General features: G+C 38.9%; 5 protein-coding genes and 1 long non-coding RNA gene across 19 annotated transcripts; 3 read left to right on the top strand and 3 right to left on the bottom strand.

Annotated features, from left to right (window-relative positions):
- Window positions 1-3,628: 3,628 nt before the first annotated feature.
- Window positions 3,629-5,869, bottom strand: LOC103698153 (uncharacterized). Its single transcript, XR_015973891.1, has 3 exons — window positions 5,437-5,869; window positions 5,012-5,102; window positions 3,629-3,861 (listed from the first exon to the last, which is right to left on the bottom strand). It is a non-coding gene; the product is annotated as an uncharacterized LOC103698153 (long non-coding RNA).
- An 11,749-nt stretch (window positions 5,870-17,618) lies between these two features.
- Window positions 17,619-28,009, top strand: LOC103698154 (protein TOPLESS-RELATED PROTEIN 2). 3 transcript variants are annotated; one of them, XM_088712510.2, is made up of 26 exons: window positions 17,682-18,028; window positions 18,375-18,641; window positions 18,734-18,913; window positions 18,988-19,101; window positions 19,190-19,348; window positions 19,731-19,911; window positions 19,992-20,118; window positions 20,198-20,304; window positions 20,423-20,561; window positions 20,661-20,770; window positions 20,888-20,957; window positions 21,097-21,170; window positions 21,241-21,336; window positions 21,420-21,515; window positions 21,740-21,867; window positions 22,154-22,388; window positions 22,480-22,647; window positions 23,058-23,165; window positions 23,406-23,555; window positions 24,111-24,221; window positions 24,299-24,478; window positions 24,602-24,730; window positions 25,462-25,557; window positions 25,868-26,053; window positions 26,599-26,771; window positions 27,404-28,009. In XM_088712510.2, exons 2-26 carry the CDS (start codon window positions 18,562-18,564, stop codon window positions 27,615-27,617), a joined length of 3,411 nt encoding a protein of 1,136 aa, XP_088568636.2. In that variant the 5' UTR covers window positions 17,682-18,028; window positions 18,375-18,561; the 3' UTR covers window positions 27,618-28,009. The 3 variants fall into 3 exon arrangements, 2 of the variants coding, with proteins under 2 accessions (XP_089783975.1, XP_088568636.2); XR_015974000.2 differs by having other exon boundaries at window positions 17,619-18,641; window positions 26,559-26,771; XM_089927849.1 differs by having other exon boundaries at window positions 17,619-18,641.
- Window positions 28,010-29,046: 1,037 nt separating this feature from the next.
- Window positions 29,047-34,397, top strand: LOC103705033 (uncharacterized). The gene is made up of 4 exons (XM_008788615.6): window positions 29,047-30,917; window positions 31,000-31,579; window positions 31,678-33,629; window positions 33,973-34,397. The coding sequence occupies exons 1-4, from the start codon at window positions 30,804-30,806 to the stop codon at window positions 33,979-33,981; spliced, it is 2,655 nt and encodes an 884-aa protein (XP_008786837.3). The 5' UTR covers window positions 29,047-30,803; the 3' UTR covers window positions 33,982-34,397.
- A 5,371-nt stretch (window positions 34,398-39,768) lies between these two features.
- Window positions 39,769-46,591, top strand: LOC103705034 (Tetratricopeptide repeat (TPR)-like superfamily protein). Of its 12 annotated transcripts, none has more exons than XR_016398656.1 (4): window positions 39,769-40,182; window positions 42,688-44,353; window positions 45,486-45,565; window positions 46,332-46,591. XR_016398656.1 is itself a non-coding variant. In XM_088712283.2 (2 exons), exons 1-2 carry the CDS (start codon window positions 39,859-39,861, stop codon window positions 43,936-43,938), a joined length of 1,575 nt encoding a protein of 524 aa, XP_088568409.2. In that variant the 5' UTR covers window positions 39,769-39,858; the 3' UTR covers window positions 43,939-46,591. The 12 variants fall into 12 exon arrangements, 1 of the variants encoding a protein (XP_088568409.2); XR_016398654.1 differs by adding an exon at window positions 44,456-44,898 and having other exon boundaries at window positions 45,486-46,591; XR_015973922.2 differs by adding an exon at window positions 44,456-45,126 and having other exon boundaries at window positions 45,486-46,591.
- Window positions 46,592-51,844: 5,253 nt separating this feature from the next.
- LOC103705035 (uncharacterized) lies at window positions 51,845-54,288 on the bottom strand. The gene is made up of 2 exons (XM_088712282.2): window positions 54,171-54,288; window positions 51,845-54,055 (listed from the first exon to the last, which is right to left on the bottom strand). Exon 2 carries the CDS (start codon window positions 53,774-53,776, stop codon window positions 52,082-52,084), a length of 1,695 nt encoding a protein of 564 aa, XP_088568408.2. The 5' UTR covers window positions 53,777-54,055; window positions 54,171-54,288; the 3' UTR covers window positions 51,845-52,081.
- Window positions 54,289-60,744: 6,456 nt separating this feature from the next.
- Window positions 60,745-69,381, bottom strand: LOC103705036 (uncharacterized). Its single transcript, XM_008788618.6, has 9 exons — window positions 69,127-69,381; window positions 68,507-68,533; window positions 67,462-67,541; window positions 65,246-65,318; window positions 64,887-64,944; window positions 63,166-63,217; window positions 62,041-62,065; window positions 61,561-61,652; window positions 60,745-61,075 (listed from the first exon to the last, which is right to left on the bottom strand). The coding sequence occupies exons 1-9, from the start codon at window positions 69,259-69,261 to the stop codon at window positions 61,045-61,047; spliced, it is 573 nt and encodes a 190-aa protein (XP_008786840.1). The 5' UTR covers window positions 69,262-69,381; the 3' UTR covers window positions 60,745-61,044.
- Between the last annotated feature and the right edge of the window lie 1,403 nt (window positions 69,382-70,784).

The raw sequence follows: 70,784 nt of genomic DNA, 5'->3' as shown, positions 1-70,784 counted from the left end.
TGGGGAGCTTGTTGGCGGTTTAGAGCTGGGCTTGCTCCCACCGAGGGTCGAACCCCCACGCCCGCTCGAAAGACAAAAAGAAAAACTTCTCCTTCCATCCATCAATGGATGTCGGAGCACCCCGGAAGAGTGGCCGACCACCCCAAAGGGCAAGGTAGAGCCACTCTCCATCTCCCGAGTTGGACTTCAGCAAGAAGTACCACCGGAAGATGTTTACGGAAGTCGGTATCCCCTGCGTCAGGCACAAGGATAAAAAGCCGATAATCATCGTCCACGCGTTCGGAGCAACCTGCACCGGGACGACTTGATATGCCGCCAGGAGCTCGTTCACGAACCCGTAGAGGGGGAATCGCAGGCCGGCCCAGAGTGTTTCTAAATACACTCCGATCCAGCCCGGAGGAGGTCTCGTTACCCGATCCTCCGACCCCGCGAGTCCCAGACGGAACTCGCGCTGAGGAAAGAACCATTCCTCAGCCATCTCTACCTCCTCACCACTCATGGTGGACCCAACTTCGTCCGGACCACGACCCATCCCAAAAGAAAATAGGAGAAAAAGAAAAGGAAAAAAGCGAGCGCAAGAGCCCCCGAGCAGACGAAGGGGAACACCTACTAAGGTCTTCGCCGGAGACGTTGAAGGATTGGAGAGGAAAAACCGAAATAATCGCTTCGGGAGGCCGCCGGGAGAAATGAGGGAATGGAAGAAAGGGATACCAGAGAACAACAAGCGATGGCAGCCAAACAGAAACCCATAGGACCGGGACGGGGGTCTATATAGACCCCCCCAATGGCCCGGATCGGCAAGACAGAATCCCGCCTCCCGTCCGGATCATGCTACGCGTCGGCCCCGAAGACCGAAGCGGCATATCCAATTTGGATCGGTGCTTTAAATACAAAATCAGGGAAGCGTCCCTTCGGGTCGTGGAGCCCCATCATGAGCCCACGACGCGAGTACGCTTCGAAAAGCGAAAGGATGTCGCCCCATCATCTCCCATTAAGAGCGCCTTGAAGCGCGCGGAGCGCCGAAACAATTCAAAATTTCCTGGCCTACAACACGGCAAAAACGGCTACTTCCCACGCCCGAGCTCGCAAGCGGCTCGAACTCGAAAGTCGGGGGGTAGTGTTGGGGAAAAAATAAGTTGCTCCGGAATATATGACTGCGTGGACAGCACGTGCCTGAAGGCGCCCGGCTCGGCGTCCGACCTGGAGGCGCCCGGCCCGGCGTCCGACCTGAAGGCACCCGACCTGTCTACTGCGGTCACATCCACCTACAGTACGACCATGAGCCATGCCCTGCCACCGCCATCAACAATTAATGTGCATGGCTCCTGCAGACCTTCAGCTTACTCAATAATTAATACGCATGGCTCCTGCAGACCTCCGGCTTACTCAACAATTAATGCGCATGGCTCCTGCAGACCTCCGGCTTACTCAACAATTAATGCGCATGGCTCCTGTTATCTACGGATCTCAAGTCCTCCATGGCAAATCAGCTCGGCTGCGTCCGATCAGCCATGACAACTCCCTAGCTCTGGCCTGATCTCCTACGGCAAGGCATTAACTCACGCGATCGTGCACTAATTCATGCGACATGCTTAATCGTATGGCAACTTCGCCTTGTCACATCACAGGTAACCCAGTACCCCTCTATAAAAAGGGAACCCCTCCATCTTAGAGGGGGGACAGAAAAACTCAAAACTTGAGACATTGATTCCCCTGTATTTTCTCTCTCCATATACACTTGCCCCCTCTGACTTAGGCATCGGAGGGCCGGTGCCGGAAACTCCGGCCACCGACTTTTTGCAGGCCCCACGGAGGACGCCGCCCGCCGACAGACCACTACCCGCCAACCCTCACCGAAGCTCCTCCTTCTCAGCCGACGGCCGCCCCCGGGTCCAAATTCCAGCAACAACTTCCAAATTCTAAGTTTATATTCACTTTTATTGCATAGCCTGCGTAAAGCTTGTGCTAGGCTCCAAGCCTGTATTAGCCTTTTCTGCATCAAAGCATGGTTTTCCTAGTTTTTTTTTTCTTGCTAATAACTTTTATTTTGGAGACCTTCATTGTTTTGCGATGCAAACATACTAAGTTAGGATTTTTGTTTAGGATTTCAATTTCTAGTTTGCTTTGACTCCTCACACACGATAAAAGAAGAAATTCTAGTTGCTTTAAAAAAAAATTTTGCTTTCGAACTTCTAGTTGCTTTCCAATACAAATTGTTTTTAAAACTTTCGATTCTATTTTTAAGTAGAATAAGATGTACATTGCTCTAATTGTTACTTCTTGTCGAAATGAGTTAAGAGAAATTAGCAATGCCAATTCCAAAGTTGAACACCTTGAGTCGACCCAGTTGATCGAGGTGATGATGGAAGCCTTCAAACAGCTCCCATAGATTGTAGACAACCCACTATGAATCCACCATAGCAACAATCTCAGTTCAGGCCTGCGATGACCAGGAGTTCTTCATGCCTGAATCACCGCAATTCTATCAGAAATCAGCAATGGCTTTCCAAGATTGGCTTGCCTCCATTGATGACTATTTCAGTAGGCATCGTCTCTTCGACCAGAAACGAGTCCAACTTGCGAAGGCGAGGCTGAAAGACCCAGCTCCCTAATGGTGATCGACCATCGAAGACGACCATGTTCTTTGTTGAGAGAGACTTAATGCGGCATGGGATAAGATGGGGTGACGTTGGAGTTATGCTAATAACACCCGAAGTCTGAACCGAAACCGTGCGAGAGTACCAGGAAGAAAATTCGATGAGCTAACTTTCCAAGTTCCACTCAGAGAAAACCGGGAAGTAGTTAGTTGTTTACCCAACATGGCTATTATTAAAGAGAAACGCAAGGCGTTGCTTTGTTTTATTTTATTTTTAGAAAATATTGGTTTTGCTAAGCAATTCTTAGAAAGGATAATTCCAACATTTCAAAGGCCTTATAGAACCTAGATAATTATACTATTTTTGGATCATGCCATCATTCAAGAAAGAGTTTTCAAAGTCACAGCCACACAGGAGCATGCTGCTATTTCTTTCTTCTCTTCAACGGTTTTGCTTCATTTAACTTTTACACCTCCACAAATATGGCATCATCGGATGTTGTGAGGACTCATGCAGTGGTGTGTTTAGTCTCATATTAGTTATTCACTGGATAGATTTTGGGTACTTATGCAGGATTAAAAAATCCAAATAATACCTTCTAGCTAACTATCTTGGATGAGCTCCTAGGTTATTGCAAATGGTATCAGAGCGAATCCGACTTATAACCTATATGGACTAAGAAACACTGTAGCACGGATCCATTGGGGCTGACCACGAACTGATCGTGGAGCTTGTGATTAGATTTGAACCCTTAGTCTGACGAGTTAGTTTGATGAGGACGTTAGGGATTAAACGAAGAAGCATATCAGGACTCATGCGAGCATATGTTTAGTCCTATATCAGTTATTCGTTGGGTAGATCTTGAATACTTATACAAAATTAAGAAATCCAAATAATATTTTTTGACTAGTCATTTTGGGTGAGGCCTTAGATTGTTACATATGATGCTATAATCTCAATCTTAAAGTCCTTGTATGATGTCTCTTATACAATTATCTCGTGCCAAAGCTGGAGGTGGTCAATCTCTTGCCTTCATTTTGATTTGTCAAGATTTTTGGAGATATCAATCTGAACTAACATGTACAAAGTGATAGTTTGCAGGTACAATCATCTCATTTCTCTTAAAAAAAATAAAAACCTCTCTGAATCAATGATTCACAAATGCTACTAAAATAGTGATAATCAACTAGCCAAAAAAATCAATGGATCACAACAACACTCGCAACATTCGTCGACGACGCAACAACAACATAGAACCGCAAGGCTGCATAGTTATAGAAGAACATATTAAATCAATTAATATGCAGATGTATTACGAAATAACCACATAAATGTTCTCGATTATATTAAACAAAATATTTTTTTCCACAAGTAAATATATGAAATGATTCTACATGTGAACAAATATATTACATCAAGTGCAAAAGGATTGCAAAGGTCATAACTTTACATGAATGTTACCGAGACATTTTGTCCCTATTCCTTATTAATTAATTAATTAATTTTCTTCTCGAGTACCAAATAATTATTCTTTCCATTATTATTTTCCTTTTCTTTAATTAAATAAATGCAATATGTCAAAAAAAATAAAAAGGAATTTTAATATATCTATGACACAATGCAATAATATAATATTCATGATCCTCATATCATCTTTTTTACATTGATCATGAATGGCGTTTAAGTCCTTGGAACGGTAAACATGTATTATAAGCTACACTAATGACATATTTAATATTTGGCTAGCTGTGAAACAAATTAACATATCTTGTATTTGATTTCATATATCATGAAACAAAAATAGAGAATAATTAATTAATGGTTCACAATGTCTCGCAATAAATGGCAATGATATATGCATGATTATTTCAAATTGTAATAAGGCAATTCTAATAATGAGACAACCTTCACAATGGTGTTTTAACTTGTTTTATTGAATTGCTTCTTTTGATATTGCACTTGAAACTAGTAGATTATTGCCGAGTTCTATATGCAAAGAAATGCGATGATAAATTAGCATATTTTTTATTTTATAAGCATGTATGTCGCACTACTTGCCATGCTTTCCATGCTACTTTAGCCGCATGAGACAAAATTGACAGACAAATGTCTTTGTAGTACAATATTAATACAATGATAATTTTCCTTCAAAATAAATTGGTACAAAGATAATGTAGATGTTTATAAGCTCTAGCATTCAGCACACTTAGCATTGAATGTTTGGAAAACATAAAAAAAGGTACAAATCTAGTATTCGGAAAAGTTTGCATTTGTAGTGTAAATTTCACTCAAAATGTTTGCTATGTTATGCAGTTTGTAGCTTATCGAATCGTTTTACTAAGTGGATGTAAAAATCTTGAAGAAAAAGAAGAATTAGAAATTTAAGAAGAGATGTAATCGAACAATAAACATACCATCCTGCTAAAAACCCATTGTTTTTTTTGGATGGAGGAGGAGGAGGAGCATATTGAGGTGGAGCCATTACAGGAGGCCCCTGATAATAACCTACATTCAATAATAAGTCTGTGAAAATGAAATCAAGTATTAAGCCCTATTCCAACTATTTGAGGTTATTTAAAAGCCACAGGATGCTTGTTTATATATATATATATATATAAAGAAAAAAACAAAAGAGTCCGGAAGAAGAAATTAATAAACATGATTGAAGAACAAGGCCTCAGTAAAATGATTGCAAGAGAACCCCATAAATACATAAGACAAGATACAGATTTTAATTAAAAGAAATTTGATTTAAGTTATGGTTTTTTCTCTCCCTCAAGGGAAATAATCAAAGGTAATATCAAACAAGAGATAGGATTTATACAGTAATTAGAATTACCTTGCGCAGGGTATGGTCCGTAAGGATTTGGTTGGTGGTAGTGCCTTGGATCATACATCTTTCAAGTAGCATAAAATGAGAATTAGAACCTATAAGAAAGATAAACGAAAAGTAATGAGAAGATGGGGCTGTTTGCAGAGTAGAACACGAGATGTAAAGAAACACAAACCAACTTATGGAGAAGGAAGGGGCCTCCGTTTCATAAGTCTCTCTCTAAATTTTGTTGGAAACAAGAAAAAAAATTAAACTAACCAAAAAAAGGCCCCATGGCCAAGGAAATGGAGATAAAGACCCCACAGAGGAAGCTGGTGGCTTGAAGTTAATGCTTTGCGGGCTTGGCTTTTCACCTTCCTTTTTTAGTGCTTTGGTTTAGAGGAAGCAATGGAAGCCGGGCAACCAACTCTGTGGGAAGGGTCCTGGACCGGCCATTTTGCAGCCATGAGGTGGAGTGGTTAGGAAGGCTAAAAAACTAGAACTCCAAATTTGGAGGAAGGTTTGCAGCACCTGCTGTAATCTTGTGCTTTTCTTTTTCTTTTTTTTTCTTTTTTTTTTTGTATGCATGGGCATCGTACTCCCAATCCGATATTGCGAGCTGGGTTGTGATAATCATCATATTTCCACAGACATGTAAAATATCTCATCAAAATATCATAAAACAAGCAGCAAAATTAAATAATATTATTTAAATAATTTTAAAATTTAAATAACCAAAATCCAAGCTTGTATCACAAGATTTCAATAATATCAAATAGTTTTGCATCATGCTTAAATAAATCTTAATTTAAAATAAAGAAACCAAACCTCTACTTCTAATCATTCCTCCAAACAAAATTCCGTTTGGTTCTCAAAATTTGAAAAAATACAATAAGATATCGAATAATAAGCTAGCTAGACTATTTAGTAAGTAATCAGCATGTGTGTACGTAGGATCATAATGGTGTGTGTGTGTGGTAGAAGGATGTGGGTGTGTATGTATGTGTGTGCGCATGCCCATGCATACGTGCATGCCCATGTGTGGGTGCAGGTGTGTATGCATGTGCATGTGCCTGTGCGTGCAAGTGCAAATGGGCTTACGGCTTTTATCACCATTGGGGCCCTAGAAAACCAAATGCTTGAGAGCTAAATTGAACTCCTAAACATCAAGTATAACACAAACCTCTTAAACTACTAAAATAATATTTAGTAATGATTTAAAACTATGATTCATTTTATTGGTACCGGTTAAATTGAATTAATTCTATCAGCTTATAGCGTTTGAATAGTCAATTTTTATCCTTTTTGATAGAAAATTTGATAATATACCTACTTCATTTTATTCTTTTCAATATTTTATAAACTTTATTATGTAAAATAATTCAAAGGTATTAGTTAGTTCTATTAGTTCTCCACATTTTCCAATCACATATTAATTAAATAGTAATTTATATTTTTTTAGAAAAAGTTGATTGGAATGTAGATCCATATGATTTAAAATGCAATAATTAAAATGATATTTACCAAGCTATTCATATTCTTTATTCTTTGACTAAAAGATAAAACATAAATATATTTCTTTTTATTCTTTTGCATACTTAAAACTTTATTATTTAAAATAATTTAAATTGATATATTTTAGTTATTTTAAAGTAAAAGTGATACCTCTTAGCCTTTTAACTATTAAAATTTTGAAAATATGCGTAAAGTAAACAAAAGAATTTATTTTTAATATACATAGCTATTATTTAGATCATGTGGATATACAATATACACTGTTTCTTAATACTAGAGTAAGTATAGACTAACCATAAATCCAGTATTTTTTTCAAAAAAATGAAAACTTAACATGTGATCTAAAAAAATATCTAGAATTATTAGAGCTAATCCGTAAGTTTTAATTATTCTAACATTTAAATTTTGGAAAATATATAGAAGAATAAAATGAAGTATGTGTTTTGCCTTTTTTTGAAAAAAAAAATTACTCTTTAAATGTCATAAACTAGAAAAAATAATTTAATTAATCAATATAAGTAAAATGAATCATCATCTCAAACAATGGCATAATGCTGACCAGGTGTTTTTTTTTTTCCTTTTTGCTAAAACAGGAGTATCATGCATAGCATATATGAATACAGCTAAGAAAATCAAGAAGCAGTACATCACGGAGAGTCGTAAGCAGTTCCATTGGCCTCTCTAAACGTGTTTCGCCTGAAGCACTAATCCGTCAAGAACTATAACCTGAATATCTCTCAAAAGGAAGGTGTTTAACACCTAATGAGGAAGGTGTTTAACATCTCTATGTTTCAATTGATGGTTAGAGAATAAAATAAGTAAAATATAATTTTGCAGGGATAAATATGTATATAAACATATAAACATATACTTCTCTTGCTAGTGATTAGTATGTCACGTGGGACAACTATGGTCGCGTCCATTGGGGATGATGGCTTGGATCGTTTGAGCCAAACAAATATTACCCAATGAGGAGGAAAACAGGCAAAAGAGATGAGGAGCAAAAAAAAAAGGACGAAATGAAAGCCAAGAAGCGAGGCTTAAGAGAACGGGAAAGAGCATCATTTGGGTGTTTCGGGTAGGAAGCTGTCATGTCACAAGATAATAAGATTGGTACCTACCTAGAGAAAGGAAAGGGGGAAGTGAAGGAAATGGTAGTCCCAAAGAACATGGATGGAAAAGGATGTGCCTCTGCCTTGAGTGTGAAGCATTTGGCACTCTTTCAACTAGAGAACGTGGAAGTCCTTGCATAGAAAAAGCAAGAAAAGGACTTGCATGAATTGGACGATGGCTTCACCTTTTTCACTCTTATTAATTACCATCAAAACAAACAAGGCTGTTGCACTTGACCACACCTAAAACTTAATATCAATTAATACTACCTCATGAATAAAATACATTTTGATCTCCTCAAATTTCAATATTCTCGCATTTCCTCTCCTACTTTCAAAATTTGCAATTGAGCCCCAAATTTCAATATAAAAGAGTAAAATACTCTATATTGTTCGAGGGAGGAGGAACCGCTCAACAAAATGCAGAGCTAAACTTATCACCCCCAACTCTTTCCTTTTTCACCACTATCTTATCATATTGCATCACACCAGATTGATCATCCATGCCATCACCGCCATTTATATCAAAACAGATCAAACCGACAACCCAAATCCTAACATTGCATCCACCAAACACAAGAAAGTAATCAAACAAATCAGCAAATAATCAAACAAGAAAAATATATATCATGAACAACATCATAACGACCCATGGAATTCACAGCAACGCTACCTCATCGTTCCATTGAGAACTAGGATGCTGAGGTAGCAAAACAAATAATTGTAACCATTACGGTACATAAGCCTCATACTTGAGCTAATGCCATTCCTGGATGATGGAGAAGGCTTGGGCAACCGCGAGGGGCTAAATCGAAGATTGGGCCTATTAGGAATCATCGAAAAATGATGAATCGAGCATTGAGATGGTGTACAAACATCAATGAAAACTTGCAAAAATAGAAATAAATATTTAGACCGAACGTACTACTTAAGGCACTCTCTTAAAAACAATTATTTTTCTACTATGTAGATGATTTTTATGGAAATTATTATCAACAGGATACAAAACCCACATACTAGCTACATCTTAGGTTGCACTCCAAAAATATAGCACACCAATGCTCGGGAACTTTTCAAACAAAAAAAATTAAGTGAATAATAATAAGAAGAAGATACCGTGTTAGATGAGATGGTGTGAAAAAGAGGGAATGTAAGAGAGAATATTAGCCTTGTTAACTTGTAAAAGAAAGAGAGAATATGAAGTGACAGAAAAATTATTCTTATCTACCCAAGCACATGTAGAAGAGAAATGCTTCATAAAAGAGATATAGCTGGTCAAAGTTTCAAACTTCCTCCCAATGGATATATAAAAAGAATAAACGAAGCATCTCTTGATTAAGGGAACCAAATGGTCAAAGTTTCAAAATACAACTACCTCCAACAATAAGAAGCGTAAAATGTTTCTTTGAAAATAAAGCTCTAGACCCTGCTTGAACCCTAAATCAACATCTTGCTACCGTAAAATCGCCATTTTATCCCCTGCAACATATGAGTTGGAATCCTGGAAGAGGGGTATAACCATCATCAAAACCCTAGAGCTATGGTGGCCTTCATTTTCTTGATGCTGGAGAGGAAAGAGGAAGAAGGAAACCCAAAATAAGGATGGCAACGAGTCAGGTATGGATAAGTAGGCATAATGGCCGTCTCATATTTGCTTCAAATTGGGCGGGACAAAATAGAACTGGTAGAGTTAGACAAGATGGGTTGAACGGCTTGGATCAAGTATAAGTTATAAAAATCAACTTTTATTTTTTTACATACAAATTATTTTTTTTTTGCTTTATCAAAAAGATTTGTGTAGAGTTATATATATTTAGTTCGGATTCGGGACAAATTTTATCATTATCCGTATTAGCTCTGAATCCATGGTTAATCAGGTAAGAAGGATAGTTTTCGTAATTGTCTTAATATTAAGGGATATTTTGATCTTTTGGATACCTAAAGGCGTGAGAGGCTGATAGATTTCTGGATAGCATTGCACAAAAATAAAATTTTTTAAAAAAAAGATGAGGGTTTCATTGCAAATTTTGAAAGCATAGAGGCGCCATGTCAAAAATCATGCTACTTGGTGGTGTCCAATCACGTTTTCCGTATATGACATGACTCTGCATATGCAGTCACTCGTAACTCTGCGATGGAAACTATATTTCATAAATAAAAATATTATTTCAAAAGGTAATGTAGTTGCCTTACTGCATTCCTCCTGCATTAAAGTCTCTGTCATTTTTTTTTTGTATCAAAGATTAAGTGTAAGGTGGAAAAATGTGAGAGGCTCGGTGGAAAATTTTAGGATGCCCTTCCATGCATGAAAAGCCGCAGAAAAGTCCAGACCTGGCAGGACTGCTAAAAATTTAAAAGTCGAGACAGAGACAAAACTACGGTCGCCATCAACCCACGATTCCAGATACAAATTGCCCGTGAGAGATAAAAGAAAAAGTTAAAACAAAATAATATTACTCAAAACTTTTCAAACTCTTACGTTCCTAGTCCAACAACCCTCTCATTAGAAAAAAATATATCGTTTCATCTCAAAATATCGCGTTACGATACGAACCCGAGAGGAAAACGTCACATCATACTCCTCCTTTCCATCAGCATTCAGCAGTCGCTTTCTTTCCTTTCTTATCTCATCTAACTTTTTCTTTACTTGCTCGTTGACGCATACCAACCGCGGCCTTTTCTTTCTCGGACCGCCGATTTATCGTTTCGTGTCGTCGAATCGGTGCGATATATCACGATATATCGGATCCGTCGGGCGGTGGCCGCGTCTAAAGGTCCATTTTAACGGTTCTCCGACGCGGAAACCGAGACTACTTTATTTGTGCCTTCCAAACATTGGAGCCCCTTCTTGGAGGTAATAACGAGAAATGACACTGGCCTCCTTTTTTTTTATTTATTTATTTATGTTTTTTGTTTTTTTGCTAGGAACGCGGGTTTGCTCCACCTGCGTAGCAGCTTCTACTAGACCCTCCTTCTACAAAAAATTATTAGATGCGGATCGCAAGTTTTCACTTGCTCTCTCTAACTCGTGAAAATTCCATTGGGCCATCCACATGCGAGTACGTCACCTCAGCGCCACCTCAGTACCGATGTAAGGAAATCATATACACACAGAGCTATCCGGACATGGAGCATACGGAGCTCTAATTTAATCGACGTCTGCGCATTTTGAATCCGAACAACTTGGATGGAGTCTAAGCTTCCTTACCATCAGGCTACCATCTTGGTGGCAGCACTGGCTTCCCTTGCGGAAAAAAACAAAGGGGCAGAGTGCCGGTCAGCGATGCTTCAATTTTAGTTCCGAAAAATAAAAGTAATCTTTTATAATTAATTATTTTAAAAATATAAAAGTGATGATTACGGTATATATGGCCAGGTGGAGATAATAAAAATTATAGCAATCGTGGTGATAATGATAGCAATATGGCGGATTGTAACTTTGATAATGATAGCTTAATGGTGATAATGCTAAGACGGTGCATGGTGAGGATGGGAAAGATTATTTTTTTATATTATAGAAAAATAAAGACGCACAATTTAGGACTCCACTAGGAGGCTTTTTTTCGTTGTTATAGAAAGATTGGCCAGCATGATAGGACCCACAAGTAATCTATGAGGCGGATCCATCGACAAACGACTAGTCATAGTCTCCTTTTTGGTTGAAAATTATATTTTATGTTTGCTTTGGCAAATGATTTATTATAAAAAAATTAAGTTGATTGACCTGGTGCATGGAATGCTATACATATATATATATATATATTAGAATGCTAAATTCTTGTAAAAATAAGGAGGAAGTTCTCATCTCTGTGCTTTCTTTGACCATAGCCCGGGGACCCTTGTCACGTCCTACTTTTTATTTTCTATGGCATGCTGCTCCGTAGCAGCAACGGAGCAACGCGCACGCTGTCCAACGTTGAACGCACTTCGGATTAAAGCAGGCTGTACAAGTCGTGTCATGGCTTAGCCTGCGACCAAATAGAGTTGATCATAGATCGTAACTTCGAGCCTAACCTATATCTATTTTTAATCCAACTTTAGATCGAATCTATTTAAAATTTAATATTTTTTTATCCAAATTCGACTCATGATCAGTTTAGCCACGCCATATATATTATAGTCTAATTTATTTTTCATTCATATCTTGTTTAAAATTAGTTGAAGCAGATATTAATGTTGGATTTTGTTCTTGCTTTGCTGATGATTTACATGATGTTCAACACGCTTTATTTAGTAAGCCAGCGAAGAATGACACTCTTGAAAAAGAACTTTTTTTGGAAATTTTAAATTTCAGAAAAGATTTTAATTTTAAAAGGATTTTTATCCTCTTCTTTTTAGTTGTTTTAAAGTTTTAAAACATTTTCCCTTTTTAGTTCTATATTCGACATGTAGAAGCAAGTTCTCTTGCTTTTATAGAAAATCCCATCCTTTGAAGTTCAAGCCGATTTTAAGAGGAGTGGGCTGGTGATCGTATATGTGCGCTTGACTGAGGACCAAAACAAATAGGTTGTTTCGGTCAGCACTCAGTCTCAATAACACAAAAGATGAAAGAAGATCAAAAAGAGGTATAAGGATATATAGTATAGGCCAAAGTATGGAATTATACCTTATACCTATCTATCTATCACTATTTTAACTTGTTATCCTTTCCGTCAACCAATAAGTTTCTTAGCACATTCGGATGCTATAAAAAGTGAAAACAAATTTTGTGGTATATCTTGTGGAACAAAATAGGCAAACACATTCTAAGGTCTATAATTGAGCAACAATTTGCTATTTTAGGAGGAAAATGGTGCATTAGTGCTTGAATTGAATGAATTTGTTGGGAATTTGATGATGATGGATATGAGATCTATTCTTAATATTGCAATATCAAAAACATAGTGGCAACGTTGATGGCTTAGGAGGTACATTTCCTATAGGATTTGTATTGCCGATTTGAAATGAAATTCTAAACATTAGTACTTAGCTAGGGTTACCTTTTTCTTTCAAGCAAGAATATCATGTCCGTTAAACCCGTATTTGCAAGGTGTGAGAACTGGCCTAGATTGGGTCGTATTGGACTGAAGTCAACGGCCCCAACCGACTTCGACTTATAATTCAAATTAAGAAGAAGGGACCGAAACAGAGGATACAATTGCGATCCTCTGCTTCCCCGCCCCCCTTCTTTTGTTGAGCAAATAAGCCACAAAAATTGTGGCTATTATGGAATCCGTGGGGCCATTTGAACAGTTGCTGGCCGTTGGGTCATGCTCAACTGCCACCAGGATCACAAGCGGGTGCGACAAACATTGAGCTTCTCCCCCCATCTGAAATTCTTTAAATCCCTCTCATCTTCTGCGATTGATCCACCAATAAGCCTCTCTTCCTTTCTTCCTTACCTCCGGCAGCCATCGTGTCGCCGAATCCGAGCCCTGTCACACCAAAATCCTCTTCATTTCTCTCTAGTTCCTTGACGGCTCTAATTTTCTTCTTCTTCCTGTTTCGAGCGTCGTCACCACAAACTCGTCAGACCAAGATCCACCACCTCCGCCACACACCGATGAACTTTCCTTCCCTCTTTCTTCTCTATTCTTCCTTATGTTGAGGCATCTCCCCTGTTTTGGGCCAAATCGAGAATGTTCCTTGGCTTCTCCTTTCTCGTCGGCCATTGCAGCCACTGCCGGCCTCCGCTATTGTCGTCGACTGGCCATCAACCCCTCAATTACTACCGTTGCGTGTCCAACCTACTTTAATAGAAAGGATCAAGGTTGCACAAGTAGATGACCCTTAGTTACAAAAGATTAAAAGTGATGTTGAATCAGGTTTTGATACCAAGCCATCAGTGATTAGAATAGTGATATTTGGCATTTTGTGCATCTTATATCTGATCCATGCTACAGGTTTTAGATCCTGAATCATGATTGCTTGAGACTTGGTGGAGTGTACTAGATTTTTTAAAGATATTTGTAATTATTAGAGTTCCAGTTTAGACTAGTTTTGTTAGAACATTTTATTTAATTTGAACTAGTTAGCATATTTTGACTTACGCTACTTTGGAATAATTGATTATGATAATGATTTGTTTTAGATCATAATTAAATAAATTTTAAAGAATCGAAAAACTATTATTGCTTTAAAATTATGATATGATCTGTAGTATTGTATGCTTGTATATTTCGTCATGCAGGTATGCGGTATCTGTTATACTCTAGGTTCGGAGTGTGACATAGGGCTTATAACACCCTGCACAACATGTAATTATTTGGTAAATTAGAAAATCATTTCAAGGTGCTATTTAGTTGGTTACGCTTTTGCCGTGCATCCTTCATCAAAAAGCGATGCAGAATATGTCACCAAGAAACATACACATCTGTTGCACTAATAATTGGTGAAAATTTTCCATACATGCAACAATAGTCCATCAGTTGCACTGCAATATTCAAGTGCGGTAAGTTTATGTACAAGAGCAGTACCATCTCTCTCTCTCTCTCAAAAAAAAAAGAAGAGAAAAAAAGCATGGCTTGCAGCAATTTTAATTGGCAATTACTTGATAAGTATGATGTAGCATTTGAAAAATGCTTATGGTAGTTGGTTGGCGGACGGAGCACACGGAAGAGTAGGCTTTGTAATTAGAAATCACCTGAGGGGATTGATTGCAGCTAGGGGCGATGCACCACTGACCGGGCCGTCATTGAGGTCGAGTTACAGACTGCCTGGAAGAGCTTGTCCTATGCGCGGAGGGTCCTTGGAGTTGACAGAATACTCTTAGGGCTCGTTTGGTTCGCGGAAAAAGAATGGGAAAAAGTGTAATCAACGGGAAAGTAATGGGATGCCTCTTATTTGATTGGAGTTTTCAAAGAAGAGAGACGGGAAAGTTATATTCCCATGGGAATATGATTCCCACATTCAATGGAAAAGTCTTTTTCATGAGAAACATGCAAAAGTTACTTTTTCATAAAGCATGAATCACTTTATTTTTATTTTTTTTTCCAAAAAGGCCCTTCAGCATTAAAGAGGCATTAAAGACCTAATTTTTATTAAGGGTATAATAGGAATTATACATAACTTTTCTAGGTAAGTGGATGGTCAACCAAACATAAGCACTTTGTAAATCTATCACTTTCTCATGATCAACCAAATATACCAAAAGTACTTTCCTAGGCATCCTATTTTTAGGAATCTGATTTTTAGAAATCATATACTTAGGAGGAAAAATGCTTCCTGCAAACCAAACGAGCTGTTAGAGGGGGACTCCATCATGATAGACTGGATATGGAGAGCAATCCGGTTGGAGGCGGGCTTCCGTTGCTTCGCGAGATTCGTGGTCTGGCTAGTGAGACAGGTTTTTTCCAAGCAGCACATGTTTATCGAGGGGCGGACAATACGGCAGACTGGTCCCCTTTTTTGTGGCTCAGCATTCGGATGGTGTAATTTGGACTGGGGTCATTGGAGATGTATCCAACCCTCTATATCATTTTGTTTTTTTTTTTTTATTTGGCAGGCTGAACGCCGCTTTTAATAATAAAAAAATAATAATAATATGCTTACTGAGTGATGGCTCTCTTTACACGCACCATACATCACACGTCCATAAGCCATGCATGTAGACAGCGTGGAAACTGAGCTACCGAAAGAAAAAACAAAGAAAAAGCTTCCACTGAGAGTCACGTAGAATTCATATCAATGGCGGTCAAACTCGTGGTTCTCACCACGTACCACCTTTACCACCATACCACCCTGCTCACGCACCAAACTTGCATGTTGGCTACCCAACATCAAATCCTCTACCTTCGTAAATTCTTTTCGCCAATTACACGAAACACGAGGACATCGGGACCGTCCAACCACTCCGAAAGCCATCGTTTTGTCCTACATGGCCGATATTGGAATGGGAATTTACCGTATCGCGCGATTTATCGCCTGAAATCCCGAGATCTGCGTCCTGCTTCGATTCACGTGAGGATTATTTTATTCCACTTTCTTTTAATGATGGGACCGCAGGGGCTTTTTCGTCCGCCGGGACGAAGTCGTGATTCGATTCGCTGTCCCGCCGTACCCGGCCCTCTTTTCCAAAATTACCTCTCTGTCCCAATCCCAGTCCCGTCGTACTTTCCTGGCTCCATGCTCCTTAATTAATGACTAATTAACTGAATAAGATCGATTTGTGGCCCTAATTTAATTAATGACCGTCGTCCTAATTCCGAACGTGTCCATCAACTTTGCCACGTGTCGGAGTTGCACGTGGCAAGTCGGGGACCGTCGAAAAATATTCTAATAAAAGACCATCGCATCGGTGAGCGGTCCATCAGACCCATCCACGGCGATAGCGACCACCGATTTGGATGGTGATGGGTCCAGAAGGACCAGAACCGAGCGAACCTCGCTTTCAGAGAGAAAGAGAGTAAGAAATAGGGGAACTATGGTCATGCTACTAGCTGTATCGGGACAAACAGCAAACAGCTCTTCTTCCGTGTCCATTCCCCCAGGGCGTCCTTCTCCAGCTGGACTGGATGGTACACGCGGGACCCACGGGACCCCGAACGGACGCGTCGCCAGATTAGGTGTACCAGCGCCCACCCCCTCTTTCTCTCTCTTTCCCTTTTACGCTATACGGACGGCCCTGATTTAACTCCACGGTATACATTCTTAGGTGGACCATATTGCCCCTTCGATGCAGCGCAAGAGTCCAGTTAATTCCGGGGGATTTGTAGTTTTGAATCCGGACCCTCCGACGCACATGCTCGCGTTCGAAACGGGAGAGGACACGACCGCAATTATATAGAAGAAGGCGTCTCTTTTTCGTGAAAGGACAAAAGGCCAGAAAAAAGCGAACTGACAGCGAGGGGGACGGAATCCGGGACTCACGTGATTAGATTGGTTGGTACGATACGTGTCCAAATCAGAATGGCTGGAGGACGGAAGTTTCCCGTTCTGGGACCTGCCACGCGTTTCGTTCCAGCCGTACGCTATTATTCCCGGCCTTATACAAAATTAGAAAGAGGACAACCGATTCTTAGAGAAGAACGCGGGCTTATCAATGTAACCGTTGATAAGCCAACGAGCTTATCGATCTGACATGTGACAGCCACAGCGCACTAACTCCATATAGCGACAGCCCCATCGGTGGCAAATATTATAGTAAGGGCGATAAAATTACCCCCGTCTTAGTTTTTGAACAACATCCAGTGGCCGTCCTAAAAATCTAAGGGCAAGGAGAGACGTGCATGTTATGAAATCGCTGTCGTTCCTAAAAATCGAGCTGCCGTTTGGCGCACATGGAAGGAGGGAGTAAACGGGTACGAGGAAGGATGACGTGGCGAGCGGAGACGAAGTGAAATGAAAAGACGGAAATGCCCTGGGGAGCCCTCGGGAGCCGCGGATACCTTTACCTTTCGGGTGAAATGACTATTTGCCCTGGAGGGCCTCCTCGAAACCGACAAGGACTTTCTCTTCCCGGATTGCCCCTCGCGACGTGACGAGCGGTTCCTCAATTTTTACCGCAATGCCCCTACCTGGCCGTACAGGAAGCCGGATAGCGACGCCACGAGGGGCTGGCAGGATGGTAATTTGGGGCAAAACTAGGTGCTGTGATGGGATCCCGGTCGCGACCTAATTGCCAGGGTTTCCGCACTATAAAATGGGGAAAGGAAAGATGGAGCGAGCCGATCGAGGCGAGTCGGGGCTATAAAAGGCGAGAGAGAGAGGGCAGTGGAGAGAAGAAGCGAGCACGGCGGCTGGTGAGCGAGAGAGAGAGAGAGAGAGGGAGAATCGGAGGCGAGAAGAGAACAGAGGGTTTCTCTTTCCTCGAAACCCTAGAAGTCGATCGAGGGATCCATCTCTGAGTTTATCTGCTTCTTGTGTGGAAATATTCGCTTTTTCTCGGTTTCTCAAGGGATCGGGTTCCAGATCGAGGGTTTGTCTGGGGGGATTTGGAGACACGACGTTTCTCCGGCACCAGATCGGCCGTATATCGCTGGGACGAGCTCTCTGTCGGTTTTAATAGCTTTCTTGTAAGGGTTTTCTCCTTCCTTTTTGCGTTTTCTCGGTGGATTTTTGGTTTCCGGTGGTGGATGGAGGAATTTTTAGGGGTTTCGATTATGTGTTTAAAGCTGGGTGGAGAACGTGGGGAAGGTTTGTTGAGGGTACCTATTCTCTGAGTTAGGGGGTTTCCAGGTTTCGGCTGAGATCTTTGCAGTTTATGAGGTGTTGGGGAGGATTTCGGGAGAAAAATATGATTTTTTTTTAATGTTCGTTGAAGTGTTCTACTTATTATTTACTGTGTGCGACTGTAACTTTTGTCTTTGAGAACTGGGAGCTCGGTTTTCCTGGTTAAAGCTTTATAACATGGTGGTGTAGGTGAAGAAGAAGTTTTCTGAAGATTTTGGTACGATAGAGAAAGTTAAAAAAAAAAAACACTTCCTTTGGAAGTGATTAGGAAGGGCTTCTGTGGTTTGGAGGACTGCTGGTGTTTTGTCTTGTCTTTTTTCTCTTTAGATTTAGATACCAGATCTTTGCGCTGGAGCGTTTAGGGATTCCGGGAACCATGTCGTCGTTGAGCAGGGAACTAGTTTTCCTGATTCTGCAGTTCTTGGACGAGGAGAAGTTCAAAGAAACTGTTCATAAGTAAGTCGCCTTCTTTTTCTTCGGTTGTTTCATCTAAAGCTCATACATTTACCGTTCTGCTCTCTTACACAACTGGTCTTCTTGGATCCTAGGTTGGAGCAAGAGTCGGGCTTTTACTTCAATATGAAATACTTTGAGGATCAAGTCCAGGCAGGGGAATGGGATGAAGTTGAACGGTATCTTGGTGGATTCACAAAGGTCGAGGACAATCGCTACTCCATGAAGATCTTCTTCGAGATTAGGAAGCAGAAGTACCTTGAAGCACTTGATAGGTGGGATTTTGGTTTCTGTGAAGCTTCCTAAGTATGTCCGGGTTCCTTGAATTGGTTGTTCTGTTTCCTTTCAGGCATGACAGGGCGAAAGCTGTCGAGATACTTGTGAAGGACCTCAAGGTTTTTGCTTCTTTCAATGAAGAACTTTTCAAGGAGATCACTCAATTGCTCACCTTGGAGAATTTCCGGTATCCCTTCTGGGCTGTTTTCTTCTTCCCAGATATGTTTTTTATTTCTTTTCATAATGTGGTATTTACTATATTTTCGCGTATGCAGGCAGAATGAGCAGCTTTCTAAGTATGGAGATACAAAATCTGCCCGAAACATAATGCTCATGGAGCTTAAGAAGCTGATTGAAGCAAATCCTTTATTTCGTGATAAGCTTACTTTCCCACCCTTTAAAGCTTCTAGGCTGCGTACACTGATCAACCAGAGGTATAATTTTGTTTTATTTAGCACCATTATTCCTTTCCATATGTTCGCTGTAACTAGTTTTGGTATTGCCTGGTGATAAGTAGATTAAATAACCAACCATTACCACATTTAGTGGAATTAGAGAATAGAATAAATGCTTTCAGCGGGGTCATGCTAGGACCTTCTTTCCTTAAAAGCACATGTGCATTAACCTGTGTGCATTGAGTTAACTTCTTACCATAAGACATACATCAAGACATACGAGCATTTTAGTAGATTAATATCTAAATCTGGGAGCATGATAGAAATGTGGGATAACTAATCATTTATCCCTGTTTCATGTAAATAAGTTTTCTTGTTTAGCCCTGTTGCACATCTGACTCATTTATGCTCTTGTTTTCAGTCTGAACTGGCAGCATCAACTTTGTAAGAATCCACGCCCCAACCCTGATATCAAGACACTTTTTGCTGATCACTCATGTGCTGCTCCTACCAATGGAGCCCGTGCTCCTCCCCCTAACAATGGCCCCCTTGTAGGGCCAATTCCTAAGTCTGGGGCATTTCCTCCAATTGGTGCTCATAGTGTAAGTGGACTGCATTACCAGTTTTCTGAACCTTTCTTATCATTCCAGGTCATTGATTAATGTCATAGCACTTGGTGCAGCCATTCCAACCAGTTGTTTCTCCATCTGCAAGCGCCATTGCAGGGTGGATGACGAACGCTAACCAATCTTTACCACATGCTGCTGTGGCGCAAGGACCCCCAGGGTTGGTGCAGCCTTCGGGTACAGGTGAGCCTCTTTTAGTTGTCCCTGTTCATCATTGACTTGATTGATTATGGCTTAACTGAGGCTATGATATGCTTTGCAGCTGCATTTTTGAAGCACCCAAGGACTCCCACAAGTACTCCTGGTATGGATTATCAAACTGCAGACTCTGAACACTTCAAGAGAATGCGTACTGGCCCATCAGATGAGGCACGGAATAAAATATCATTCCTTGGAATTTTCCTAACATGTTCTTGGTTATAGCCTGGCCTTCTTTAAATTTGGACTTATTTAGTTTCTTATGCCATAATAACAAAATGATTTTTAGGTCTCATTCGCTGGTGCATCTCATCCACCTAATATTTATTCTCAAGATGATCTTCCCAGAACTGTGGTGCGGACCCTTAATCAGGGTTCGAATGTCATGAGCTTGGATTTCCATCCAGTTCAACAAACATTTCTTTTAGGTACATGTCTGCATGATGCACCTGTATAGTATCACAAATTTACTGTTAACGATTTTCCTTCATTTGATTCATTTGTATGGTATCTGGTTTTTATCATAGTTGGAACCAATGTTGGTGACATTGGGATATGGGAAGTTGGATCTCGAGAAAGGATCGCGCATAAGACATTTAAGGTTTGGGATGTCTCATCTTGTTCTTTGCCATTACAGGTGCTCTCTCAAACTTAGAACGAATTGCAGTTGCTTTATCAAATGATATGTGTCCAATTGTGCTTTCAGACTACACTTTTCCTGCCCATCTTACATTAAACCCAATTCAATTTCCAGGCAGCATTAATGAAAGATGCTACAATATCTGTCAATCGGTGCTTGTGGAGTCCTGATGGAGCTATTCTTGGTACAGTGAAAGCAAATTACTTCTCTATTGGGTGATATTTCTCTTTTATTTATGCCTTTTATGCCTCCAAACTTTGCGAGCTTGTTTTATGCTTGATTTTTCTCTTAGTATTATTCTAATGCTTTGTTATTTTTTGTAGGTGTTGCATTTTCGAAACATATTGTTCAGACATATGCTTTTATTCCAAATGGAGAGCTGAGACAACAATTGGAGGTGAGTCGAAGGGTGCAATTTTGGCAAAGCAGCCACATATCGGCTTCTGACTTGTTGCATATTTGTCTAGATTGATGCTCATTTAGGCGGTGTTAATGACATTGCCTTTTCCCATCCCAACAAGAGTTTGTCGATTATCACGTGCGGTGATGACAAGACAATTAAGGTCAGAATCAGGCAGGGGACTTGCATGGATTTTTGAAAATATCGTGGAAAGAAATTTTCTTACAATGCTTACATGAATCACAGGTGTGGGATGCTGCAACAGGACAGAGGCAATACATGTTTGAAGGGCATGAAGCTCCTGTGTACTCTGTATGCCCTCATTATAAGGAGTCTATCCAGGTTCTTTTTCTTGTCTCTTGGAAGTTCATTTCTGCGTGGTTGATTTTGAATCTCACAATTCTGAATGTTTTTATGTGTTGCTGCATGTTATAGTTGGTTTTATTAATTATTAATTTATCCTTGACAATGGTGTCTCGGAATTAGCTCTTAAGAATTTTCAGTAAGGTTTTATCTTCAATGACAACCTTTTCTTCGATCCTTCTAATTCTAGCTCTTGCATGCAGTTTATCTTCTCCACTGCTGTTGATGGGAAAATCAAAGCATGGCTATATGATTGTTTGGGATCCAGAGTTGACTATGATGCGCCTGGGCATTGGTGCACAGCGATGTCATATAGTGCAGATGGAACAAGGTCAAAAATTGTCTGTTTTACAGATATTTGTTAATACATTGACATTGATTACTATACTCGTCTTGCTAGGAATAGAATGCTATTGTTATTCTACTTAATATTCAACTAATGCACAGAAATCATATTACTACTTCTGCAAGTTGTGGAATCTAAAAGTGTTCTTTTCTCCCATTTGCCTGTGCTTCAATTCTTAATTTGGTTGAGCTAGGATTATGCCTTACTAGTACACCTTGGTCAAATTATGTTGCCGTGGATGAATGACATTTTCATCAACATTTATTTGCAGGCTTTTTTCCTGTGGAACTAGTAAAGATGGTGATTCGCATTTAGTTGAGTGGAATGAGACTGAAGGAGCTATTAAAAGGACATACTCTGGATTTAGAAAGCGTTCATTAGGTGTCGTCCAATTTGACACAACTAGGAACCGATTCCTGGCTGCTGGAGATGAATTTATGATTAAGTTCTGGGACATGGATAGTACCAGCATACTAACCACCACAGATGCTGATGGTGGATTGCCTGTTAGTAGAATTTTCTCTGAGAAAATTTTCTTTTAATTTGTGCCATACTGAAAATGGACAGTTTACAAGTCTCCTTGCTTCTCTGATGCAGGCAAGCCCACGTCTAAGATTCAACAGAGAAGGTTCATTACTTGCAGTTACAACAAGCGACAACGGTATTAAAATCTTAGCCAACACTGATGGGCAGCGCTTGCTAAGGATGCTTGAGAGTAGGGCATTTGAGGGATCTCGAGGGCCTTCCCAACAGATCAATACGAAGGTACTATACTGCCAACTTATTTTCCATAGATGGATATTATGTTTAAAAATGCTTTACAAAGAGCCAACTGTGATGTGAAGCTCGAGGGTCACATTGATCCGGACCTACACAGATACTTGTTGGCTTGTCTGATTTATGGCTGAGAAGTTAGTTAAACTATCATTTAAGAAATAATCATTGAAAAAAAAAGTGAAATTTGTTCATCTCTCTCTCGTCACCCCCCCCCCCCCCCCCTTTTCTCTCTCTCTCTCTCTCTCTCCCTCCCTCCCTCCCTCCCTCCAATTTTCAATGGGCAAGAAGTACTGGGCTGGGCTCTGGTTTCATTTTCTATCCACTCGGCACCATACAGAATTAGTTTTTAGATATAGTTAAATGTATTAATGCTGTAACAATGTCTCTGCCTTCTGCAGCCTCCACTTGTCAATGCATTGGGTGCTGTTTCTAGTGTTTCTAGCCCATTAGCAGCCACTCCTGAGCGTCCTGATCGAGTTTTACCTGCTGTCTCAATGGGTAGCATGGTGAGCCACTAATGAACTTAATATTCCTATTTCTAACATGCATTTAACTACATAACCACAGCTTTTGGTGTTCTATGATTCGCTCAGGCACGCGCAACCTCCACTGCACATGCACACCTGCACACATAGACACAAAACACGCAATGCGTGTACATACATATGTGTTTATATGCATAGGCATGCATAAACATCTGTGCATGTATAGGAAGCAGTGAGGTAACAATGTCGAACAATTCGCAGGCTCCTATGGAAAACAATCGGATGGTTGATGTTAAGCCAAGGATTTCAGATGATGCTGACAAGATCAAAAGCTGGAAATTAGCTGAAATTGGGGACTCTGCTCATCTTAAAACCTTAAGGTTGCCTGACTCCATGACAACAACTAGCAAGGTATGCTGTCGATTGAACTGACGAATTTATTGCTGCAACCTCTTCGACTTCGACTACCATAATTAAGATATTAAAGAACAAGTTAATCATTTGTATTGCGTAATTTTAACTGCTTTCAATTACTCTCAATTTGTTTAGCATATATTATTAATTGAAACTATGTTATTAATTGGTTTGAATTCTTGTAACTTGAAGAGCAATTCCTTTGAAGGTTGCACTTATATATTAAAACAACTGCGGGGATCCATAGCTATACTACAGAAAGAGGCAATTCCTCCTACTATGCTGTATGAGATAAATAAAAATTCATGAGAATTGATGACAACTATATATATACATGTACACTTTGGTGTATTTTGAGTTTTATTTATTTATTTTTTGGAAGACCTTCTATTAATCATGATGCCTTTACTCATGCAACACTTCTTCTTCTTTTTTTTTTTGCTTAACTTTGAAAAACTCTTGCTGTCTGCCCCCTCGCTTATATAATAACATATTTTTACAAAAATGACTATGCCTTCTTAGAACCCAAGCTAATGTTCCTTTGATCTGCAGATTGTGCGATTGTTATATACGAACTCTGGGCTAGCTGTCTTGGCTCTTGCATCCAATGCCATACATAAGCTGTGGAAATGGCAGCGCACCGAACGAAATCCATCTGGCAAGGTTAGTGTTTTTGTATGTGTTAAAGTGAATCTATTTATTGTACCTCTGTTTCCTAATGGTCATTTTTTTCTCTTCAGTCCACTGCATCTGTTGTCCCTCAGTTGTGGCAACCATCAAATGGAATTCTCATGACCAATGAAACCAATGATAGCAACCCAGAAGAAGCAAATGCATGTATTGCTTTGTCAAAGAATGACTCATATGTTATGTCTGCATCTGGTGGGAAGGTTTCTTTGTTCAATATGATGACGTTCAAGGTACATGGCTTTTTACAATACCATCCTTCTCATTGGATACAGCTTGATTTATTCTTCATCTATAAAAGCTGACTTTCCTGTTTTTAATGGAACTTTACAACTAATCTGTAAAATGCTTAACAGGTTATGACAACTTTCATGCCACCCCCTCCTGCAGCCACCTTCCTGGCATTCCACCCTCAAGACAACAATATTATTGCCATAGGAATGGAAGATTCTACTATTCAAATATACAATGTTCGAGTTGATGAGGTAATCATATGACATTTTGATTTTGTGTATAAGGCTGAAAATCAATCCTAAGCTCTTATTCTGGGAATTATTCATTACTATTGCGATTCTGGACATCATGAGCTTTCAGAAAGAAAGTCGTTTATTATTGGTTACAACAGCATCACATATCCTCTCAGCTCACAATTTTCATGACTTCCCTAAATCCAATTTGACTATTATTTCAAGTTCTTCATTTTCCCCTCTCTATCTTTTAACAACTTGAACTTCAGAAGCTGGGCCTTTCCATGTGCCCATAACATCTTTTTGTTTCTAGGTCAATTTTTAAATCTTTTTATGATTTTGGTTTTCAAGTTATATGGATATGTGTGCCATTCATGTCAGCACAACCGAAAACAAAAAATCCAAAATTTCATGACTTTTCTAAATCCAATTTGGCTATTATTTCAAGCTTTTTATTTTCCCCTTGCCATCTTTTAACAATTTGAACTTCAGAAGCTGGGCCTTTCTACGTGCCTATAAAACCTTTTGTTTCTTGGTTGGTTGATAAATCTTATTATGATTTTGGTTTTCAAGTCACATGGAAATGTTATGCCATTCATGTCAGCACAACAAAAAACAGAAGACCTTCCTAAATGTGCATATTGATATTTAGGACATACGCGCTAATCAGAATATCTAAAATTGTCCTTTTTTATCTGTATTTGTGCTGGCTATCTCAATGTTACACAACATTTATTGCACACCTGCAGGTGAAAACCAAGCTCAAGGGTCACCAGAAGAAGATCACTGGCCTAGCATTTTCCCAGTTACTAAATGTCCTTGTCTCTTCAGGAGCCGATGCACAGGTATACAATGTTTTAGCATTTTGTGGATCAGACTTCGAAAGATGCAAACGTAGCTTATGATCAGACCTTTGGTTTCTGGAAAATCCTGTTATGACATTTTTTGTTGATATCACCAATTCTGCAGTTGTCATTAACTCCTAAAAGCCAGTATAGAAATGATGTCTTATTAGCTAGGCAAATTGGTTTCTTTTTGGACACAGGATTATTAATAGCTTTTCTCTGCATCTTCCTTAGGTGTGTTATGGATATCACTCTATCCTTTGACTGCCCTCAACTTTGAGTGACTTCTATTTATCTGATTGACTTGCAGCTGTGTGTGTGGAGTATAGATGGATGGGAGAAGAAGAAATCAAGATTTATTCAGGCACCAGCTAGTCGTGCATCCCCGTTAGTTGGGGATACCAAAGTTCAGTTTCATAATGATCAGGCACATCTTTTGGTTGTTCATGAAAGCCAACTGGCCATCTACGACAGCAAGCTTGAATGCTTGCGCTCGGTTAGTATTTTTTTATAGATATTGCAGTTTTGTATCAATAAAGGATATCTGCTCTCATATTTGCAAGCTCTTCCTATTTCCAGCTAGCCATTTGTATATTCTGTCATCCACCTTTGATTAGTTGTATTCAAATTGAATCGTATTTTCTGGATTTCATGATTTGGTCTCTAGTGTTTATTACACTAAAACAATGAAAGAAGAATGTTTGAGCCATCTAAGGAGTAGCTCATCATTAATTATGTTTTTTCCATTATTTTTTCCCTTTTCACACTCTGTTTCTTTATTAACTTGCTCACATGGAAGACCAAGAAATATGAGAGGTTTTCTTCACTGGTAAGAAACCTGTAATTCCAGTTACAATAATTAGCCATTGTTTTGTCTACTAATTCATTATGCACTATTCCTTCCACATAAGGCTTAATGGTGGATTCGTTCAAAATCTATAATCTGTATTATGAGTCAGCGTTGCATAATTTCCCACTTTCTGAGATTATGCCTATTTCAGGTTGAATCAGCTTACTTTTTTCCTTTTTCCCTGCAAGCAGTGGTTTCCAAGGGATGCATTACCAGCACCAATTTCAAGTGCGATATACTCTTGTGATAGTTTGTTCGTGTACGCCGGATTCTGTGATGGTGCAGTTGGCGTTTTTGAAGTAGATGGCCTGAGGCTTTGTTGCAGGATTGCACCGTCTGCCTACATATCACCATCCATTACCAGGTATGCCAGTATTCTTAAATGTAAAGACTGAAGCTAAAATTCAATTATCAGTATGCAATAAAAATCCACGAATCATGTGATTGTTGTGTTGAATTACCATACAATCAGATAAAACCATGGTAATATAGGCAGCACATCAAGATATTTAATAATATGTATTTTGAATATGTCACTTTAAGCAAAAATTTGCGAGTCTGTCCAATAAAGATGTCATTTTGCATGCATATCATTTCTTGCTTCTGTTTATGCAACTTCTAATGATGACATGATAAAAACACAAACTTGAAAAATTTCAACCCGAATCCAAACTTGGTCCTAAGTATTCCACTTTATGTGGTCCGATGATGCTTGGATACCCTGCCTTTATTAGCTTTAGTTGGAGATGTGGAAACTGGATAACTCAGGCGGTGCTCTTTTCACAGCATCATTCTAAACTTATTGGTACGCGTATCCAGAGCTATGCAATTCATTAGATATTTCCTTTTTCTTAGTTAAATCTTCACTTGTAAGAAATAAGTGGTATATTTTACCCTGCCAGATATTTTCGTTTTCAATATTGCTTTTTTTTATAAAAAAAAATATTTTTGGTTCTCCAATTTTCGGAAGCTCATTAGTCTAGACGTTTCCGCCAGTGCTGGAACTGTTTATCCTATGGTGATTGCTGCCCACCCATCAGAACCCAACCAGTTTGCACTGGGAATGAGCGATGGTGCAGTTCATGTGGTCGAGCCATCAGACGCTGAGCCAAAATGGGGTGCGCCGCCACCTCAGGACAATGGAGCTCATCCGTCAATCTCCAATTCCGCATTGACTACTAATCAGGCATCTGAAGCTCCTCCTAGGTGACTTGGGAGCAGAACAGCAAGAAGGCTAGGGAATCGAGCAGACTTGCCTGAAAACCAGTAGCTCTCCAGCTTCAGAGGTGATCTCTTTTTGAATCTCAGCCCGATGCCATACCGCCCGAGGGCTGGTATATCTTCCCTTGTAAAGCATCTTATAATCTGTCTACCGTCCTTGAGATATTCTTTTGTTGTTGGGTTGGGAGAGTAGCAGCATGTAAATTATATCATATTATGCATCAGACATGGGGAAAGAAACATGGTTAAGGGCTAAAGATCTGAGTCATCTGACAGACACAGGAAGTATGCACAAGGTCTTCCTTCTCCCATGCCCTTCTTCTGCTGACTGAAACCTTTTCAATTTTTTTTCTTGGGAAAAAAAGGTTCTGTTACGAATGATGTATGCGTGTTTAAAATTTCCTTGTGCAATTGCTGCCGCTGCTGATTTGGCGTGGTCGATAAGTGGCCTGTTTTGAGAGATCTGATTTCTGTCCTCCAGCTTTGCCTGTGGAAGATAGCATAGCACTGTGTGAAAGCACTAGGAAACCAGGGCAGCTTGTGCTTTGTGTAGGAAACAAAGCACTAACTTTTCCTCTCTTTATTGCTCATGTGTGACCGGAATGGCGTTGATGAGGCTTTTTCAGGCGGTCTATAGCTTTTCCTCCATGTATGTTTTCTGACCAAGGCTTGTGTGAGGGAGGATAAGTATTGGCATAATACCCTCAGAAAGCAGAGAGGGAGACAAGTCTTAATGGCTACATACAAGCATAACTTTTCTCTCCTCCGATGGAGATATAAATCAAATGATTCACCCTGTAGCTGTTGCAGGGTGAATAACTTCTTTCTTGGTTGCACTAATACCGACTCTAAACTTGCCAAATTCGGCCCCAGTCCGATCTAATTTAGCCCAAACCCACCTATTCCAAACCAACTTAGCTGATCCGATCCAATCCAACCCAATTCAACAAATCCGATAGGACCTTAGTGAATCCAATCTAACCTTAGCCACGTGATATTGTTTGATGGCACCTGGCTATATTCGATCAAGCCCGCGATGCTTGATCATGTTCAAACTTATCTAATCGTGCCCGATCGCATGTGATCAAACTTTGATCGCCCCTAATTTGACCCTATCCCATTTAATTCTACTTACCTCATCCAAGACCCAATTGACCCAACTTGGAGGCCAAATGCCATTCCCCCAAAACTCTGTCCTAATCCTATCGTTTCCTTCTTCCTCTTCCGTTTCCATGAAACCCTAATCCTAGAGCCTCCACTTGCAACTATACAATAATAATAATAAAAAAAAGAGCTCTCAAGGAGCTTCAGGTGCTACACTCCTCTTTCTCTCTCTTGGTTTCTTTCTTCCCCTTTAATTTTCTGTTATTATCTTGTATCATAACCCTAGACTAGATTAAGTCAGGAGCCTAAATATTGTCTCTATGATATAGACTTCAATCTTTTTTCAAAAAACAAAAAAAGCTCACAATGATCATGTATACAGCAAATGTCGAGTTATATTGGACAACAATGATGAGTCTAGAAAGCTGTCAATAGTGGTATGGGGGTGGTGTATAAAATATGCTAGATACTAAATGACATACTTGAAGAAAATGGTTGAACATGGTTCCTAAGAAGTTTTAAACTTTGTTCACATGGATTACATGTCCAACCTAAGCTTTGCTCTAAATCCATCTTCTTTTTTTTTTCAGAAAAAAATCTTTTTTTAATTTTTAATAAATAAAAAATCGAAGGCTTATCTTACTTATGAGTATATGACATTTATTTCGAACTCACCTTTGAAAATTAAAAACCAATAGCTACAATTATTGCACATCCTTGTAATCTCTTGTAATATAACTTGCACCAGCTTCATCCTTACTCAAATTTAATCTTCAGAAGACTAGTCTGAATGGTTCAAGGAAGATGATGAGTGTCATCAGTAGCAGCAATTTCCGAATGAGCCAAGGTAGACCAAGAAATAATGAAAGGAGAAACATTTTGATTGAGAAGAAGTAACTCATCTATTAGCAAAATTTCCTTCCTAACAATTTGCATATGTGCATATAGGCTCCGTCCAGCCGAATGCCATACTTACATGATAAGCATCGAAGCCCATGCTTATCAGCCATCAGGGTTTTTAATCAACCCAAAACAATAGCCATGTGTAGACCATCCAAAAGCATTCTCTAAACGAAGACTTGAACGTGGAGCCGGGATCTTCCATAGTACATCCATATGGCAGAGAGCTACGCATATTTGGATGGATAACACATCATCCATCTCCAACCATCTATTAAGTCGGGCATGCCAGCCAGGTTCTATACGGGATGCGTTGGTGATAGCTGTCCATTTTTGAGATGGGCGGTAGCCATTCATTTTCGAGATGGACGATATAAGCCATGTTCTATACGAGATGTGTTGGTGATAGCCGTCCATTTTTAAGATGGGCAGTAGCCATTCATTTTCGAGATGGACTATATATCGTATAGCCTTTTATGGTGCAAAACATGCGATACAGAAGGTCAAGACAAATGAAGTGAAGCTTTCAAGGTCATTTGGGTGATAAACACCTTGACACGTTGTGGAATGGCAAGTAAAGTGAGGGTTTCTTTATCAGTTACTTCTGTATTCAAAAGAGGAAATATAATATTTTACTCTTAATTGCCCGGTTGCACATCCTAAGATGTCATTCCAGCTCCTGATCCTGCTCGCATGGCCAGCACATCAATCCGATTAGGTGTTCCTTCTTTTGCGTCGTGGCAAGCTTGAATGCTAATTTAGGAGAAGAAAAAAATAAAAATCCCTCGCACCCAGAAATTTCGATGGCCCACACCAACCAAAAGGACCAGCAAAAACTTCTGACCTGACTACCAGGAGGCCATGGCCATTGTCCGGTGATTCGCTCTGGTGACTCACTCGAAGTAATCCGTGTATTTCTTGGTTTGGTTTGTGCTCTTTTTGCTGCTGCTGCTGCTGCTTGTTTCCATTGGCAAACGTTGGCTCTCCAGCGAGCAGCGCTGAATGGAGCACAGGTGTTCGAGGAAATGCCTCGGTACTTACAGTTTTGTCCGCTGTCTTCCCCACGTGTAATGCTACTAGGTTTACCATCTTTTTAGAAGCATAACTTAACGGTCAAAAATTTTCAAACGTTATATGCTGTGTCAAACGGTCGGACTTGCATCCACGAGCCATGGATTTCCACAGCCTCTCAAGGAGGCAGCTGCAGGCCCTCTGCAAGAGGAATCGAATTCCGGCCAACACAACCAACATCGCCATGGCCGACGCCCTCCAAGCTCTCCAAACTGTAAGTATATCACCTTCTCTCATCTCCTAAAACCCAACAAATCCCCCCCAGCCTTCGGTTTAATTCCTGTTATCAAAACCAGGTTGGAGGTTTGGACGAGATCAAAGAAGCCCTGCAGTTCCAGTCTCCCTCTAAGGCAGAGGAAGGGTCGCAGGAGCTGCCGCGCTTCTCCCGGAGAACCTCGGCTCGAAGAGGGCCCATATCCCTTTGTCGGGCTTGTCCCGGTTGTGCGGGAACCTCACAGTCTTCACTGGTCAAGAAGAGAGCCATGGAAGAAGAGAAGAGGGGAAAGCAAGAGAGCCATGGGGAGATACCTGAAACGCCATCAACTTCCAGTCGCCGCAAGACACGAGGGTCCGGGACTCCGGGCGCTACGAGAAGAGCTGCAAAGAAGGAGAAGATAAAGAGATTAGAGAGCCTGTTCGATGAACCGGAGACTCGATTTGCTCGGAGTCCTCGGACAACGTCAGCTCTGCAGCTACTCGGCACTCCAGTAAAGGAAGAAGAGAAGGCGACGTCTTTGAGGTCCTATAAGAGAAGGCGTTCATCTTGTCCGAGGAAACAAAGGGAAGACGAGGTCGATTCTACTCCCCAAAGTGGCAGGAGATCGGAGGTTCTCGTAAAGACGGCACCTTTAACCCAGGAACATGCAGAAGATGAAGGTAAATAAAGCTACTGTTTTTAGCATGTCGGCTTCTCATTTTCTTCCAGCTTTGTTAACATCAGCAATTTCTCTGATCTTTGATGGTGCAAATTCCAGATTTCAGAGATTTAACTATTGGTGGCGCGAAGGCCATCTCCAGTGAGAAAGCAAGCGCACATATGCTGTTTGATCAGATGACAAGCTCTTTTCAACCTTGCCCTCGAGATACAGTGGATCTTAAGGAAGAGTTTGGTGGCAATGTGAATGCAGTGGGGGTAAGCAAGGAGATCAAGGAAGGTCCCAGTTTGATCACAGAAGGAATAAAGAAATGCCAAAATGAAGCAACTGGGGAAGTGAATTCTCTTGGTTCTGGATCCAATGTGACAGGCCCAAAGGCTGAAGGCCAAAACTCTGAGCTGAGATCGGTAGTGGAACTTGACCAGAATTCAAGAAAAGAACCAAAAGAAAGGGATCGACAACAGGATCTACAGCTCACTTGTTTTGAATATTCACCAATGAGAGGGCTGGTGGAGTATGAGGGAACAAAGAGAAGAACAATGGAGGGTGGAAGAACCAATTCAGATGACCAGTGTCAAAATTCCAGCTTCCAATTTCTGGCAAATGAGGCAACAGAGACTGACAGTAGTCAGTTCTTTCATGAGTTTCCGGCAACCTGTCCTCCGTCAATAATTCTAAACTGCAAGGCAAATGGAGATTCATTAGAGACGGAGGCCAATCTAGAGCTTGCGGCTGCTTCCGGCCAATTGATCCTAAAGGGAACTAGAAATTCATTGGATTTGGAAGCTAACCCAGATGTCTCTTATGAGCTTCCTGCTACAGACTGTAACAGCCATGATGACCTGATTCCAACTACTGGTTATCAAATACTTCCAGCATCAGAACTCCTAGATAACAGTGGCAGCGTTGATCCAAAATCCAATCCATGTAGTGTGGATCCAAGGATGGAAATCTCCAGCGAGCTTCCAGCAAGCATCCATCAAGCACCTGCAACATCAGAAATTCCACGCTTTGACGACGAAAGAGGTAGCACAGGTGTTGCAGTTCCTAAGATTGAATTCTCTGGAGAGACTCTGGATACTTGTAGTCAGATACCATTGGAAAGTGTAGGCTCTGATAGTCGATGTGCTGTCGATGGAAATGGAGAAGAGACGAACCTAGATCAGTGCGACATACTGAAGCAAGACAGCAATTCCTCAAATCTACAAGTTACTGCAGAAACTTCATGTGCCGTGGAAAACTTTTCTGGCGAGATTTCGGCCTCTCTCAGTTTTGATGGATGTGAGGATGTTACTGGCGAGATTTTGACAGGCAGATATCCAGAGTCTGGGAGCATCCCTGAGACCACCTCCTCTCCTCGTCTGCAGATAGCATTGTCGGATTCAATACTCCAGAGCTCACACTCCACTGAATCTCCAGCCATGATTGGAGACCTGCTATGTCCACCAGCAGACCCTGGTATGCAGAGCCAACATGCTACCGCATCTCCAGCCAATATCTCCATCGAGGTTGGAGACCCTTTGGACGCCACTGAATCTGAGGCTGGGATCTCAGCCAACAGCAGAGATCTGATCTTAGAACAAATGATTTCACTTTCAGGTCCAAGTTTGAACACATCAGTTGCTACCAACCTGACCAAGTTTGCAGAGCCGATCGAAAAACTACCAGAAATTTACTCCTCTGGTGACAAATTCCAGGGCATCGGTGCTGATATTATGGGGTTGGAGGGAGGAAGTAAGGAGGTGAAATGGAGGCAAGAGCCCATCAGTATTTGTAGGGAGGAGGGCGTAGCAGCTAGAGCACAAACCAAGGCAGAGAAACATAGAGCAAAGGAGGACTTTTATAGCTTGAGCATAAGGAAGCTAAAGATGCTGTACAAGAAGAGAAGAAAGAGGGTGAGTCTGACTTCTTCGACAGCGGAGGAAAGAAGGGAAGAAAAGGAGCTGCAAATTGAGGAGGGGGAGCGGACCAAACAGAAGAGTTATTTGAATGGTCTAAGCTTGAGGAAGCTGAGGATGATGTACAAGGTGGTGGCCAAAAATAATGCAAAGGTATGAACCCTCTATCTTAGATAAGTACAATATGTGCATTCATGAAATCATAGTTGAAGACTTAAATGAATTTAGTGGAATGTGTTTTCAAAAGAAGACTTGTATGCTGTTGAAAGTTCAAGTGAAGAAGTGACATGGTTTGGTAAGCTCTGGTTTTTAATTATCCAGGACTAAACTGTTCAACACTTCTATCCACATTATGTATGAGAATATGTCAATGTTCATTTATTCAATGTTTATGGTAAAAAATGTGGCTTTATTATGTAGACTGGAGTAGAAATTTTATTGAATAGATAAGAAGGGGAACATGATGTTTGAAAAATTATGCTTTTGGTGTATGCAGAGTTCGTAACATGACAATGAAGATTTCAAGGATGAGTCATGACACAAAGAAACTATTGAGATATATCTACCATCAAGTACACAAAAGAAAGGGAAGAGTGATGGGCAGTCCAAACATTGAAGGGGGGAAATATACGAAAAAACTATTCAAGCTGTGACCTTGCAGTTGTGCTGCATTTAAGCCACTAATATAGGATTACCTTTTCTTCACATTCTAGTGCAATTTTTGGTTATTTCAAATCAGTTAGTGTTACTGCTCAGTTTGTTGATGGCCTAAAAAGGGTCTTGTGATGAAAAAAAAGTCCGAGTTTTTGACTGGGCATTGCTGCAACAAATGAACTTGTATGGCATGGGGTTTTCTAAATAACCTTTTTTTGTTGAATCTAAATATATATTTTTCAAACATGTACTAGATGCGTTTTACTATTGTCTCTTTTTCTTACCAACAATCTGACAATAAACAATGAATTCTCTCATATGAATTGTTGGCCATTTTTATTTTCAAAAACAGAGAGACCTTCATCAGAGGCACTTTCTCACTCTAGATTCCCCACCTTCTGCCTTCACGACATTATTCACCACCTTTAGACTCTACCAGTAGCATCAGTCAATCCTATATTTCTATTTAGTTATTTCTTTATGTCCTACGCAACTGATCATGGTGATGAATTTCAAGAGTAAATCATTTGCTTAGCAAAATTCTTATTGTTTCACTTGTGTAGCAAAATTTTATGTCATCTAATTTCCCATTTTATTTTTATTTAATGTATTGAATGTTGATATTTGCTAGATAATTTCATGTTTTCCATTAGATAACTTTCTTACAACTTTAGCCCAAAATTTTCCAAGTCCTCTCTCATAGTGTGAGTTCATTTCAACCTTGTGTCCAAGACCGCTCTAGGTAGGGCTTTTGTGAGGCTCTGAGCTTTTATGTTTTTTTTCTTTGTGTGTCTTCAATTATGTGTGCGTGATTTAATGAGTCTGATACGTCTCTAAACTTGTACTAATCTCTCTCTCCTGGCAAGAAAAAAAAAATCCTAACATTTTAGTTCTTTTAAACTTAGAATTATGGTGTTATTTAGTAGCAGTATTAGTTCTCGAAAGCATGTATTAAGTGCCTGATGTTGTGTCTCTAACATTTCAATATGTCTTTGGCGATGATGAAAAATTTCAACTTTTCCATCTTCAATATTGTGATGTTTGACTCAATTGATGTGATTATCTGATCATCATAGTTCATAGAATATGCGATATTCTGCTTTCTGTTGCACCGTGCAATTGATTTTTTTCAAATAATTCAGTGAACCTGCTGAACAAGGATAATGAGCCTATCGATCATATTTTTTGTCTCGATTTCTGCAATGCCAAACAGGTTATGTGCTTTTCGGATTCCATCATCTCTGGTTGTTTGAATTGCTAATAGATAGATAGATAGATAGTGAGGAAAGGTGTTCTTGAGAAAGCATGCATCAACAGCTTAAAAGGCCTAAGTTATCTTAAGATGAAGTTGAATTTCGTCTATGCATTGTTGGCATTTGACAGGTTGCTTTGCATCTGGTCAACTTCATTAGGTTTTGATTTTTGGAAGGATTTAATTCATATCTGAATCTTAGAATAAAGGGGACCAAAAGGAAGAGCAGTGGCAGTGCACATCCTTCAAGGTCTTCTAGAGGCAGAAAGAGAGATAAGAAAGAGACGAAGGAAACAGGAGCTTGGGGTTTAAGAGAATTAAAGTGCAGAGTTAAGTAGGACTAGGGGTTTAAGACCTAGTATTTTAGGGACTCACTGGCTGCAATCATTTGGTAGATATATACTATGGAAAGAAAGAAATGCTCATATTTTCAGATTTGTTGCTAAAGCAACTTCTTTAATTATTAAAAGGGTTAAAGAGCTATGGATACAATAGTCTAGGATAGTTTATACTGAGTGTTTTAGGGATCTTCAACATTTTAAGAATGCCTGTATTGTCTAAGAGTATTTTCTGTGAGGTAGGTCTTGCTCTTTTGTAGTTCTTTATGTAAATGTTGATGGACTTTAACCCGTTTTTTCTTACAAAATAATTGTGAAACGATAAATTTTGTTTATAGACTTTCACATTTTATTTTCATTCATTCATTTTTTTTCTTCTCTTGGTTCTCTTCATTAAATAGTTTAGAAGATTTGAATGAAGAAGTGCATATATAGTCTTCTCTCTCACATCCTACACATCCATGTGATTAAATCATTTTGATCTTGTCATATTTGTCGCATGTAAGGTGGAGCCTAGAAGATACTTTCTTGAGATTTTTTGTGATTTTTGTTATGTAGAGACTTAGAGATGATAGGATATTTCCTGATGATTTATGTAAGAGACACTTAGGTAGAGAGGATATTTTCTTTATCTTTCATGCACAAACCAACCTATTATGGAAAAGTTGTCCATCCAATGTCGGCTTCTATGACCTAATTTCTAGAAACACACTCAACTACCAAATGCTTGTTGTTCTTAGATTATTATGCACTCGCAAACCAAGTATTAATATATTACTCATATGTATCCTAGCTTTCAAGGCACCACTCGCCTTTTTATTTGTTTATTTATGTTGAGATAAAGAGCGATGAGGCGTTATAACTCCGCACCTTACCTTATAACTCATCCCTTCCTTCACCTAGCCCCAAAAATGGAACTCTGAGCATATCAAGCCTAATACTTGGATAAGTTATGAATTAGGAGGCTCATCAACTTGCTAATCATCTCTAAAGGGGCTCTCTCACAACTGTTTTTTAGGTTCTTGTTTCCTACCTGAGATCTTTGGCCTCACCAAGAATGACATGTGACTATACTTAGTTTTAAAATGTTACTAGGTTGATCATGTGCTAACTTGAGCTGAAACTAAGTTAACTAACCCAAGATATAAGGTTTGGATTTGAATAATAGACTCAAAAGTTATTGGATTTGGTTTTGTATTTCGAAATCAAGTTCGAAGTCTTAATCATTAGGTTCATAAATGCTGATTTGGAATTCAATTATCAACCGCCCCCCTTTATGGCAACAAGTCGTGCAAGTTACATCGATCTCTTTATACCACACGGCAAGAGAGCCATTTGTACGCACATAGTTGGAGCATTGTAGCATTACATTGTTAGATTTGGAGATATACCCTATTAGCCATTTGCATATTTAGCACTACGAATAGTTGAGAAATCATGGCTATCTCATATCCCTATAGTCATATGCAATACAAGATATGCATCATACATCAGCCAAAGAATCTAAAAAGAGTTCACGAGTACTCATGTTTATCTAAGTTTCTTCACTTTCATGCATGTTCTTCAAGATTCTGTTTCTTATCTGAGCTCTTTGACCTCACTAAGACAGCATGTGACTATACTTAGAAATGTCACTAGATCGATAATGTGCTAACCTAAGTTGAAATTCACTAGAGATATAAAGTTTGGATTTTAATAATAGACCTGCAAAGTTATTAGATTGGGTTTGCGCCTCGAAATCAAATTTGAACTACTAAATTATGTTTACATTTAGGGTGTGTTTGGTTTGCAACTACGATTGGAATTAGAATCGGAATTGGAATAAATTGAAATCGGAATTAAAAATATCCCTCAATGTGTTTGGTTCGTAACTAGAATTAGAATGAAATTTGAATACTAGAGGAGAGTAGAGATTGAGTTTTAGAGAATTGAGGCATTCTCATTCTTTTCTAGAATCAACATAGGAATAGATCTCTCCTCAACCAAACAGCTGAAATAAAAGTCCCTCATTCTTATTCCTATTTCAGAGTCCAAATCTTCCCAACCAAATATGCCCTTAGATCCATCCCTTGAAAGCCAACTTGGTAAGAAAATGCTTTGGGGCGCCAATTATAAGCACACAAATATTCACTGGGCCCACAAATGCTTGGCAATCTCATCATCAACTAATCCCCTATATTGCATCAATTTTCTTTCGCCACTTGGCAAGAGGACTATTTATGTGCACAGATCAGAAGCACCATAGCATTACATGACTAGATATACATACATACTATAAATGCATATCTACTATATTGTAAAATACATGTACATGCTATAGTATAAGTGGAATAAGCTGACTAATTTCCATCTCAATTTCACTAACCGAATATTCTTATTTTTAAAAAGTATTACCTAAGAGCATGCTATGATATTTTTAGTAAATATGTAAAACAATGTATTTTATTTTTTGTTTTCCTGTTTGTTAATTACATGAGTCAGTATTTATGCTCTAACCAATCAACCATTAATTTTAACTTAAAATGTTTTATTTTTTATAATTTATAGTATTAAACATTTCCTTAATTTTATTTTATTTATTATTATTCTCAGTATATTTTCTTTTATTTCTAAGCATGAATTGCATGTGTGTTGCTTACTAGTATGGAAAATGCTAATTAAACCTATTTATGAGAGCCTTGATACATTGCTCAGTATTGCCTTATCTTCTAGTCTTAGGCCTCGCCAGAAAGAAACGGAAAGCAAAAGCCCTCACCTCAGCTCCATCACGATGCCCAGTACTGTAACTTTCCTGGCGTTCCACCTGGTGGGAAAAAAAAAGTTAGAAGAGTGCATGGATGAATCATTTTTTGTTTCTAATTCAAAAGAATTAAGAAAGAGGGCTTGATGGTGACAAGCTGAGGCAGTAAGCAATTAAAGGAAGGAAGGAAGAAGGCTCGAGTATCAAAATGAAAAATTCAGAAACCTTTCAATAATACACTTTTTCTCTCCATCAATATATCCGCCACTGCCCGCAAGTTATACCTCATTTAACACGCCAAACTAAGGTGTCCCTTAATTTTGGATAAATTATACCCTAGCCTGCATGGACCATATAGCCGATACATCTCGGTTCACCGATACACAAATGAGCTATTGTAATTATCTATACGCACGGCCAGATGGTGCATGGAGTGCAAAATATAATTTTTTCTAATTTGGGAAGAAGAAAGTAGCTAAACTACGACTCATTTTTTTCAACTAAATTCCTACATTTGGCTTATGGTTTGACATGCTGCATGCAGTACAAAATATATTTCCTTCTAATTTGGGATATAGCTTGCAGCGATATAAAGTAGAAAGTAGTTAAACCATAACTCATTTTCTTCAACTAAATTCCTACATTTGGCTTATGGTTTGACCACTTGAAATTGCTCATGGACGCCATCTATGTTTAGAATTAATTCCTACTGCACAAAAAAACAACTGTTTACTATTTATGACTATCGAGCTCGATTGGTACTGAAAACTTTTTCCTTCTTTTATGTGTTTTGATCGTAAGAATGCTTGGGCAACAAAAATAACAGTCGCATAGATGTTATTTTGTTAACTCAATATTTACCATTATTTTATGTCCTTGTTATTTTATTATTTAGAGTTTATGAGATAGTATTTTAGTGCACCAAATAATTTGAAATAACTCATTAAGTATCCGATTATTATCCGATTAAGTACCTAATTAGCTATTTACTCTCTCTCTTTTTATGAACTACAGAGCATGTACTGGCCATGTACGCTACTAATTACAGCTAGTAGTGCATCAAGATAACCACTTGATAAATAAAATTTATATAAATGAGTGGCTATAATTGGCGGTGTGTGCGGACATATGGTGTATGCCTCGTATACGATATAAGTTTTTTCTTCCCTTTGTATTTGTGTGTGTGTGTATGTGGATGGTTTGGCTTCACAGGGAGGGGTAGTCGTTTAACCAAAAAAAAAGAAGATAAAATGAAGAGGCAAACAAAGAAAAGTATTTGAAACAAAAGAGGCCCAAATATGACTTTGGGCCTTGCTCAGGACTCTATGGGACTGCGTGTAACCTAGACGCCTCTCTCTCTCTCTCTCCATCTCTCACTCTCTCTCTAGACGCGAGGCGATGCCGCGATTCCGACTCCTGTTGTTGTTGTGCCGAAGGAGCGGCGATCTCCATCTCCACTCCATCCCCCGGCACTTCGCTTCCTGCCCCCTCCCTGTGGCATCGCCTCTAGATTTCTCCAATCCCCGAGAACGAGAAGGAGACTCCTCGGAGGAGAAGCGTAGCGAGACGCTGTCGTCGAGGGTGGAGAGGCTGACGAGGGGGGAGTCGGTGGTGTCCGCTTTCCAGAGCTGGATGCGAGAGGGATTCGCCATCCACAGGGGCGACATCTTCCACACCGTCAATCGGCTTCGGAAGCTCAAGATGAACAAGAGAGCTCTCGAGGTTAGAGTCCCCATTGATTCAATGCAATAAATCTCTGTTTTTTGGATTTATACTTAAAATTGTTATTATTTATAGATAAAGATTACGTCTTTGCTAATTCTCTTTTGTGGTTTGCGGGGAGAATTGGGTTTTGAGGTGGATTTTTTGGGAATGGATTTGGAGGTGAGTGGGGTTATAATGGAAAATTGCTTTAATCTACGGTTTTCTGTTTGAGAGTATTTATACAGTCACTTGTAAATAGGTTCATTATGGTTAAAACAAAATTGGGGCTTTATTAATGTAGACTTTTGTTATGTGCTGAGACCAAGCAAATTGATCTTTTGTGTTCTAAATTGGAAGTTTCGGAGAACAAATAACTAGAGGAAAACTAATCATATTTGTTGTGTATGCAAAATTCACGAAGATTCGAAGGATGCGTGATGACACAGAAATGTTGGGTTATGCTTGGTGTTGTGGGATGGGGTTCCCAGTTTAGTCCCACATCGGATAATCAGCGGAAAGGTCTGTGCCTTAAATGGGGGGTGCAAACACCTCTTCTCACCGAGGGCCCTTTTGCGGGACAAAACCGTGAGGGTAGGGGGCAACCTCCGCGGACCCCCGCGCCGGCAGGGCTCGGGACTGTCATTGGGACTGTCATTGGGCTCCGGCCCTGGGCGACCTCCCTGGGCGACCTCCCGCAGACTCGAAGCGGCAATCCCAGAGCGGACAATACCTCGGAGAGGACGCGGATGCTTTCCCTGCTCGTCCGGTGTGTGGGCTGGTGTTGGGGTTCCGACCCCACATCACTTGGCATCAAGACTCAAAAGAAATGGGGAAGTGATGTGTGGTGTAATCATTCAAGGAGAAAGTGCAAGATTAAACCATTCAATCGAGGAACCATTTTATTGAGGCATTGAGTCATTTAAGTATAAGAAATTTCTTATTCGCATTCTAATGTCATCTTGGGGTTGGATAATCTCATTAAAATAGCTTTAACTTGTAATTTGCAGTTAAATTGATGGTATAAAGAGATAGTGTGATAAAAATTACGATGAGCAAGTTTTTGTTTGGAGTCAATACAAAATAAGAATTTGCAGTGATGATTGGATGGGACAGGCCGTGCAGATACATATTCCTTTTTAAGTATGGTGGATGCCACTTATACTGATTTCTCTTCCAACCAAAACTCAGACAATTAAAAAACAAATACTCTGACATAAATTATAAGGCATTGCTAATTTGCAAGAGGAACCCTCAGTCAGAGTTGTTGTCCCCGCAACCACCTTCTGCTGTCACGTCCACTATATGCTATCACCACCTTATCTCATCTCTTTTCCCCATTTGATTTTCTTTCCTCCATTTTGTATAATTCGGATTTATTGGATAGTTTTGCATTTCTTATTGTATCGCTTTCTTACAACTGCCCCATTTTTCTAAGTGTTCTCGCCTGTTGCCAGTCCTTTTACACCTCATTTCCAACACTCCTCCTAGATAGGGCTTTCTGAGGCTTTCTTTGCATATGAATGTACAAGTCCATTCAGTATGCATCAATTAATCATCGAGGATACTGTTTCTTAAAAATTTATAGTGTTTTCATATGCTTTGCTTGAATCTTTGAATGCAGTGATGTTTCATATCCTTGATTTTGCTTATATTTGTATGCATGAAAAGGTTACGCGAGACAGTATAATGACTTTTTCTCTGCGTCGATCAAACTGTTAGTTATGCACAATCTCAAGTAAAAATTGCATCATTTGTTGTGCGATCTTGTAAGGAAAAAACAAGCTCATATAAAGCAACTAGAACTTCTTTTATTGTCATTTTCTTTTCTGTTATATAAACCATGTTTTCTTGGTGAATCAAGGCTTTCATGTCTCTTATTTGGTTGCATGATTTAATGATATGTTAAGAGCATCTTTTGATGGTGTAAAGATATCTGTGGATCTGTACTAATGCCTAGCCTCTACAATTGTGACAAAACACTCCTTAATCCTATGTGGGTAGCATACAACTTTATGCATCAATAAAAATGACATCCTAATGCGCACCCGCCATTGCGAGGTCTAGGGAGGGTTAGATGTATACAACCTTATCCCTCCACGCGAAGAGGTTGTTTCCGTATTTCAAACTCGCGACATCCAGGTCATAATGGAGCAACCTTATCGTTGCATCAAGTCTTGTCCTTCCAACTTTATGCATCAAGATGACATAGATATTTACGGAAAGGAATTTGCTAATGCAAGATTTGTCATGATTGCCATCTTTGTCAAAAACATGTATTGTGTATTATTTCCAATAAAATAATGACAGTGTTGAGGTTAAATAAAACCATTAGATATACTAGTTCTCCGGGACTCATAGTACAGCAAGGCATAATATGCTGCCCCTGTGGTATGGTGCATTCTATATCTTGAACCTGATCATATTTTTCTTTTGGATAAACATACTAAAGTCTTTTTTCTGAAATTGAGAAGGTAACAAAACTGAGACAAGTAAACTAAAAACAATTTTATGATTCTTTGACAGGTTATGGAGTGGGTGATTAGAGAGAGACCTTACAAGCTGAAAGAGCTGGAATACTCTTATCTTCTGGAGTTCACAACCAAGATTCATGGCATTTCACATGGTGAAAGTCTCTTCCTTCGCATTCCCCATGAGTATCAGAATGAGTTGCTTTACAACAATCTTGTCATGGTGTGCTTGGATAAGGGTTTGATTAGGCTTTCACTAGCCTACATGAGAAAGATGAGGGAATTAGCCTTCCCCATTTCCCCATATGTTTACAACCGCTTGATAATTCTCCATTCCTCTTCAGGCCGCAAGAAAAATATTCCTAGAATTCTTACTCTAATGAAGGCTGATGGTGTCTCCCCACATACATCCACATACAACATTCTCTTGAAGATAGAAGCTGATGACCATAATATTGAAGGGCTCTCAAAGGTATTCATTGAAATGAAACAAGCAAAAGTTGAACCAAATGAAATCACCTATGGCATCCTAGCAATTGCACATGCTGTTGCGAGACTGTACACAGTATCTGAGACATACATTGAAGCAATTGAAAGATCAAAAACTGGTAATAACTGGTCTACGCTAGATATTCTGCTTATCTTGTATGGTTATTTGGGGAAGGAAGAGGAGCTAGAGAGGACTTGGAAGTTTGTGGAAGAGCTTCCTCATGCTAGAACTAAAAGCTTTGTTTTAGCAATTGAAGCATTTGGAAGGATAGGCCATGTAAGTAGAGCCGAAGAAATATGGGCAGAGATGAAATCAAACAGAGAATTGAAGTTGACAAAGCAGTTTAATTCCATAATATCAGTCTACTGCAGGCATGGGCTTGTGGAGAAAGCATCTGAGGTGTTCAAACGAATGGAAGCAAATGGATGCAAGCCAAATGCTATAACGTATCGCCACCTTGCACTAGGTTGCTTAAAGGTTGGTTTGATAAAGGAAGCATTGAAGACTATGAACATGGGGAAGAGTGAAACTCTGGGTTTTCAGGTAAGAAGATCTACACCGTGGTTGGAGACTGCTCACATGATACTTGAGGTTTTTGCAGATTTGGGTGACTTGGAAAATGTAAAAATGTTATTTGAAGAATTCAAGGAAACAAAGTATTGTAGGTACACCTTTGTCTATAATACCCTTCTAAGGGCTTATGTGAAGGCAAAAGTTTATGATCCAGAACTGTTAAGGAAGATGATTTTGGGTGGAGCAAGGCCTGATGCTGAAACATACAGCCTTGTGAGACTCTTAGAACAGTTTAAGAACTGATAATATCACGTGAGGAGAGATGCTTTAAGTTATAGAAAAAAGAACAGATCAACATTGTAATCTTTATATTGCAGTAAATCTGGAATTCGAAGCAGATGTTATTGGTTGGGAACATTTCAGTGGAAAAGATGAAAAATCAATGTTGAGAACAGCTGTATCTTTGCAAGATTTGTGCAAATGAAAGTCTTTGGCACTCTGGAGAGCTTGAGCAGAAGTTATTTTGATCTCTAGAGGCGAATTGTGTGAGGGATTTAAGGTTATTAAGGGAAGTGGAATATTCAGATTACAAAATTGCTGATATCACGAGCTGAAACCAGTTATCTACTTTGAAGTGTGGTTTCACATCCCTACCTATAGGACTGCAGATTGTTCATGTTGGCAGTAATATGACCTATGCCTACTGATCTACATTCTGGTACCCTTAGTCCTTTTATGTTGTTTAAATATTGATGTTCTGAAAAATCTCCTATGATATGATCTGATATAGTTAACCAGTGATTTTTCCTGATGTTCTTAGGAGTATAGCTCCCATGATATCGGTGAAGAATGATTTGAAAGGAGTAGCTGCTTCTGCTAGAACCGGGCTGTAGATATTTTTGAATACGGAAGGCAATAAAAACAATATTAATGGAAGTAAAGAAAATTTGAAGGCGAACATGATGTCTCGGCATCTTGTAGGATCTTTATCTTCTCCTACAGAGAGAGAAATGGAGACCAAGCGCCTTCCATCAACTATTCCTAAAGTTACCAGCATATATTATCACATTTTCTAAAAGAGTGCTCTTTTATACCATGCCAAAATCCCAACATCCAGATGAAGTCATCTGATCACATAGTGCACCAGCAATAGGCTATCAGTTCAATCAGCAGGTATATTGGCATCTTGAGAGCATTCTAGAGTTTGGCAGATCTGCTTCCTGAAGCATTGCCATGGATGTTCTTGGTCATGCTTATAATCTGGTATACCATCCATCATCTCTAATCAAGTTACTGCTAGAGTGCAAATAATTAATCACAAGATTGAGACTTCAGGCACCATTAACTTCCCATGGGAAAGCATGTCAGTCAGATTTATGTAGCTGTTGCCTGCATAAGCATCTCTCTCTACAAGTGGGCATCATAAGTTTCATTCATCGCATGACAAAGGAGTGTTCAGAGGTTCTTTGTTTCATAGGCCCGGTACTGAAGGTAGTCGGTTATCAAAACCTGCAACCAGTGGCTTCTTGCATGATTGGCCTCCATGAACTTTATGCTGTCACAACTTAATTGCTCAATTATTTGCTTAGCTTTTTTGTTTGAAGCCCCTAGAATGGTGAGTTCATAATTTTCCAAAATCAACCGCTAGTATAATCTTAGGGAGCAGATGTCAGTTCAGCTCCAGATCCAAAAAAGTCGTCATATTTGTCATACAGCAGTTCCCTTTGCCAATACCAAATTTCAGTTGGCATTGCTGCTGACAAAATCCATCTTTCATTTTGCATGCATTCCAATAATTTGAATTCCTTGGAGTTGCTAACATCACTAATCTCTTGCTCTTTTTGTTCCAGTAATTTCAACTCCTTGGCTGGTGCATTTCAAGTGATGTGATGTAGGGATGTGAATGGCAGAATTCGGAGATAACAGGATTGTGAGTGATAATTAGAGCAAAGTGATGTCAGTCTATCTGCACAATATTTTCTCTTGGGGTTGTCTGCAGTCGATTACATAAATTGTAATCATGTATCCTTTGCATATCCTTTTTTCCCCTTCTTTTTGATGAAACAAACTAAGGCCTAGTTAAGTAGCTCACAATAATAACAGGTCCCGTTTCCTGCCGAACAAAATTCAGAATCCAGCTAAATGTTAAGGGCAGCAACTCAGCACCATTTTTTTTCCCTTTTATTTCCCGTAACAGGATGGGCATGGAACTATTTGCAATTCATTTTACCTGTTTGCTGGCATGCAAGTACTTGGTCCTGTTAGAAATGATCCGTCATCATCCAAATCTTTTTGCATCAAATTTGTGGTTGGCTGTAGAACAGAATTCCAGCTTGAGAAGGCTTTATGTAACAACTGAGGAGATCTTAGAACTCCAAGTTATCAACATACAAGTCTCATGTCAATCCTCTCAAATAATGGATAAGACAGTAAAACAATGTTTGATTTAACAAAAATCCTGTATGCATATTATGATTTTGTTTTTAGCGCCTTCTAAAACTATGGAGAGGTGTTAATATAAAGATAATTTTTTGTCATGTAAAAAACAAATCAGTTAAGAGCCGTTATCCCCACCATGTAAGTCCATTATAACAGAATAACAGCTAAAAGGTTGTTATTTGAGTGCCTGAAATATGCATGTAGAGAAATAGTCTGATATCTGAGGGATCCATTATTTCCCTTCTTGTTTCTTTTAGTGGTAGATGCTCTTCGAAGAATGCTTCAACTGGCAAGGAGAAATGAGCTGCTTCATTGTCTTGGTCCTGCTGACGCTGAGATTCTGTCCCTTCGCTTTGCCTATGATACCATTCTTTTTTTTGGTGGCTGAGAAAAATACATGTAATCAAAGAATGCTTTGTATCTTTTTCTTTTTTCTTTTTGTTGAGTGCTTTATATCTTTTTGAATTGACATCTGTGTTGAAGGTGGATTATTCTAATATCTTCAGCTGTTTATTAATGGTGTGTTGGCAGCTTCATTTGTTCTTAATTGTAAAACTTGTGGCTTCCCTATATAAGTGTTTGGGTCTTCTGTGGAGACCTATTGAACTGAAGAGGCAGAATGGATTCCCAAAGACTTTCAGGTTGGTCTGCTAGGATGCTTGCAATTGGTGGCAGCTTAACTCTTGTTAATTCTGTTTTATCTGACCCGCCAGGTTATTTTATGTCAGTGTTTTGTCACAAAATTCAGTAATTGGGTAAACTGATTCTATTATAAAAAAAACATTTTTATGGAAGAGGTACTTCTGTTTATGGCGGGTGTTTTCTTGTTAATTGGAAGCAAGTCTCAAGTATAGGCAGCGAGGGAGGCTTGCTGTTGAAAACCTTATGAGGTGTGAATATGACCCTTCTGGCAAAATGGTGAAGGACCAGAATTGAAATGATCAGGAATGGACTACAAGGCTACCTTTGAGTTCTGCAGCTTCTCTTTTGTTGCTTTCACCTTTGGAAAGGGATTTAAAAGGCTAAAGATTGTTTCCATGGGTGAAGGGAAGCTGGTCAGATTTTGGTTTGCTAGATGGTTATATTGTGTCTACCTTTATGTAATTTATTCCCTAGAATTTTTGATGTCACCAGAGATAAGGAGGAGAAGGAAGGTTGCAGTCTTCCCTGATTTCATTTGGGTAGGCGAAATTGCTACATAATGTTGTAAGTATATGAGTCAATTATATGAGACAAGATTAAAAGAAGTAGTGTGGACGTGGGAGAGGCTTACTTCGCATATGATATTCCTGTGGAAATTCCTGTAGTATGATTTTTTGCCATGGAGAATGTGGGGTTGATATATAGAAGTTGCCATCGCCATTTTACCAATCGGAACTAGGTTCATTTGTCTTAGATTTCTTATTCCCAGGCCTTGTCTCTTGTTTAGGCATGCAACAAGTTTTCTATCTTACTAGGCAAAATCCTCTAGATGTTCTTTTGGGATCCTTCCAAAAGAAAGATCTCCGAATGCTCGATAACTCAGGATGGTAGAGTGAAGAGTTTTCGAGAGAAAATAGGGATCAGACTCCAGTCTGCTTCATCATTGAGGAAATGAACAATGCAAGTGCCCTGGGAAAGATCCCAGGGGAAATGTCGCAACGGTTCGACAAAGGATTTGGGGGTGGGGGCTCCTAGGTAATAAATACCATCCTAGTAAGAGGTGAGATTGTGGAAGGAGTCCCAAGTGTCCCCAACTATCATAGACTCATCACTCTAGATCACTTCGATAGCTTGCACAATTGTCTTCTCCAATATATATCTAGACGAACAATGTATATTTTCAAAAATTCGAGTATTCCTTGCATACCAAATCTGATAGACTAAATATGCAGAATAGATGCATTCTTCCTTGTGCTTTCCGGTTTGTGACCATGTGATTTCACATACTGTAAAAAGAAAAAATCTCAAATGGGGATGGTGATGCAAATAAGACCGCTGAAATATTAGATAATCACGATACCTGCAATGCCTTTGGGCATTGAAAGAGGGCACAAGTCAGATTCCTCCACATTTGGGTAAAGATCATAGTTAGAGGCAATATTCAACCCTCTCTCCCTTAACATTCCATGGCGCAGAACGCAATCTCATACTAGCTTCCATAAAAATAAAGATACTCAAGGGTGCACTCCCAACTTTCATACCCATGCACTATCCTTCCTATTGTAGGGGGACGATCTTATATAATTTGTAAAGTGGCCACCCAAGCAACTAGGTGGTCTGGTGTTATCTAAGCTTTCAAAAGAGACAGCTACCCAAGCACCTAGCAGGGCACACCTGGCCTCCTAAGGGCTGCCTTTTCTTGGGAGGGCACCTTGTTCCTTAGTTTATTAAATGCATTAATATTGTGTTCAATGTTCTCTTTAAATAAAGAAGCGCCAACTTTATAAAAGATAGAAATCGGATGCATATACAACATGTTCTTGTAGATATTATTTGATGATAGATTATATTACATAGATTGAAAGTTTCAGATACTTCTTCAATTTTTCAGCTACTTCTTCAATTCCTCGATTGCAAATTTATTATGTAAATAAAACTGAAGTGTAATTGAATAACTAAATCAAGGATGTCATTACTGCCAAACTTGATTAGCAAATGACATTAACATCTAGCAATATGATGTTATTTGATATTCGCTGTGTCTAAGAACAGAAAACTAGAACCTCTGGTTGCTAAAAAGATGGGTGTTACCACTAGGATAAGCTTCAATTCACCTATATATGAAAACATAACAATTTTATGGATTTTTACTCTAGGCACCTGCCTAACCACCTAGGCGTTTTAAGGATGTCGATGTCTAGGACTAACTTGGCAGTTTGACACTCTTGATTATCGTATATTTTCATGCATGTAAATAATTAAAATATCAAGCTTTTTAGCATGTTGTACAAAGATATCATAATCTTTTCATGCTTGACATCAATGCACCACTATTCAGCTTGCTGATGGTTGATATTTCCATGTTATCAAGGCATCCAATGATTGTAATAAGTGTTACTGGGATTTTCTTATTTAGTAAAAAAATGAAAGTCCAACTTTGTTTCAATTACATGGACATTGAAATTCTGTTCATAAACCAACTGCATGCATCATATTCAATACAAACTGACAAGTACAACAAATTAGTAACTTCAGCAAAAAATAAAAGTGCAAATTCATAGTTGTTAATAATTTCAGAATTCTAAATTTAGTCAAGTTTTCTTTCATTTCTAATCCAGAAAAATTGTGTTCCATGTAATCATTTCCGGACAATGCTGCAAAATTAGATTCAATAATTTTCTTTCGGATGTTACAAGAACTCCCACTTAACATGATTAATGAACTCATTCAAAGAAGGAAGGATTCTGTTAATGAGAGCAACCACCTTTGATTTGTCTTTTTTAAACACTCTTATCATTGTTTTCCAATCCACACCACCCAAAGGACCACTGCAGCCAACACTTTCCATCCATTTCTTCTCTTGGTTTGAATACCAGTCTTCCTCCTCCAAGAAGTCCAAAGAGAAAGCATATCCTTGGCCATTTCTGAAGTCAGCCTGCACTGTCAGGTATCTGCTGCAAATGGAGGGCTTCCACCTGTCGAAGAACTCGTAAACCTAAAAAAATGTCATGAAATACTGAGGAACCGCTGAAGAAAACCCAGTAAATGGAAGTGCCTTTGCAGAAAGTTAATTTTGGTTTGCCTGATCAAATGACTTGACTGCTAATGTTGCCTAGATAAAGTTCAACCCTGCAGTGGTACTCCTAGACAATTGAGGGAGAGCTTTTCAAGCTCGCAATGCCTGATATTGGCCCAGTGATCACCTTGATTGTGGCTGCCGCTGAGAGTGACTATTGAAAATTTGGAGTAATTAATATTGAGTTGAGTCCTAAAATGAGTTCAAATGCGCAAAGAAAGAATTCGAATGGTGTCAACTGCTGCTGAGAAGCCTGGCAGAAAATAGGTCTGTCATCTGTAAATTGTAACAAGTCCTGTCTATTGCAGGGCCAGCTCCAGTCCTGTTATGGCCCCTAAGTTTGCTCTTTGGGGGATGCCATGAGCCAAACTGCAAGCTATGAACCAGTTAGATGCCATGAACCATTAGCAAAATATGCATCATCAAGTTATAAAAAATAAAATACTCAAAATTAGAGCAAGCTTCAGCAACAGCTCGGATGGATCAACCAGCAACAGCACACAATCTGTTCTCCATCTCAGCACTCTGAATCTCCTAGGCCAGTTTCGGTCCACCTCTGAGTGTCTTCATACAGGGGTATGCAACTATATATACTACAATAGGAAAGCAACAATCACAGAAGCTACTGAAAGGAAATTTTACCAATACAAAATATTCTTCGAAAAACAAAGAACAGCTCAGAAAAATCCATTGCACAATATTCAACTTGTGAATTCTGCTCCCAGAGAAAGCAAGGAAAGGAAGGGAAAATGTTGCACCAATTGTTATACCAAGGGAAGACGATGAGACACACATCATAGCTGCCACCTCTCCTTTCTTAAAAGCCAAAACAGAAATCTTTGTAAATAGATGTTTGCATATCTCTGTATAACAGATAACTGGCCAATCTTGAGAAACTAATTCTTGCTGAAAGTGATTTCTCATTCATAGCCTATTGCAAATAATATTATGAACCAAACAATCTGTGAATCAAGTAAATATTAATTCTGTGAATGGTAGGTACGTTGGCTGCTGTTTCACTGCATCAGCCAACATGCCAGTGTCATCGAGCATGTTTAAAGTGCTTGTTGTTATGTCTCCAATATCTCAACATGTCAACCATCATTGGCAATGGATGTAGATAATTAATATAATCAATTTTCACTTGAAGTCCTGGAACAACATTGCTCAAGTTTCTGCAAAGCAAGTCACAGATTTTTTTAACACAAAGACATGCTGAAGTTTTCAATGTCGGATATGGAGAAAACACAGATTTTTGACTCGGGCAGCACAGCAGCCGTGGGAAAAAAAAATGGCTAACTGACCAAAATGTGACCTGCAATTTTTGGAGCATATTTGCAAGCATGCTTTTTATTGTTAAACATAACAAGGGCTCTGTTGCCAATTAGAGCCAGGAAACCTTGTGAAAGTGTGAATCATAGATTAATCATAAGGTACCTAAAGTTTTTTTTTCAAAAAAAAACAATTAGAACAAGTTTGAAGTATCCATAAAATTTAAGCCAGTTCACGCAAGGAAAATAAAATTATATATTACAAGCTCAAGTACAAATAGCTGAAAGCCTCAAAAACTAAATAACACACATGCAAATAATACAATCAGATTATTTCTATCGGAACATGTCTAGTTATAGATGATGATCCTCGGTACAATAGTAAGGTTGCTCCATTATAACCTGCATATCACAGGTTCTATACATGAAATAGACTTCCTGCACATAGGGGTCAGGCAACATTTATCTGACCCTCCCAGATCCTATAGTCATGGGAGTCCCATGCACAAGACCATCATTTTTCTTTCTTAACATATGCAGTTACAAATAAGAAGAGGGAAAAAATAAAATGAAAAAGGAAAGAGAAGCAAGTACCAGGGACAGGAAACTGACCAACTCCATCATTTTCCCCTAAAATACACTCTTTTGCTTACGAGCTAATGTCAAATGCATAAGTACTTGTACCAGTGCCCACGGTGATAGGAAACAGTTCTCGCAAAGTTCACAACCAGCTCAAAAGAAGACATGCATAAGCAACAACTAGACAGGCAAATGAGAGCAATTTTCTGATAAAGAAACTAATTATTATTAGAAGACTCCATGTATGTTGGAATAGATGCTCTGACCTAACATTAAGAAATACAACTTTACAAAAGAACTAAAAGGTTCATACGAAGCACTATGGCACAAATTTTAACAAATATAATGCAGCATATAAGGTCCAGGAATATCATAACTGATTAAAAGCAAAATAACATGAAGTTGATTTAAAATTTCTAACATAGCAACTTTATTGGCTCTAGTTCAGCCTTCTCCTCCTACGTGCATTAAATGCTCCTCCATCCACATCCAAAGAACCAGAGGTGCTGCTCCTTCCTCTTCTTCTAAGGGATCTAGATGATCCTGCTCCACTTGGTTCTGCTGAGACATCAGTAGCAGTAATATCTCCCTGTATCACAGCCATGGTGCTTGAAGCAGATGCCTGCTCCATAGTCAGTGTTGGTTGCATAGTAGGCCTGTGATGCAATGGCTCAGGACTGTGAGGGTTTACAGATGAGGATGCTCTACCACCGGCAGACCTCCCTCGCAGCCTAGCACGCAACCTGCCAGTACTTGCATGTTCAAATGGAGATTGCTGTGAAAGATCAGTGCCATCTCTAGAAAGTGAATTTGTAGAACTACTTCGAGGGTTTGGTTCAGTATTAGCAGGCAAGTCAATGCCCACAACGTTAGACCCGCTCCCTTCTTCCCTTTGCATTCTCAATCGCCGTAGCCTAGTTATAAGTGCGCGCCCATGTAGACCATCGAATGGAAACCGCGAGCTTAAGCCCCAAATTTCTTCGAAGGTAACAACATTGTGCACCTCTTCACCTATAATATGCCTCCATGATGTGGCACTTTCTTCTCCCAATCTTCTTGAAACTGGTCTCTGCAATTGTTGCCTCGAGCTCTCAGTTCTATGTGCAAGGGGTCGAGGCGGTATTTTCAATCCCGAGCCCCCATCTTCTCCAGATACCTTCTTGGCAGTAGAATTCGAACCTCCCCTCCCGTAAATGGGAGTCACGTTAACTTCAAGCACCTCTCCCTTGCACACAGGGCATTCCGAATAGACAGAATGGGCATGAAGCCACTGATACAAACACGGCCAACAAAACAGATGACCACATGGAGTAACAACAGGTTCCTTGGCCATTTCAAAGCAAATATTGCATTCAAAGTTAGCAGCATTTTCATCCACTTTTTCCTTTTCTGAATCCTCCTCCATTGCCTTGCCTTGGGCATGCAATTTATCCTTCTTAGAAGCCTCTAATGTTCTCTGTGAATGCATTATATCATGCATCAACTGGTCAGGACTGGTCTGCAAATCAGACCTCTCACTATCAAATGTACTGGTCAACCTGAACCTTCTACCCCGTGACCGATTGTTTGATTCGATCAACCTCTGAAAACGGAACTCCGGACATTCAAGGAGCTCTCGTCGCCCATCATCCTGGGCCACAAGCTCGCCCATGCGAGCAGTCAGATAAGGGCTAATGGAGCCTGCTGCTTCATTTTGCCGTGGTGGAATTTGCGAGGCCAAAGGTTGATCTGGCTCGACCGGAGCGCGAACATGGGGTGGAGAGTATGAAGCATCTGAAGCATGAGTTTCCGGTTCAACTTGTTGAGCAGGAGCACGGGGAGTGCCATCAGGTTCCACAGATGGCACGTGTGGTCTGTGCTCCAAAGCAGGACTACTGGCCGCGGCACGAAGAGGATCCATGGGCACCAATTCAGGTGTGGACAAGACATTGGATGGGGAGTAGTTAGTTTGGAAAAGTGGCTGCTCGAAAGCATCCGGCATGCTGGCAAGAGAACGGATTTCTTCAGCAGACGAAGGAGACAGAGGCAGTGGGCTGAGGGTGAGGTCCGAGCCAAGGTCATGACTTTGATGGCGGGGCAAAGGAGGGAGGCCGAGGTGGAGATTCAAATCCAACCGACGCTCATCACCGGCCATTCCTGATGAGTAAAAATCCCAAACTTTTTCCTACCACCTTCTCAAAATGATCTCAGTTCCATCAGCAAAACCCTAATTTTCCCAGACCAAGCTCACAGAGTGCCGGGAAAAAGAAAAAAAAAACAAGAAGAAAACAATAGCTCATCTCCCAAACCCATCCTCAAAATCAGATTTTTAGACCCTCTTTCTCTACAAATGCTCTCTTTTAAGACACGATCGACCGCCAAAAGAAAGATCTCGGTTAGGGCTTGTACCCTGGAAGTGAAGAAGAGAAAATCCCTAGAAAATGGGACAGGGGAACCCAGTTCGATCGGACAAGTATGAGAAAAGAAGGGCGACGAGTGAGATTGAGAAAGACGAGAATTTAACCGGAGGATTTTGAACGATTTCGTACCGGAATCGCCACTTTGTCGATGGTTTCTACGTCCAAGCATTTCCAGTTCTTCCCCAAAGCCCCGAAAGAGAGAGAGAGAGTTGCATTGTTTTGGTTTGCTTTGGTTTGGTTCGAGGGGAGGTTTGGAGACTCCGGGTGTCGTATTTGGGTCGGAGTTTCCGCCCGTGACGGGGCCCACGGATCCGACGGACGTGATTGCGTCCACGGATTTTCTTTTTAGCAATTCTCATAGCCATAAACATGCCGGGTTATCTTTGAAATTATGAATGACAATTGACAACTCCTCTTTTATTTTTCGCCATTATAATAGTAAATAATAATAATAAACCGTGTACTAATTCTGAGGCTATCGTCTTATTGGAATCTTCCGTCACTAATGCTTCTGCTTATGAGTCACGAGAGAACGATGGACATATGAAATAAATAGTGGAATATTAATGGATTGATAAGTTGATTGGACCTAAAATTTAATGGTTTAATCTTTTAAGTTGAATTGAGTTCCGATACATGTATACCAAGTCTATTTCTTAGTTGGACTCGAATTCTTTCGATTGATCCATTCATCATAGACTCGTTGGTATGTAGTAAACAACATCAAAACAAGAGCACGTAGCCTATGTTACAAGAAGGAAAAAAAGAAAAAAAAATTTACTAGAACAAAGGTTAAGCCAAGCCTCCACAGGTTATATTGCAAAATTTAATGGTTTAATCTCTTATGTTGAATTGAGTTCCGATGCATGTATATCAAGTCTGTTTCTTAGTTGGACTCGAATTCTTCACTGGACATTGATAATGGTCTCCAGTTCGATTGATCCATTCATCATAGACTCGTCGGTGATCAAATAAACAAGATCAAAACAAAAGCATGAAGCCTATGTTACAAGAAGGGACAAAAAAAAGAAGAAGAGAATTGATAGAACAAAGGTTAAGCCAAGCTGCCACAGATTACATTGCAAAATAAAAAGAGCGTCGTTATACACATGTAATGCGTATCATATAAAGATGATTGATGCATCCGATTTAATTAAAAAGCTTTTTCTTAAAAAAAAAATGCTTTACATGTTTTTAGTGCAGTGCTCTCATTTTTGTTCATTCTTAAATAATGTCAGAAAACATGAATCGATCGAAATATAATTACACAAATGAATTATTTATAAAATAGGCAAGCAGATCTGATCATGCATGAATGTAGAGTCGCACCCTATTTTAACATACTAAGATAACGGTCGTAATAATAATTTTGGAATTTCCGAGTACACATTACAAGTATTAGAATAACAAATATTTATTTGGCATCCATTAAATATTTATGGCGGGTCTTAGGGCTAATGTCTTTTATAAACTTGTTAGCAAGAAGGGCCACCTTCACAAGCCTTTCTTGTTAACAAGTCTTTTATAAACTTGTTAGCAATAAGCCGGACCTTAGCTGCTCATGAGCAACTAAGATTGTTTACGACCATATATGGGAGTAACAATTAGGGGAGATATTTGGTACATGGTAGGTTGTGACGCTCTGGAAAATTGGTCAAATGTCATTTTTAGCCAATGGCAAAACCCTGATTTCCATCTCTTGATTGACCACCACAGACTAGAAAAAGAAATATCATCATTTGCATCGCTAAGGTTGGACCAAGCAACATCTTCATGGTACAAAAGCTTGACGATATGACAATTTGATGTCATAACCTCACTGAATATCCTTCATTACATCCACCAACTTATACATAATGGCGTATCATGAACCATCTCCCTCATTGTCTTTTTTTTTTTTTTTTGGTGCCAAATAGGAAGGGGGGAGAGAAAACCTCACCCGCGTAGCAGTCCCCACTTGGCACTTGGCCCCTCTTCACCAGAAAATGTTCGATACTGGTAGACGGGATGGCCATCCTTACTCATACCCTCTTCGATCCGTGGGTTATCCTACGTGTGAGTACGTCACCCGAGCGCCACCTCAATACCAGCAGATCAAATGGCGACTCCACCAAATAAACCCGGCGTGAGGCATCCGGTCCCCACATTTAATCGATGACCGCACGTTTCGAACCTGGGCCATTCCGGTGGAATCTTAGCCCCGTTCCAACCGTGCTACCACCTTGGTGGCCTCCCTCATTGTCTTTGAAACCATCATCTGGATGCTTTTTAGTGCCTGTCGCCCCTGCAAGCCACCATCACACGTATGATAATGGTTGATTCTCCTTTTGATAAAGAAGCATGGGCATGCCATTTGCATAAGCTTGCATAGTCTCTCTTCTATCTTGTTTTCTTTCATTGTCCTCTGGACTAATTGATGCACGTGCGCTTAGTTACTTTTGAAAAAGCATCGACTCATTTCATCGTTAGCAAGTAGGTGGCCGCTAAATTGAGCCTCGTGTATCTATTGGCGTACCCACCTACCATTGATATGACTAGCTACCATTGATATGACTAGTGCATTTACAACCTATGCCTTCGCTTCTTGCGCCTTTGTTGTTGCTATTCCACTCGAAACTTAGATTCTACCGGCTCAAATCCCTTATCATTTTGCAAAAAGTGGCTCCACGTGATTAAGTTTCATCTATTGTGTTTGCCAAAGTGACAATGGTTACATTGAACCCACAAATATGCTAAAACATCTCAAAATGATCTTCCAATTTCGGAGAGAATTCGCAAAACTCCATTTCCATCAAAAAATTCATGAGGATTTTCTCGTATTTCAACTAAAGAATCTAACTATTGATCCTAAAGGGTTGATTTTGATGATGAAAAATAGATGAGTCAAAAGTTGACTAATCTATTGCTTTGAGTTTAATTGATTAATTTTAAAAAGCAATAGAAAAGTTTTCAACTACTTTTAAAAGAAGATCATCTATTTAAAGCTCCACATCAAGAAGATGAACTTTAAAAAGGCAATAAAAATATTTCTTGGAAGCTCACATACAAGACAGAGAACTTCATTCCGAGCTATCTCAAGAGTCAGACTCCAAGCTTGCAATGACTTGACTTCGGTATACTGTCGCCAACTGATACGCCTTACGAGCCAATTTCAACGGATTGCGAGTCGACCAAAACAATCTAAGAGGACATATAGAAAGCCAAAAAATTGATCACATTGATGAGTTGACCCATAAAAATCACGAGCCGATTCTAGATAAACAAGAGTCGACCCTAGATAAAAGTGAGTCGATCCCTAAATGGCCACGAAGAAAAGATAAAGAGTTGAAAGATTCATCACATTGGTGAGTCTACCCATGAAAATCATAAGTTGACTCTAAAAGTCTACCCCAGAAATAGAAAAGTCGACTCCTGAAAGATTATAGTAAGAAGACAGAAAGTAGTAAAACTTAGTTCGTTGAAGAGTCGACCCCTCAAAGCAACGAGTTGATCCTAGTTATCTGACAAGTCGACCCTTGAATTAAGAGAGCCGAATCCGCAATGGCCACAGTCAAAAAGATAGAGCACAACAAAAGCTACAATAAGTTTGAGACGACTATTGTAGATCACGAGTTGGCTCCTAAAAATTTCGAGTCAACCCCAAAGAATAGCGGGTCAACCCCTCTACACCTGACAACAGTAACAACTAGTTTTTTTGTGAAGCAGAATGGATATTTTCATTTCACAACGACTCTATTATCTGCCTAACAGATAGAAAAGTATTCGAACAATCTCCAAAGAGTACAAATGCATGAAAATACCAAAGAAAAAAGAGATCTCAAGCATTACAAAAACAAATTTATTAGAGTAAAAAAAAGGCAGAAAGAGAGAGCTTCAAAGAGAATATCATTCAAGGGCTTTTATTGTGAGCTGAAAGATTACATTTTCAACATCAGAGAGTTGGTGAAGCTCTTTCAAAAGCAATCAAAGCCAACCAATAGAGTCTAGCTCTGTTTATTATTTTGTATTTATTGTCTTGGAGCTGTATTTATTGTGTCAGCACTTCATTCTTTCTATTATTTGCTGTAACAAGTTTCAGAGATTGAAACTTGGGAGAAAGCTCCATCCGAATTTAAATTAAATTGTTAACATTTTGGTTGATTTTCTGAAAAAATTAAATAGGATGATTGTGAGCTCGAGTAAAATAATCGATATAGGTTTTGGTTGATTTTTTTAAAAAATCAACTAGGTTGATTGTGAACCCATGTAAAAAAATTGATTAAAGGTTTTGGTTGATTACCTGAAAAAATCAATTGGGTTTGGTTGTTAACCTAAAATATAATTATGCAGTAATCTGAGTTATAGATTATAGTGAAATTTTTAAAAAGAAAGTCTTGGAGAGCAGACGTCGGCACAAGGTTGGCACTGAACCACTATCAACCTTGTGTGTTTATATTGCTTGATTTATTTGCTTTTATCTTTAGCATATTTACTTATTAAGTTGCTAAAGTTTATATTATTCAATAAAGCATTTAATTTTACTGTATTTAACAAAAGTTTTCAAAAAACCAAATTCACCCCCTCTTTTGGGCTACATAGCTGGGCAACAAGTGGTCCAGTACTCAAGCCTCTCATCGATCTAACTGTCAACAAGTTAAAGATCTATGATAGCTTATGTTGGAACCTCTCTTGCCAAAGGTCTCCGTCCACAAATAGACAGCCACTTATCAATGGTTTAAATTATACTTATTGGAAAGTACCTATGCATATTTTTATTCAAGCACTAGATTATGATATGTAGAATGTCATAGTTTGGACCTCACACACCCATAAAAATTATTGATGGTGCCTCTCTTTCCAAACACGAAGGAGAATGGGATAAGTTAGATAAAATAGCACAATTGAATGCTAAAGCCATGAATGTTTTGATTATTCATTAAATGCAAATAAATTTAATCACATGTCAACTTATTTTTTTGTTAAAAAAATTTAGGATAGGTTGGAAGCAACTCATGAAGGCACAATATTAAAGAATTTAAAATCAATATACTTGTATATAATTATGAGCTATTTAAAATGGAGTCCAATAAGTCAATATCTGATATATTTACTCACTTTCATTTTTATCGAAAGGCGAACAATGCTAGCGACTAGGTCGCCTCTTATGCTGCGCATCATTCAGGAGAGATCCTCAGAGAAAGTTACGAGTATATTCCTTCCCCTCTTCATCAACTTCTTTTTTTCTAATCTTTATGAGTGTACTCGTGCTCGCTTAGTGTGAGTCACCGTTGTATAAAAAAAAAACCACATATTTTTCTATATAAATAGTGAGGATTGTATTAGAAACTTTGATGGCAATGGATATCTTAATCTACCTGTCAACGCTAAATGATTGTTTAGTTGCCTTAACAAAACAAGCCGTAGTTGCAGTTTACGGCAATTAAATTGCACCCATCCAGAACAAGTATTTGGATGTCTGTAATTGCACATACAGGCTATAATTAAACTGCAAAAAAAGCTCCAAAACTTGTAGCAACTACAAAAAATATTATACTTGAGAAAATCGTTTGGAAGAGATCCACTCACCACTCCAACTATTACGCTTCTTATCCACAGTATTCTTGTAATTAAAATAATAATGATAATGTAATGCTATTACTAAATTAATATTATTATATCATTAAGTTTTATCATTATAATAATTGTAACATTCTATGATACTACCATCATATTATTATAAGGTTATTCTGATAATAATATTTGGTATTATATTATAATATTTTTACATATTGCAAATAATACATTTCCATTAAAGTATCATATACTATTATTATAATATAACATATTATTACGCTATCATAATATTTTATTATTGTTTTTATTATGTTGTAGTAATACTATTATAGTATTACAAATTATGATAAAATTATAATAATATTACATTATTATAGTATGATATTGTTATAATAATACTACATACTATTATATCATTATATTATAATATTATAATATATTACTATCATACTATAATGCAATATCATTATACTTTATATTATTATTATTTTTACTATATCATAATAGTATTAATATGGTATTATTATCTAATATCAAAATAATAATAAACATATTTTATTTAATATTCGATTATTATAACAATATAATGATAATACTAATAATAATATATTACTAGTATAATATGATCTAATATTATGATATTATAAATATTAAAATATTACTATAATATTTTTATGGTATTATTACTATAATATCATAATAACATTATAAAATTAAAAGATAATAGAACGAGACGTATTTACACTTCCATTCTAATTACATGCAATCAAATTGCAGCCCATGGTTATGTAATTGAATTGCAAGCATCCAAATGGTCCCTACTTGAGGTGGTTAATTTACATTGATAGGACCCTTCAAGAAAAAGTTGTAAGCTACCATGCAGGGCACAAAAGGTTGTCAGCTGGTCCAGTTGGTAAAACATGTGAAGATTGAGATTGATTTTTTGAATTTCATCTTCACCAAATTTCATTAAATTCCAAACCAAAACCCTCCAGATTTTTTCCTGTCCTAGATATTAAAAAAAAAAAAAACAAACAAAGAGATGTGAATGGTTTGCAAAGTTTCTATTTCATTTCAATACGTTCTCGTGACTTTTGACGTGAAACCATTCTGATAGTGTACTCTAACAACACGTGTAGATGAGAGAGCATGCAAAAGAAAGGACGAACCAGATAGTTTTGGTCCCTCCTGTTCATCTTTTCAGAGTATATATGATTAAGATCACAGTAGTTTACGACATAGTACATAGTCTAAACATTGTGTTGATCAAATAAAGAATGTTCTTAAATAGGACCAGTGAGGATTTTTCGATTAGGCTGGACAGGGTTCGACCATGCGCACCAAGAATATTAAAAAGGATCCAAAGATCGTGAATGATTGATCAGGTTAGAGCTTCCAGCCCTTTGTATGTTGCTCCAGTAAAAAATCTCAGTGACTGTTAGTTTTGTCTTCATAATTCTCCATCATCCATGGAGGAACCACTGCATCCAATGCAAAAAAAAAAAAAGGTTTATTCAGACAACTTTATTCTCACTGCAAGAGCCAAAGAAGAGTCAAGAATATGTGCTACAGGAATTCAAAGAATGGGTTTGGTAATTCTAACTAAAGCAGCACTTGGAAATGGTCAACAAAATACTTTGAGAAGAATCAGAGCATACTTTATACTTCTTTGAGCCCCAAACTTCCAAACACCCCAACTTCGTCACAAGAGAATAAATGGGTCCATCAGAGACAGGCCAGGAGATGGTAGGAACTAAATATGGGATCATCTTAGACCTCCAGGTCTGCTGATGAGGCAACATTTATTTTGGTTTTTTGGGCACCGCATGAATTTTGTACATAGGCTTTGACTCTCTTTGTTTTTAATTAAATTTTTTAAATAATGCAGCTCACGAAAAATTCCATATAAACCATCTAATTTGGAGCTTTCAGCAGCAGATGATACAAGAAATTATTTTAAGAGTACCTCAAAGAGCTGCAATGGTTGCTAATGTCTTGACAAAGAGCCTTGCTCACTCCTCCTGGGTGTACAGACCCTCGTTTTATCCACTCGGCAAGCTACATGTGAGAATTGAATGGATGTCATTAAATAAAAATTGGATATTGGAAATACAAAATTGAGTCAACTTCTACAGATTCCAGCTATAAGTCTTCCCGAGGTAGGTCACAGTTTTAAAAGTGAATATTAAGATTATGATAATTGGAACATTGTACAACAGTTGTTGCAGATGAATAAATATAATACAATACAGTTGTCGACCAAGTCCATAAGTGATTGTCCAATTAGAGTTCAGAACATATAGCTCTGTGGAACTGTTGTAGTCTGTTTGTCACCCATAAGGTTGTTGGCTCATATAGTTCTCCATCATCCTCTTTATATATATAATGAGAAGATATGAATAGAAAAACCCAAGAATAAATCAGATGACATGGGAACTTAACTTACCTCGTCCTCTGTTTCCTCCAGCAACCTATACCAATGAGCAAACTATGTTAAATGTAAATCAATAGAAGCAGAGAAGGAATGCAAAACAATTGCTCAGCCTATTCAAACATAGGTTAATTTTCAAATTGTACTTGATGGTACAGTCATTATACAGCATGCAATATGAACTGTAGGAGCAAACAGAATCATAAGAACTGCCTTATGTAGATGCAAATACAAAGCAGCATTTAGAATATACTATGAATTTGTCGAAAATGCAGAGCTGGCAACTATACTAGTTACTAAATATAATGACCGGAACTTAAGTAAACTACATAAAGCAGTGTTAGTTCGGTTGCACAAAAGTCCAGTCCAAATTATATTGATACATTAACCTAGACGTAAGATAAACTACAAAAAGAGAATATGGGACAATATATTACAATGCGTGCAAATATACAGTGTTCAGTATTATGCTAGCACCAGAAGACATGGTAGAACAAGGATCCCTGAATGCATAATTGAACTATCACGTTATTCAATGCATAATGGCTGGCGCATGTAAAATAAAAAATGGTATCAGATACTGCCAAAATTTGTAAAATACCGACAAGGCTTAAAATAATGTGCATACGGTCCACTCTGATCAAATACAAGCTTGTCATTCAAATTATTCACATGGTCATAGAAAGCATATATTCATTTCAAGAGGATAACGTGTGATACAATTACAGATTGCCTTAAGCACTCTACCTTCCATAGCTAACAACTGTCATTAGTTTGGGACAGACTAGGGTGATTTGGAGGGGGGGGGGGCATGGTTAGAAAAGGTAAATAGAAAATTCGAGGAAACACGCTCACATAAATTTTAATTAGATATAATGCTCTAGCAAAATGATGGATGAAGTTACCATACTTTAAAAAACAAAGGTTCTTCATGAAAATGGGCTTGTAATCAACCCTCTTATGACATCCGGCAAACTGTAGATGTTTCAGAAACAAGTGTACTATAGCACAGATAAAGTACATGATGCACAATACAGGCAGACTCAAAATTGACCTAGTGATCTGATATATAAAACAACCAAAAAATTTAAAAGATCCCGGGGAATCATTCAACAAATAAAACTAGAAGGCACATCTTACCTTCCACAAAAGGATGACAGATTTTTTGAGTATGCACGTGCTTCTTGCTTATCTGACAAAAAGGGGAAAAACATCTTTCAGAAAATATATTAAAAATGATAGTAAGTTCTTACCAAGAAAGAAAACATATATTGATTGGTAAGTGTCAATCAGCCCTAAAGGATCACCACAGACTAGTTAACTTCCTCCTAGACAGAATCTCTAAGACCAGGTCTCCAAAAAAAATTGTGCATTTAGCAAGACATTTCTCTGACAGACTTGTTCTTTCATAGAAGTGAGAACAATCATATGCAAAACCATTAATCATCATCTCCAAAGCCATAATTTGGTAACTTTCGTATGACTATATTATCCAATCACCATTGTTCAGCCAATAAAAATATCAAAAATAATTCCAACATGTACATAAAGAAATGACTAAGAATTTCACTACAATGGAAAAGGACTGGAGTATGAGATGGTCATCTTCATTGAATTTTTAATTACCAAGACATGTTACAGAACACCAAGGGACACTAGAATCAGATAAAGTAGAAATCTCACTTACCTTCTCATTAACTTCCCAAATAGGGCAGAGACAAATTGGTCCAGAGCAAGGATGTAATTATTGGTGCATAGTGGTGCATATTTTCTATTCTGGATTATACTACTAAGGAATCGGCATTGGTATGGCCCCCATACCACTACTGCACTGACATATGTAGTATCATAATTTTTGTTGTGCCAGCACATAGAGACAAACCTTGTGTCAGTATGACATTGTATGATACTGGTCTGTGCAGTACAGGTAAGTATCAGTACAGGTAGCAATACCAGTACTCTAGACCTCGGTTTAGAGATATAAAGCACTACTCAGAATATCACTCCAGCATTTTGTTTGATTCTACATTTAATATTTGTTTTAGTAAGTTCCAGAGCAGCAAAACAGCCATCAGTTCAGGGAATGGCTCAAGATTCATAATGTAATATTCAACAGCAACTAAGAAAAATTGAAATGAATTAAAAGGAAACAGACACTAATATTTGTGTATATCGATCTGTTTCATGGTAAATATGGATTTAAGCAAAATTATTTTCTCTTTCTGTTGCATTTCATTTCAGTCTTATTCAACGATGACATCACAAGGTGTAAATATTTTGTCAATAATTTTTGAGATGAACATGTTGAATGCATATTTCCTCCCTCTTGTCAGAAGCTCCTAAATGTTTTGATACACTTCTTTTGCTTGATTGAGTGATGATATTTCTACTTCTTATTTCTCAAAAAATTGGCAGTATAATTCCAAGTTGCAAGCACAATCTTAATGACTGTCTTCGAGTTTGAGAAGTGCATTTAAAAAAGGCTAGATGGCTGACATGCTATTATCAGCAGATGTTGTGTAGCAGTTCACCTCTTAAGAAGTATCCATATAGCTAGGTGGTAAAATGATTCAGAAAGAAGTACAATACCCTATGAACACTGTGTACCTTTTTTTTTCTTGAAGAATAAGTACTACTTAGGTGAACGATTTGCCAAATCTGAAGTGAGAATTAAATTACTAATCATACTCTTAAAAACCATGTACCAACTTCTCTTTTCAAGAATATCTGCATTTGGGGTACAAAGTGCACATATTTCCTTAGTAGACATGATCAGAAAAATGCATGAGCGAGAAAGATCAACTGATGCTATGTAATGATCAATGGATAAAAGATGGTCACGAAGTCTTTAAAAGTCTCACCAGTTTTAAGGTCATCCCAATCTCTTACTTTCACCCACCCTTTTTTGCCTGAATCTAACTGCCAAAAAGTATCATATATTAGCAAGTATCAAAGTTTTCTTAGTTGTATGCTTAAGCATTGGCTTCTAAGCAGTACCAAATATACTATATAAAAAGATGCATCCACAGCGACATGCATGTCGCATAAAAGCACACATATGCATGCATGTGAGCAGGCCCATGCCTATTTGCACAAGCAAGTACACACATAAATGTAAACATATATGCATTTGAATAATGCAAGACAAGTAGAAACTAAGTGGACAATTTTATAGACAGAATAACTTTGCAAACGGATCTGGTTAGATGTAAAATTATACCTTCATTAGAGTGTAGTCTTGCATTTTTTCACAAAGTCCATCCAAAAGTTCAACGACTCTTAGCTCACTGACTCTATTTGAAAGAATAACTAGCAATTTGGTATCAGCTAAGCATCAATAGAAGAAAAAGGAATATGTAGCAACAAAACATTTCAATGAGCTTGACATGGCAAGAATATTTATTTTCAAGGTAATCAATTTCATGACAATTCAATGCATGCGAGCAAGGAAGTTCTGGAATATCTAATATGCCACACATAGGTCAAGCATGAAAAGAAAAATTAGAATTAAATAAGGCATATTAATTTGAGATGAAAAATACTAAAATAAAATTTAATTATTCAAAGAACCAAAATATCTCCCATCTCCTTCAATCTTCATCTGAAATTTCTTAAGAATCCAAAATAAATTACACAGTCGTGGTTCAGTCATGATGTGAAACTGAAGATTTCTTCCACCAGGTTAAATATATTGTTCACAAAAAAAAGGAAAAAATAAAAGAACATAGTAGAAAAAAAATAGAAGAACAAACTTTTCAGACACAATACTTTCGTTAACGATTTGATTACACTGAAACCAGAGGTACTGTCAACTCAATGAATTGTCATATTGAGCTCATTACCACAAAGGTTACCTAGAAAAGTCACATATTTCCGACTTCCAAAAACTAATAAAGAAGCTATATATCTTGCCAGTTTTTCCTACTTTGTATACATAAACAAAGAAGGTTATAAGTTAGTAGATACATAGTTTAATTTCCTAGGTGAACATGCACATAAAGGCACTGATAAAAGATGAAGCATTCAATTGCATTACCTCCAGTGCTAAGAGGTTCATTGTTAAGCTTTACAGTGTTCTAAAATCCAGTTCATAGGGCTGCATTTGCAGCTGCAGAAGTGTATGCCATTCCCTGACTGCACAGCATTGCCTATATACAGTCATATCACATATGGACCGAAAAGGAGATGATTTAATAGCATGTGGCCATATGGGTGGCTTAATTAGTATTATGTGGCTGCATATGACCTGCTTAGCATTATGGAGCCAAATATGTGCTCTATTCTTATATGGGCCTCTGTGAATAAAGCACGTTCAAACTAATATTCAGGCCGAATGTGGGGTTCATTTATGTTAAACCACCACCAAGTATCAAGTACTAAACAATAAACACTAAGTGTTAGCTGTTAATGTTATTAATATTGATATTAATTATCCAAAAAATATTACTAGCATTATTGTTATTTTCACTGTATTTAATATAATTTATTTAATTTTGGATAGTTGAAAATCTAACCCCCTAGATGCTTGCAAATGCATCCTGACTGCCCAAATACCCCTGCTGCTTTTTAAAACACTGAAGCTTTAAGAGAAGAAATGGTACAATTGATAGAGGCTCAAGTTCAAAACTAGACAGGTGAATTGAGACTGGCATTAAATTATGATTTGGGCCACTAAAAGAAAGACATTGAAGATAACTGTGGAATAAAAGCAATACCGTGAGTTTTTTCATGCTACTCTCTACTGAGATCATAGGTAGACAAATGTTTGTTGAAGGCTTATTATGCTCTACTGAAATCATAGGTATACAAATGTTTGTTGAAGGCTTATCATGTAAATACTAATAGCAGCATCAGAATTAAATGTTGGCATGAAAAATTTCTGGTAGCAAAACTTGATGCATGTATGTAATTGGTTAGATCATTGGTTCTCTTTGCTGCTGCATGGTGTGTTTGGTACTTGCAGTCCTACATTGCCTTTCCAGTCTTCCTCTTCTCAGTGGCTTGTTATGCAAGTTCAGGTTAGTGTTTCCCTCAGGATTAAGATCTTAATTGAAACAAGCCTTTCTCTAAAACTCTCCTTTTAAAATTTAATTGCAATTACTCATATGAATTCGGACTTCAAGGTCATCTACAGTATGATCAGCAGAAATTAGTCTAATGCCTCGAATACCAAATAGATGTGCAAATAAAGTAGAGACATTATCAATAAAGTTGGGTACCAGAATCTAGGCAGTGTCTTTTCATCAGGTTAGAAGAGGACAAAATGGTGCAGATGGTGATACAGATCATGTTACTGGTATGGTGGACTAAAGGAAGTTAAGACAGCCCAAATAATTTACGTCTGCATTCTCATCAGTGTACAATCCGGTATGATAAGATAGGAAGGCTAAATGCTGAATGAAAATAAAATGAAAATTTCACTATTCGAAGTGATACCTGTAATCAATGACTTTCCCTTCACGTTGACCTGTAGAATCCAAACGGTGACGCATGTCCAAATGGTTTCTTGGTTTCTCCTGTAGCAAGCATAAACCACAGAGTTATTGACTGGAACTGTATTATAAATCAATCGGTACGATGAAACCACTAATAACATGCATAAAATGGTGAAAGGATACTATGCAAAAAATAGGATGAAATGACTTACAGACAGTTGGAAAAGGTCAGAATGGTAATGGGAATTTATATAGGAAAAAGGAAACACCATATTTGTTACATCTATCAAGCATCATAGCATAACCATCAAGCCAGCCTATTCAATTGGGTCCAAGTTGCTATTGTGTTATCTAATTAAATAATCTATAGAGGTGATCAGGAGCAATCTGTGGATAGTAATGCCCACATTCATGCACACAGGGATGGTGGGAACATGTGAGGCTTGCATGTAATATGGGATTGGATGCATCATTCTAGGGCAGGGTTCAAGTGAGGCCGAACAGAGAAGCATTGCCAGTAATATTTCTATGTGAAATGTTACTTTTAATTATATCCATTTATATATCATAGTCTATCTAGACAACTGAAAGTATAATTCTTTAGGACCCACCAATGCACTGCAGCAGATGTACAAAATAAAGAGTTGCCAGCAGAACAAGAAAATTTACTTTTAATTGTTACAATAATTTGACACTCATAAGCAGGTAACTGGTATTTTTCCTGGTAAAAATGCCACCAATACCCATAATGGGTAACCATCCTCATACCATTTCAATGCCAACTTAATTCAGTCCACTGAATACTTTTAAAGCAAATTTTAAGATCATCTGGGTAAAGATAATAAAACCAGTTGGTCAGCATACGATTTAATAACAAATAATTAGATATGAACAATTTATACACTTGAAGATATGAAATTCAAAAGCTATGTTTTGAGTAGTACAGAGCAACATGACAGGTAAGGCAATGTTTTGGCAATCGCATAAGTTCCTGATATAATTTATACAAAATTCATTAGTTAAAAAGGTGGATATAAAAAACTTACATTTGAAAGTCCAATTTCTAGCTCACCCTGCAAATCATTCAGCATAAGAGTCAGATTCCAGCAACATCTATGAAGAAAGGAACTTGGTTTATTCCATGAATACATCATACACCAACCGATTTACTAAATAGATAAGGTTATATGTCGAAACAATACTAGGCTGAAGATCTAGCATGGCCGGATAAGTTGTTGAGGCATCAGCACAACCGGTTAAATTTGTTTATCAAAATATCCAGGCTTGGCTATCCATTTCTACATCAATATGTCATCTTTCTCATTTTCTTACCTTTCATATAACAAGAACATCAGTAGACTAAGTTCTCATAGTAAGAAACCGTTTTTAAAATCAGCTAAACAAGAACACTTCAGGAAGCCAACGGATAAGCTTTTAATAGGCAGATTCATATCTAAATCAACCTTTCCTGCTTTCCCACAACCCTACATTCAATGGAGTGTTTGTTTTCGTGGCTATTATCAAGAAAAAACCAATGCCATAAAAGATTCGTATCAGAGGTAAAAACAACAAAGCTCCCAGGAAACTTAAGACCGATTCATCTACAACATAGGAGAGCAGAGAGGGAAAAACTAGGGTTTTAAGCGGATCAGGGAGATGGAACTACCGCGACCGCCGTGCAAGCCCCGCACTTGTCGTCGATGGAGGAGACCGGAGCTACAGCGGCTAGAATTAGGGTGACGATGGCCGAAATCGCGGTGCATTTGGGGATTTCTCCGCCTCTCTTCTTCCTCCTCTCCATCTCGCCGGCTCCCTCCGCCTCCGCTCAAACTACCGTCGTCGAGAATTATGCCATTGGGAGGGAGGGATTGGCCTGTCTGCAAGTCCGAAGGGCATGCTTGGCACGTCGCTGCCTGACGTGGCGGGACAGGATTGGTGAGATGTACGTGGTTTGACCACTAATCGGACGCCACGTCATAACATGATGAAGTGGTTAGTATTGTCGGGCTATATAGCAGGATAACGGAGCCGGGAAGATAAATGTACTTTCTGGACCGGGTAGGCCGACATAAAAGCCGACCAAAGACCCAAGAGTGCAATAATCATTAAAAAAAGACCCAAGAGTACTTTTCTTTTTATTTTTTGGTACAAACCCAACTTTATGGAGCCTACAGTCGACCGAGTGCCGTTTGGTTCCTTGCGATGGTGTAATGGAAGATAAACGCAAACAGACTTCCCAAAATTTGAGTGATGTGTTGAGAGCGAAACATGAAGTATGCCCGGTGGCAGCGGACTTTCAAGTTAGTCGTCGATGCTTATTTATATGGAGGAAGATTTGCACTCATGCACTGACGGTGCCAGCTACGGTCAGATGGAAGATCGGAGACAGGCGATCCATCAAAGTTATAGAGAATAGCTGGATACTCGAGCAGTCGCTTTGCCGTATGCCTACCTTAGTCAACTCAGCAAGGTTGGAGGGTTGTCGGGTAAGTGATCTGCTCGTCCGGATCGAAGTAGGTGGCATGAGCTGTTAATCAGGGAGGTCGTCAGGGGGCAGCTGGTGGAGAGAGTTATGGCCACTCCATTGCCATTGGAGGGGACAGCGGATAGGCTGGTATGGGCAGCCACAAGCAGGTCTAGGGTGCGGGCCGTTGATTTGTAGGTGGTGATAGGAGAGGAGGATACTAAGTAGTTGGACGGTAGATGGATTTGGAGGATGCGGGTACATCCTCGGATAGCTCTGTTTCTATGGAAAGTGGCATAGGGACGTCTCCCAACCAGAAGCGTGTTGGCGAGGAGGGGTGTCAGGATTAATCCGACTTGTAGATTGTGTAGAGGAGTCTATCAGCCATGCCTTATTTGGATGTCCGCGGGTAGTGCAGATCTGGAGTCGAGCTGCTTTGGCCTGGCCCCAGACTTTCCGATTAACGGATGATCTTCTTTGCCAGATGAGGGAGGCTATGCAGAGTCCGAGGACGTTGGAGTAGGGGGTGATGAGTGCCTATCTGGTGTATCATATATGGCTGGATAGGAACGCCCGGATGTTTGACGACGGGCGGAAACCACCGAGGCGTGTTATTGAGAGGGCTTTCATTCAGGCTGCCAAGATCATCAGGGCCACTGAGATAGTTTCATCTAGGATGGTCAGAGACATCTGGGTCCCCCACTCCAGGTTCGCTCTTGTTTCTTGGAAGTCTTCACCTCCTGGCCATCCAGGGCCGGCCCGAGCCTTAGGCGACTGAGGCGGTCGCCTAAGGCCCCGGGCCAATGGAAGGCCCCGGGAGGCTGATCAAAAGGAATCAAAGGCCCCATATAAACGGGATC

This window comes from Phoenix dactylifera, chromosome 16 (genome assembly GCF_051530095.1).
Source record: "Phoenix dactylifera cultivar Ajwa chromosome 16, Ajwa_hap1_PhDact_Kaust_v1.1, whole genome shotgun sequence".
NCBI lineage: Eukaryota > Viridiplantae > Streptophyta > Magnoliopsida > Arecales > Arecaceae > Phoenix > Phoenix dactylifera.
The sequence above is the reverse complement of the archived record's forward strand: the minus strand, read 5'-3'. Positions and strand labels throughout refer to the sequence as shown.

What these genes read in the sequence shown, in the direction of transcription:
- LOC103698154 (XM_089927849.1), top strand. Translation starts at nt 18,562, where the DNA reads ATGTCGTCGTTGAGCAGGGAACTAGTTTTCCTGATTCTGCAGTTCTTG. An exon ending in CTCACCTTGGAGAATTTCCG is followed by an intron (nt 19,102 to 19,189) that starts GTATCCCTTCTG and finishes TCGCGTATGCAG; the next exon opens with GCAGAATGAGCAGCTTTCTA. An exon ending in ATGCTGATGGTGGATTGCCT is followed by an intron (nt 22,389 to 22,479) that starts GTTAGTAGAATT and finishes TCTCTGATGCAG; the next exon opens with GCAAGCCCACGTCTAAGATT.
- LOC103705033 (XM_008788615.6), top strand. Translation starts at nt 30,804, where the DNA reads ATGGATTTCCACAGCCTCTCAAGGAGGCAGCTGCAGGCCCTCTGCAAG. An exon ending in CCCTCCAAGCTCTCCAAACT is followed by an intron (nt 30,918 to 30,999) that starts GTAAGTATATCA and finishes TATCAAAACCAG; the next exon opens with GTTGGAGGTTTGGACGAGAT. An exon ending in GGAACATGCAGAAGATGAAG is followed by an intron (nt 31,580 to 31,677) that starts GTAAATAAAGCT and finishes TGCAAATTCCAG; the next exon opens with ATTTCAGAGATTTAACTATT.
- LOC103705034 (XM_088712283.2), top strand. Translation starts at nt 39,859, where the DNA reads ATGCCGCGATTCCGACTCCTGTTGTTGTTGTGCCGAAGGAGCGGCGAT. An exon ending in TGAACAAGAGAGCTCTCGAG is followed by an intron (nt 40,183 to 42,687) that starts GTTAGAGTCCCC and finishes ATTCTTTGACAG; the next exon opens with GTTATGGAGTGGGTGATTAG.
- LOC103705035 (XM_088712282.2), bottom strand. Translation starts at nt 53,776, where the DNA reads ATGGCCGGTGATGAGCGTCGGTTGGATTTGAATCTCCACCTCGGCCTC.
- LOC103705036 (XM_008788618.6), bottom strand. Translation starts at nt 69,261, where the DNA reads ATGGAGAGGAGGAAGAAGAGAGGCGGAGAAATCCCCAAATGCACCGCG. An exon ending in TAGAAATTGGACTTTCAAAT is followed by an intron (nt 67,542 to 68,506) that starts GTAAGTTTTTTA and finishes TGCTTGCTACAG; the next exon opens with GAGAAACCAAGAAACCATTT. An exon ending in TTGGGATGACCTTAAAACTG is followed by an intron (nt 63,218 to 64,886) that starts GTGAGACTTTTA and finishes CCTTTTTGTCAG; the next exon opens with ATAAGCAAGAAGCACGTGCA.